Genomic DNA, 71,185 nt, shown 5'->3' with positions numbered 1-71,185 from the left:
GTTGCTCTGCTTTCCTCCTCGTCCGTTCCTTGTTCTACACTACGGCCTTCGTTCGGTCTCTTTCACCCTTCCACCTGTGCTTCGCGCATGCGCTCGGTAAGGCGGGAACGAACGTTTTTCTGGCCCGACCACATGGACGCATATTACCGACGTTCTCGCGCGTCGCCGTAGCTCGGCGCCAGCGCGTGTAAAATATGGACGCACTCCGGGGTACGGCGGAGGCATTGGTGCGCGCCTCTTGTTATATCACTCAGTCACTAACTTTTGCGCCTAAGTCTGTACAAATCAAATATCCGCGCACTGCGCCTGCGCGCAACGCGCGCTGAAACCAGCTCCGCCCGCGCGTACGACTGGACAGCTGGTTGACCGGCATAGTTGGCAGTGGAACGGGGCTCGCTGCGCGTTTTTTTTTTTTTTTTTTTTTCCAAATTGAGAATGGGTTGTCATGTTAAAAAAGATACAGTCCTGGTTTTAACGTTTCTCGTTCGGGTGATATTTAATGGTCAGAAATAGTAAAGACAAGATTCGTTTGGAGCGGGTCCAGTGGCGTTAGTCCGAGGCCGCACGGCGACCGTAGTACCTGTGACGGCCGTTGTCGTGGGGTTGGCGGCGCGTACTTGTACGCACTCGATCTTACCTCGATGAGCGAGTACGTCTTTACTGCGCGCCCATGTAATTGGTTCTTAAAGGAGCCAAGGAGACAAAATGGAAGTTTGGTTCATTCGAAAGATTGACTCATTAGAATAACACTGACAGCAATTTTAACACAAACCCCACTAAAATAACCTCGTTAATTATAGGAAAAAAAGAGAATGTCCGTACGATCCACTAAATCGTTTCCCGCACTAGAACATGACGTATTACGGGTAGTCACTCTGAAGTGTAGCAGCGCAAAAAAAGGACGAGGGACGGAATCGCCCTTTTCCGCGGTTGCACTTCAACATGAATTCCCACCAACTCGGCCAACTATCCATTTGGTTGTTGAGGAATAAAATATGTATGAGGTGAGTATGGTACCGCCTAAAAAAATGCTGTATATATATATATATATATGAGTGAAGAGAAGCCGTAGACTAAAACATGGAGATGCTCATAACGGTGAATAAAAGGGGATTATGGGTGAGACGTAACTTCGCCTGGAGTTTTAGAGCGTGATGCGCTAGCGGGGCTCTCTGTGTACGCATAAGAATCATCAGGACCTCCCTCATGGATTGAAGGATCATCTAGTAAAATATTGGCGCTCCTTCGTCGTAGATACGTTTGCGCCAATAAATACAAACATACTTCTACTATTACTACTACTACTACTACTACTACTGCTACTACTACTACTACTACTACTACTACTACTACTACTACTACTACTACTATTACTATTTTGTTATATAGGCCGAGGCCGGCAAAAGAAAATGCAAGTTATGCAGGGCTTATAAGCTTACGAGCTATTTGCGTTTAAATTTCATACATGTTCTTCTAATAGCAGTAAGAATGGCGAGGTAAACAATGGAAGTTACTAACGCACGCGTAAACATATAAAGCTCCAGTGCGTCCTGGGGGCACTATGCCGGTTATAGCTGCACAGCCGTCTGGCCCGTTGAGCTTACACTGGCCAACTGGCATAAGCGACATTGACTTCTGTGACTGTTTGTCGCGCGTACCCAATGTTTCACGAAACGGTTACTATCAGCCGCAACAAAAATTAGCGAGGCACAAATCTGGTCAAAAACAAAGCGATTGTGAACGGCGGCTCTGAGCGGTATCGTATACCGCCATCTATGAGGACTGACGGTAAACAAGGCGTTTCGCCGTTCGCTACAGCCCTAGTCACCACACTAACGTTTGCCTAAATACCTGCCCTGGATACGTCATCGAAGATGTCACGAAACACGATTCAGCGGCAGCACCAAAATTTTGGCTTAAATTGTTTAATTTCTCAGCGAATAAATCATCATTTGCTCCTGGACAAGCGCTGGAGGCACTATAAAAGACCAAACCCTCCGAATAAAACGAACTTGTATTTCGCATTTATGGTCCCTTTAAGATGAGCGCTCTAAAAGAAGAGGAAGAGGAAGAGTGCCAGCATCACCCTCATCAGAAGAAGAAGAGGAAGACTTCACGCTCGCAAAGCGTGCTCACGTGCAGTTCCCCCGGAGGCTACCGTGACCGTGCCTTAGCCCAGTCCTCTCTCGCTGGGAACGCCTTTTCGGAAGGCATCTCCGAAGAAACCGTTAGGTAAGCCCGGTGAAAGCCTGTCCTTCGTGTGAGCGACGTCCCTGTCGTGGCAGCTCCCATGACCGTCGCAGTTTCATGGCTACCTAACAATTCCAACTACATTTTTCAATGGCAGCGGCTACTCTATCAGTGCCGGCAGATTAATTTTCCCGATATTCTACTGACAGTCGTTGCGCGTTGGCTGCCTTGTCGTCTGTGCCTTCTTTCGACGTTCATTAATGTGAGGTAGGTACGGTTAGGTAACGAAAAAAAAAATGGCTGAACATTACCGTACTGCTTAACGCCAAGTGTGAGCACAGCTCGAGCTGCAGTCTTTTCGGCGACAGCGCATAGCTGCTGTGTCTCAGGAAGGGATGGCGACATCAGCGAACGCATGGCGATGTTCTCTCGTAGCTCGTCGCAGCCGGGCAGCCTGTCTCGCGCCGCATAGGCATACCGCCCACCCCTCGCACTTTCGCCACACTTTCCTCCTGCCCTTTCATCTTCGGTCTCCTCTTCGTTCGCTCGGTTACAACAAGGCCGACGGCTACGCGAAACCACAGGAGCAGGCGTCCAAGTCCTGCGCGCTAAGATATTCTGCCGGCGTCACCAGGATAATAACAATTTCCTTTGTTTACTGGCAGTCTCCATTGACATCCACAGCGGCCATTAGCCGGTGGTGACTGCCGGTAGAATTTTTAAAATGATTTGCCCGGCACCGGCAAAATAAACACCGCCCGTCGTTTTTGCTTGAGCAAGACATAGGCTTCACATTCTGTGATAAAAGATATTATTACTCGCAAGAACGTATATAAGCGGATAGTGCCTGATTCGTAACCCGCCTTGGCTGGAGGAAAATAGGGTGCGGTCTGCAATGCATTTCACTACGGGAGTGTATCTACTAGAAGAGAATTGTGGCGGTACTTAGGGGCGTATACGTATGCGAGGGCAAATTTTTTTTTGTTGGAATCAGGCATACATCTTCTCTGCGTGCTTCGCTGCAAATTATGCCGTAAACCGACAGGAAGTTCGGCATTTAGACTATTTTACATTGCACGGCCCGATGCTACTAATGTTTTGCTGTATACTTTTTCAGTCTCCTTTTGGAGCGCTCGCTTCGTCTCCCCACCATTTCAGATCACTGCCTTTCCTCGAAGCACCCTTAACGCGCTACACATGTAGGCCGAATCACTAGCGCGACACTCCACTATGCGTGAGACCAGATTTCCATTCCCACCAGTGGGTGGCTCTGTTTCTTCGCGGGAAACTTTGTATTCAATAACTTTGTATGGCGGGAAGGAAAAGTCTATTCCCTCCATGGGTTCAACGAACCAAGCGATGGCTGGGCAGACACACAGACGAAATTTTGTGCAGATGTTAATCTAAAAATAAATTGGCTGCTTATCTACTCGCGTCCATGCAAATGTCATCGAAAGACGATAGTACTATGCCGGCCCTGCCACATAGACGGCTCTCTTCTTTTTCTCGTCCACCTCTCACGCTTTTACCCGCCCGTATTGCTAAACACGGTGGAGGTATGTTCAAGTCAATTCAATATTGCCGCGTTCCACTACTCGCGTGCCAACTATTAAAACATTTCGTTGCTATTGGATTTATTCGAATTCCGCTACAAAGTTTAGGCTCGGGCGCGAGTTTTTTGTATATTTGGGTCACAACATCATTTTCAAAGGTTATGTTTTTACTTGATATCGCAAAAATCAAGCAGCCGTGCACAGTAGGGGCGAAGCCCCTTAGGGGCTGGGGCTGTTGGCGTCTCCTGTCGTCGTCGTAATAGTCGTCTCATGTAGTCACGGCACTAAAACACCGGGGAAACTCGTTTACGCCTCGCGCTAGAACGTAACGCGCCCTAAAAAACACCGGGACACTCGTTTACGCCTCGCGCTAGAGAGCTTCGTGCTTCAAAGACAAAAGACTTTTACAGCAAAGCTGTATACCTGTACCCCCCAATGGGTTCATCTCCGCTGGCAAAAACGCCAAGGTGCCAAGAATAATACACTTACACACTGCATGTTTCGCCACTCCCCAGGTTTCACGCTAGTGGAGATGTTTAAATAAAAGAACATTGCAAATACCACTTACGTATTGATGCATAGCCTCAAATAGGCCTAATGTTGTCTTTCTGCTGAACAATGTCGAAAAGTATGAAGTGCGTTTCCAGATTTAGTGGTATGGTAAAGTTTTACCGTATAAACCTCTGGTTTATGTATTCTTCTACCTTTTCGTCCGGTGGTTGATTTCGGGAACAGACAGACAGACAGACAGACAGACAGACAGACAGACAGACAGACAGACAGACAGACAGACAGACAGACAGACAGACAGACAGACAGACAGACGGACAGACAGACAGACGGACAGACGGACAGACGGACAGACGGACAGACTGACAGACTGACAGACAGATAGACGGACGGACAGACGGACGGACAGACGGACATGGATATTGTGAGGCAAATTCAAAAAGAATATAAAATATTAAATGCCTCCGCCTGTGCCACTAGGTATAACAGGCTTAACCAATATTAATATAAAAGAATTGGCCGAGAGGCAAAATATGTTTTTAACCACCGAAGTAGAAATAATTAAAAGGGGAAAAGCTACCAAGCGACCCCACAACAGGAGAGCGGGCCCGGGGAGACTCCCCTGATCTCCCCTGGGAAGGTAGCGGAAAGGGTTGGGATGAAGGAGAAGGGAAGTTGAAGTACAGGAATGGGTTATGGGAGTATGGGTGGGAATGGGGACAGCCAGATTTTAGATCTAATCCTTCGAGGTCTGACTCCTATAAAAGGCCTGATTGCTCAGGATGGGCATCAGACTGCCAATTGGAATTTGGCGGACCCCACAATAGGTTCCGAACTAGCTGAGCTCCGACCAGCGAAGCAGGGAGAACCCTCGCAAGAGTGGCGACACTATCCTCCAGACCCGTTTCGCTACTAAGCCGCTCGACGAGCACCCGCCCGATCCCTCGAGTACTAGAGAAGACGTTCGGCAGACCTCAGGTACTAGTCCTCGCCTGTTCTCAGTTTCGGGAACCGGTAGTCTTGTCCGACAGAATGGTATGAGCAACCTTTTAGACTTTCGATTACTATGTACACCTGGATACTATCTCCAAAGGAAGAGCCTTCGGGATTTAGCGAGGTAACTCAGGTTTTGACGAACGTCTTATGTTTTCTCGGTGTCAGCTGCTACCCACCAGGTAAGAGCACCAGAACCCCGTCAGGGCAGCAGTAATCAGGCATACCTAAGAGGAAAGGAACCGGCGCCATACTTCCAATACTAAGAACGAGAATTTTCTCCAAGGAGCGTACTAATCCCCTCTTTCGTCGGTTCCAGCTAGTGCGCGCCTACTAGACTGTTCGCTACTAAAGGCCAGAGAAATTGGCCACCATAAGCACCTACTGAAGGCCCTGAATCCTGTTGTCCAGGAACCTTCGTGTCGGCAGCGAGCAGTCATGCCCGCGTGGGGTGACTGCGGCGTTCCCATAATATAGGAACTTTTTCACCGCTTTTATGGCATGTTCCCAGAGCCAACCTCTGTAGCCACCCAGGCTGTCCGGGCCTGCCTCCACGTCCAGCATCGGCTCTGGGTCTGGAACTGGCCCATACAGTTCCAGGGAGTCGCTGCCACTCCCTTGGGGTTTTGCATCTCCGGGTGACACCTGGCTCCCGACCAAAGCTAGGCAGCCGAAACCGCCTTTGCCCAGCCAGCTGGCAGGGGGGACCACGAGCAGGTGGCAGTTGGATTTTCCCCCCCGGACAGACAGACAGACAGACAGACAGACAGACAGACAGACAGACAGACAGACAGACAGACAGACAGACAGACAGACAGACAGACAGACAGACAGACAGACAGACAGACAGACGGACGGACAGACCTTATACCGCGCCTCATCTCGCTTTGCGCGCAGCGCTTACAGATCAGCAGGCGGAGGATGGCTGTGTGGGCCCTGAAGAGCTATCCCGTGGGCGCGGGCATGTCGTCGAGCAGCCTGTCCAGCCTGGGCGACTACAAGGAGGTCTGCCTGCCCCCCGAAGACGTGGCGCCCCCACCGGAGCCCAAGCGCAAGATCTCGCTCACCCTGCTGCCCTTCATCACCAAGCCCCTCAGGGAGAGGGACGTGCGCTGCGGGTGGGGCAGCTTCCGGCCCGACTTCCTGCTCAACCTCAGGCACCCCAGGTGCGCATGCGCGTACGCGCCGGCCTCCTCTTGCCTCTCTCTCTGTCTCGGCCAGGAAAAGTGCGTGCGCCCTCTGTGACCCAGACTGCTTTTCCTTAATTCCTCATATAAGCTGCTTTGTCAAAGTACAGTGGCAACTCCTGCAGTATCATGAGACATTCCGAGCCTGCGTGGCGACGAGTAGAAAAGTCCAAGACTTGTTTAGTTGGAATCCGCAAGCTTCTGCGAAGGAAATTTGACATACACCCGCAATACAGCCGCACGCCTGCAAAGGCGTGCTATACAGCTTTCTCGGAAATTTCACAGTTGACCAAAAGTTTGTTTTGGTCCAGGATTTGAACCCAAGACCACCGCCTATCTGGAGCACTCACTCTACCAATTGAGCTAACCGAGAGGCAATGCAGTTTGTAGGGCGAGAGCGAATGGATCAACTCGAAGTTGATCCATTCGAAGTTGATCCAAAAGTTGGACAATAGGCAGTGGTCCTGGGCTGGAATCCTGGATCAGGAGAATTTTTCGTCACCTGCGAAGTTTATGAGAAAAGCTGAGCTGTATAGCCTTCCTTTGTAGCCGCGCGGCTGCATTTCAAGTGGATGTCAAATTTTCCATGGTGATGAGTAGCTATACCGTCGGCCCGATACCATGGAGGGTTGCAACGTATAGGTGAACGCGAACGCAGACCACCCAGTGGTATCTAGAAATAAAACTTAATTGAACTGAACGAAGCCGGGGGATCGTCCTTAAATGTTACGGATATAAGTTATGGACCATTAGCAACGACTGGCTTCGTTGTTTGTTCAACGGACAGCATATAACTGGGTAAGCCACATATTGTTGCCGCAGAAAGGTATCACCGCTCGGTAGTTAAAAAATTCTGGTAAAGTCGTCACAGTTATTCGCACTGTATTGCATTACACCGGAGGGAATGTGGGTTAATTAGTCGTAATTCTTATTCACAAGAAGGGGGATACCAAAGATCTTAAGAACTACAGACTCATTAGCCTACTCTCAGTTGCATACAAGCTGTTTACGAAAGTAATAGCAGCATAAGTGACAGCCTTGGTTCCTAACAACCCAGAGAGCATGCTGGGTTTAGAAAAGAATACTTTACAATGAATCACATCCATGTCGCCAATCAACTAATAGAAAAATCTGCACAGTACACTTCACCCCTTTAAAAGCATTTATAGAGTTTGAAAAAGCGTTTGACTCAGTACACAACACACCAGTGCTAGAAGCATTAAAGGGACACTGAAGTGAATTTGTCAAGCTCCCGTTTTTGCTTGCACTGCGTAGACTGGCTCAAATTAGCACACTTTTCATCGTTTATTCGGTCGACAAATCGGTAATTATTTTACAAAGCGCGAAAGAAGAAAAACTACCATGCGCGGTTTGCTGCGGCCGCACCAACTAAAGCTGTGACGTTAGGAGGAGCGGGCACCGTGATTGGACGATGCCCAAGGTGAGCAACCAAACAAGTTTCGGTTTCGGTTCTGTAAAACACAACCGTTGGCGTTGTTGGATGGGCATTCTCAATAACTCAGTAATCATCGTACCGCGCTTCTGCCATGTTGTCAGCTGTAAAAATGCATAAAGATAAGCCTCCTAGGACGGATTAGAATCGTAGCATTCACTAGCCGAAACCTACGCAGTGCATGAACGCCCTCCGCGTACCCGCAGACGCCCAAATGTCATGCGCTTTTCCCCCATATTTAGAGCTTGCCTCCCTCATGCCTGGGTCGTAAAAAGCGTGTTCGCACCAGGCCATGGGTCTGTTCATTCTGGCCTGTGCCCACTGCCTGCAAGCAGTCGGTGCTTATGGCAACAGCACGCCAACGAGAACTCGCTAGCGCGCCAGTGCCAGCCTGCGCGCGTTTTGTGAACTAGTTCGTGGAGCCACGAACGTTGCGGCCCAAAAAAAGGTGAACTCAATATAGAAAACATCGGCGGAAATTCGAAAAAGTTAACTTACAAAAAAAAAAAAAAAAGCACGTAACCGCGGGGATTCGAACTCGTGACTTGCAAAATACTTGCGGTGGCACACCTTGCAACCCAGACCGCTCGGCCACGGAGCGGGCTCCGCTGGCGCTGGTAATATAGGGTATATATTGTACAACCAGTTTACACTTTTCTTTAGTTTTGGCATTTCAAGCAGCTTAGGTGACTATTTGTTGTATTGCGCTCGCGCAGTAAGCGTCGCCCGAGTTTCCACAATAGCTCACGTCTAGCAATTGCATTTCGTAGACGGAAAAGCGTTCGCAGATGCGTAGTCGTGCTGCTGACCGCTGTGCTTGTTCGCCCAGCGCAAAAAAGTGCTTCCCGCGCCCTAGTTTTACGCTGTACGGTAAAAATATCAGTTGATTTTATTTCCTTAGTACCTATATTGACTTCGCTGACTCTTCTCCCGCCTTCAAGAGGCCTTATATTTTCCTACTGGCATACCAGTCAGCGAAGCGTCGCATGTGCAGCGCTTGTGTGAAGCGACCTTGACTTGGAGCTAGATACAGTGTACAAACTAACCAAGTAAAGAAAGGCAAATTCTACCATTCACAAACGTGTCCTGGCTTCGTTTCAACTGAGCGAACGAATTGCGACGACCCGTCGGCGGCCGGCGGACGAAACGCTGGGCCGACTGACTCTGTCTGAAGGCCGGGGAGCCGTGCAGTCGCGCAGCCAATTGCCAGCTTATCCCCTCCTGACGTCACACGAAAACGCCGCAGAAAATGGGCGAGCGTAAAGAGAGGAGGACAGCATTTTCGAATTAATTTTTCTACTAAATAAAATCGCGTAAACGCGCCCAGGGTGGTCGAAACATGGCCTGGGGACTCCGGACTACAATTTGCGCAAGTAATCCCGCAATGTTTACATATCACTTCAGTGTCCCTTTAACCAGAGAATAGAGGAACTTTACATAAGTCTCCTAGACGACATATATACAAGGGATGTACGGGCAGGACAATCCTTTGCAAGCAAAGCGACAAATTCCCAATCTCAAAGAGCGTACGACACGGAGATGCCATTTCAACAAAACCGTCCACAGCATGTCCGCATGGAGTATCCAGGAAGCTTAACTGGGAAAACGCAGGTTTACGGATAAACGGAGAATACTTGAGTCATTTGAGGTTTGCGGACGACATACTCTTGCTAAGTGAATCTGCAGTACACCTGCACAAAAAAAAATGTTTGCGGAATTACAATTATAAAGCATGGCCGTGGGACTAAAAATAAATGTGAAGAAATCTAAGGTAATGATAAATAAGCACGCCGAAAGTGCCCTCTTCAGCATATGTAATCAAACGCTAGAACAAGTAGAAGAATGTAACAACCTCGGAGAGATTGTCACTGCTGACTCCGACCCCGAAAGAGAAATACGGCGCACAGTTGGTGTCGGGGGGGGTGCACTCGACAGGCACTCCAAAATAACGAAAAGTAAAGTACCTGTATCACTCAATAGAAGAATATACAACGAATGCATCCTGCCGGGGATGACAAACAACTGGAACGCAAACTTAGGTGGGCCCACCGGGCCATGGGACGAATAATGATAGGGGTAACACTTAGAGACAGGAAACGAGCTTCCTAATTAAGGGAACAAACTGGAGTAGATATAGTTCAAATAACGAGAAAGAAATGGACTTGGGCTGGCTATGTAGAAAGGCGAAATGACAACCGCTAGACCACCAGGGTGACAGAGTGGATACCAAGGGATGAATCTAGAAAAAGGGAAGGTCAATAAGAGAAGGTCAAGGAAAGGTTAAAAGGGGAAGGGATGGAGAGACGAAATAAGCAAGTCCGGAGGCAGAGTGGACACGATAAGCGCAGGTCAGGAGCGGTTGGAGGTTAATGGGAGAACCATTCATCCTTTAGTCGCTTTAGTGGACAGAGGTAGGCTGTTGTTGTTGTTGTTGTTGTTATTGATGATGATGATGGTACTGATGATGAATTTTTACGCAATCAAACTCGAGATAGCTTGCCCAAAGAGTTACGCCGTGGCTACCAACTTTGTTAACAGACGTTAACTCATACGAATAAATATTCAAAAACAGGAATTCAAGGGCTCAGGGTTCAAGCACTGCTGAAGGAAGAGAAAATTTACGCTTACGGCTTGACGAAAACTCACCTGCGAGATCTAGAGCTGCTACCAGTTAATAACTGGCTCCGAGAGGGGCTACAGGACGGCCAGGTGTAGGAAAAGGAGGGGGGTGGGGGTGACTGACATACGTTTAGGCAAACCTGACAGTGGCAAGGGAGAAGTGGAGCTGTAACAAGCCTATCCTTGTTTGCAACACGGAGGTGAAAAGAAGCCATATTCGGACTGATGTCCACAGACGACATGGTGCCACTAGAGGGATGGGCCGCCATGAACATTACATGCTTTAAGTTCACAATCAAAAAAAGAAATTGCTTAAGCAGGACAGATATCAATAGCTAAAGAACTTTTCCTGATGCCCCGATAGTTCAATGGGGCAAACTTCTGCCGTACTCGTCGATCATCCTCGTCATCCTTTGCTTCCGCATCCTCTTCCAGGACGGTGCTGGTGGCCCTGTGCTGCATGGTGTTCCTGCAGGGCTTCGTGGCCAACGGGCTGGTGTACATGGTGCTGCCCACGCTGGAGCGGCGCTTCCAGCTCAAGAGCCTCGAGGCCGGAATCATCGTGGCCATGTACCACCTGGCCTCGTGCATCTCGGCGCCCCTGGTCACCCTGGTGGCGGCCAGGCGGAGCAAGCCGCTCTACCTGGCCATGTCGGCCATCGTCATCGGAATCGGCACCATGGTCATCACGCTGCCCCATTTCCTGGCGCCCCCCTATAAGTACGCATCACGTCCTTCTGACACTCTTTTTTTTTTCACCTCATTTGTTAACAGCGGAGCTGTTGGAGGGCGAGTGTTTTCGTAAGTCTGCTGTAGGTCGGGCGTTACTCAGGGGTAGGAGCGGCCTCGCAGAAACGGGTTCCCGGACCCACCGATAGAGGGCGCAGTGGTATCGCAAGTTTGTTATGCAAATACGGATGGTGATATATTGTGTGAAAAAGACTCAGTCGAAGATTTTTGCAATAACGATAAGATGCTAAATGTGGGTGTTTCAGGTGAGATTTCATTGCTGTTATGCTAGCAGTTTATGTTGTGCTCTTATGCTTAACGCTTTCGTACCGCTGCCTAATGTTGAACCCCTATTCTTCGGCCTGGCGTCACCAGATTGAAGCGAAAATGAGGAAACGCGAATAAGGCAAACTCATCTGACTATGCTTACACTGCATAGCGTGTTTTTCGTGTAGCCCTCAAGAAAAGCCAACTCTGTATCTGAAGGGAAAAAAAAATTCTCCTTTTTCCCCTCGCGGGAACCCCTGTGTAGATGCGACGCATACGGGGTTCCGTTGTTGTTTCCGTTAGGTTGATTCTCCCATCGCGTGAAACGTGCCGTGAACCCCATGCCGCGGCTATGACGCAACGTGGCGCGGCTATGACGCAACACAATCCACTTTAATCCAATCCAATCCAAATCCAATCCAATCCAAGCCAAGCTAAGCCAATCCAATGCCCCTCGCGAGAGAGTGTTCGCTATCGGAGAGGAGAGGGGGTGAGCGGCGGAGAGCGCAGCTCGCGCGGCGAGGAGAATGGGGGAGGGGCGGACGACAACGACGCCGACGCTGCATGGACAAGGCGAGTGAATGAGATGCAGTCGCATCTAAAACGTAAAAGCGAATTTATACGACGGCGAACGTGTATGTGGAGAGAAAATTTTACTCCACTAAAAATGTCCCCTCCCCCCCCCCCCCCCCCGGATACAGCGGAAAGGTACAAAGCTTTCTGAGAAACTTCGCAGGGGAAAATCCGTCCTGGTGGAAATGGCGGACATGCGTCATGAATTTATATACCCGTAGAGGCCGTTGTCAGGAAACCCAGTGGCCGCTTAGGGGCTAATACATCACGATAATCGCCAGTTTGATTTCATCCCCCGGAAACAGTTTTTGTCTCGTGGAAGTAAAAGCTAAAAACACCGATGTGTACGAGGTTGCAATCCACGGGTGCGTGGTTCAAATTATTCCGCTGGCCTTCGATGCAGCGCCGCAGAGGCTATGTATTTTCCTGGTACATTGAACTGCCATGTTTTATGCACTCCCCCCGCTCCCCCTCCCGCCAATGAAAGAAAAAAAGTACGAAATACGATGTCTAATCTCACTAAATCAGTATCTGCGTTACCTGGTTTTCGCTCATGTTTGTTGGTGTACGGCTTCAAAGCAGAGTGAAGTTGAATGCATTCCGGGTTTAACCAAACTCCACAGGTTTAGTTTCAATATCTAAGTGATCCAGACATCCGCGAGGAAGTAAGTCCTGATTGCGATGATAAGGTCGGGGCTGAAGGGGAGCGCGGTCCATACGGGTGAGGAGGCAGTGTTATCGCTGAAAGAGGGCTTTGGGGTACCGTCGTCCCCTCCCTCAGGCAGAGCCTGCTGGAGGTGGACCTGTGCCCCTACAAAGTGCGGCACGACTACTCGGACGGCTGCGGCACGGCCACGGGCGACCTGCGCCACTACCGCTTCGTCTTCTGGGCGGGACACCTGATCGTGGGCGCGGGGTCGTCGCCCATGTACACGCTGGCGCTCACCTACCTCGACGAGAACCTGCCCACCACGCTCTCCACAAAGTACATCGGTGAGCTGCACGCTCCATCTGCGGGTGTTAGCGGCGATGTTCGAGGGTTAGGATGTTTTTAAATGCGATGACAGCCTTAGGATACGATTGTGACCTTAATGTATAGTTGCAGGTGTGTTAATCACACGCGGTAGCGGACATCACTCATACGGTAGTCCTATCATGTGCTAACACATCTGGTAATGAGTCATTAGATCGCGTTCAGGCGCGTTAAACCACACAATAAATGAATAGTGTGCGTTCCTAAGCGTAACAGACAAAAGGACACCTTAAAAGCTTCCACGAAAACTCTTGCAATTCTATATAACATTGAGTCGGGTTGTTGAGCGAAAGAAATAAAATGGCAGCAATGTTTTCTTTTTATTTTCTTCCTGCATTCACTAGCCACTTACCAGGCTACGTCCCTCCTCGGAACCGCATCTGGCTTCATACTCTCGGGCTATTTACTCAACATCTACACCGAGCTCACGGTCGACGTGTCCAGGTGTGTGGCTCTTCTCGTGTTCTAGCTAGTAAAGCAAGGCGCGCTAAGCCTGGCTACGGCCATTAAAGAAAAAAACATGCACTCTCCGTCTAACGACGACGATGGTTGAGCGCGAAGCTTTCTCGGTCTGAGCTTTGACTCGCAGGTGGTTTCGAATTTCACTCGTTTTATTGGACTTTGACTCCGTCTCGCATGCAGTTTGTACTTTTCATAGCAGAGGCTATGACTTTGACTCTTGGCCGTTTGATTTCGCACGAAAATGCTTGTTGTTCAACCATCGTCGTCGTTAGGCGGAGAGGTGCAGGATTTTTTTTTCTAATTTCGAAAGTCCATGCACCCCTCTCCAAATCCAAACCGCTTCGACCGTGTCGAAATTGCGCAATTCGATAGACGTCGGCTTCATAAAGCGAGACACCCAGCAAGGTTTTACTTCTTTCGTCCAGCGGTTTCGCCGCGGATGCGCAAATTCACCTTTTCACCTCAGACACGCCCCCTGCGACACACCTCTTGAAGCGCATCGCGTGATTCGCCGGACCCGCTTTTGGCGCTGCGCACAAGGCCCCGTTTTCAGTCGTTCTGCTCAACTGATCAGCTGAGCGGCGCGCGGTCGCCGGCGCTAAGCTGATCTGCAGCCGACCAATTCCACCGCCTCCCACGCATGCGCCGCCGGGTCGTCTCGGGCTACGTGACTCATCTTGCGCCCGCCGAAGAGGAACGCCGCGTCGCCGCGAATGAAAGCGAAGCGGGCCTCCTCGTGCGAGCGTTGCACGGCACCGAACGGCGTTGGGCCATGGTCAGCAACACAGCTACGTCAAAGGTTAACCAAGCGAAACCAAGAATCTAAGCCAAGCTCTTGCTTTGCATGTCCTAGGTTGGCTGAGCGAAGCCGCAGCCAATTTTAACTTGGGCACAGCTTTCACAAGATCGGATTGAAATGCGCGCTGAAATCTGCGGTCGGTGACCATGCCGTGCTCTCGATACCATGAGGCTAGGACAACAAGCTTCCCGCTGAAGTATATTCATGGAAGAACACTTTGCACATGTATAGTAAACAAACTGCGGTAATAATCGGAGCAAAGAACCCATTCGAAAAACCCTAACAGACAAAGCTGCACATCCCGTGCGGCAAAATTAACACCGGCCATTAAATGTTGTTCATGGGCATCCATAAGGAAAAACAAGTGCCGTAAAATTCAGTGTATCTGCAGTCAGTACGAGAGAAAAAGACGCGAAAATTGCCCGAAATTGGCGCAGTAGGATGTGCTGTATTTTTGTTCTTGTTGAGATCTTGTATCCAAGCCTCAAGCGAGGTTTTCTATGTCGCCTTTACAACCCCGCAGGATGGGTCTGACTCCCGAAAGTAATGTGTGGATCGGGGCCTGGTGGCTGGGCTACCTCATTGGCTCGGTCTTCTCCATCATTGTGGCCTTCCCCACCAGCCTGCTGCCCAAGGAACTGCCTTGTGAGCTCGAGCTTCCCAGCCTCTCATTGCGCTATGCCACAGAAGCTTAATATCTCCGCGTTATCACGTATTAACTGATCTCTTTAGCTAAGTTTGGTGAAAGTGTACAAAATATGTTAAAAAGTAACCTACCTCATGAATTAGAGCAGAACGGAACTGTACGCAATAATTTAGCAGATGTTTTGTTTTCTTCAGCTATGTATTTGTAAATTGCTATTTTTGCCGCTACAATATTTACAAAAGTACAATCCGCTCAGTTACCGAACCTGCGTTTCATTTGTTTTGAAACCCAGGTTCGGTAACTGAAAGCTCTCCCCGATATTCAATTTGTCACGCCTATAAGTTATTTTACGGGTGGGAGAAAATATATGAATATGCGGAGGACTGTAAACCATACCTGAAATATTTGCTGAGGGCTGCTAACCAGACCAGAAACAAATTATGTTACCGGTGGTGCATCTTCGTAGGCACTGGTGTTTAACCCAGTTTAAATGTGCTGTGTTCAGCCTGCAGTGCCTGCCGCCTCCCTGCCATGTCGTGATTCACCAGTTATTCTGGACCGTCAAAATACCCCTCTGTATCACAAATGACTTGCGGCACAATAGTATTGCGCTTATTTCGGGAAAATTAAAATGGGGCACAGTTACAGGGTAAGACGACATACTTACAATTTCCCATCTGACTACTCTCATGGTTGATTACTTCTTAATACCTTAATCGACGTTTCAAGCTATAATGTCTAAAAAAAATAAACTAAATGTCTGAAAGTTGTTGTTGTGTGAAATTTGTCCGAGAATAATCGTTGTCTTGGACACCGAAATTTCTTTAGACTAAATTAACTTTTGTCACTGTAATTTAAGCATACATGTTTTGAAGTAGCGGCTCCCGTTTTGATTAGTGCTAGCGTTCCCAATAACTGAATCATTATCCCTCTATAAATGTTGGCCGTGTTCCAATAATTAGATTTTATAAATTCTCATAACCAAAAATTGTACAGCGGCACTCTTCAGCGAATTCCACTCAGTCCTGCTCAATCCGCCGTCAAGAGCGCTGAAATCTGCATAAGAGCCATCCCAGGTGGTGCTAAAGTTTTTGCACGACCTTCCCAACGACAACGGGGCGTAGCTTAGTTGGCTCACAATGGACAGTGCTGAGAACTTAATTGTACTCTTGTGATCTCCTGGTGAGTGTGTTAGCTGAATATGCGACGATAATGGAAAATCAGAGCTTGGGCTGCAGCGTAGAATTCTCAGAACCACGTGAATATAAAAATTTACAAAAAATTAGCAGTGGCTTAGCTCGGCTATGCCAGGATATACGTAGCGTGAGCTAAAGTTCAGCTGGTTATTCTTGGGTTTCCTGGTTGTCTATGATTAGCTGATTATCATGCTTACTGCTGCAAAAACGATTTCCAATCCAATCCAATTCAACCCAGTCGTGGCGGCGGCGGCTGTGCGCCGTGAGACGTCACTGCTCCTCGCGCATGCGCAGCATGGCTCTCCGGGAGCAACGCGAAACTGCTCAACCTCAGTCAGTGTAGCTCACGCTGCAAAAAACATGCCTTGAAGCTTCAAATAAGAATATAAGTGCATATTGACAGTTATGTAAGGTTGATGAATTGAAGTTTATACATTCAGGGTAAAGACTATTCCTTCCACTTTGCGACTCGGAGCTCAAACGCTGCGCAAGAAATGAATTTCGTAAAAGTTCTGCAAAAATAAAAAGTTATAACATTTATTTGTCATCCCCATGAGGCGATTTATGTACACTGCTGGTTGAAGGACTCCTCCTTGCAACTGCCCCTGTCCTGTGCTGTCCGAATTTATTCCTTGTAACAAATTTTCCTGTTTCATCCTTCAATCGAGTAATCGGTATTTTCCCACTCTTAGTTCTGTCTCTCGGTAGCAACTTCGTTACCCTGCTGGTCCACCGGTTTTGAATTCTCCACATAACATGTTTAGCCAAACTCTACTTCTTTCTATTAGAGGTACACTGTTCTGTTCTGCAGGTCAAATGTGGGCCAAGCTGGAGAAGAAATACGAGGCCGTCGCCAACAAAGCCCCGAAGAAGAAGGAACTGTCCAACAAGTTGAAGGACCTACCGGCCAGAATCAATGCCTTACTTCACAACACGACGTACATGTTCCTCTGTATGGCTGCGACAGCAGAAAGTAAGTACCACAGAAAGAGAACGTGAGTTACGGAATTCTAACGGTTGGGCCGACTCAGGCCTGAAGTGCATGCCCCGCCATACCTTTGCATCCCAAGACCTCTAAACGTCCTAGGCTCCTATCAAAAGCAGAGATATGTAACAGGTGAAAAGTGGGAACTGGTGCATTGCCTAAGGCGTTCTTTTTCGAGGCGAGCCTTTTTCTAAGGCGAACATTTTTCGACGAATGTGTCAGCTCGGTCGCAACCGATGCTTCGTTGCAGTTCACACCATGGTGTCATTTACTGTTGCGCAGCTAATTGAGGCGCAACAAGGGGTAATGTCATTTATGGCACAGCGTCACAATCAGTCACGACATCACGCATGTGTTCAAGCATTAGCCTCCTCTCTCATGCAGACTTTTCAAGTAAGTGACTATGAAATGGCTGTGCGCAGGCTTCAATGACCTTCAATGGCCGTGAAGCGGCGGCCTTGCCTTGCGCCCTGTAGCAAAGCCAAGCCTTCACGAAAGGGGGGAACTGGGGGGTCCCATCACACAAGGCAAGTTATGCGTGGTGTGACCACTGCTTGGAGCTTACCGCAGAGTTCTGCTTTCTGCTGGCGACAGCGTAAGCCTTTATGGAACCTACAACAAAAAATGTGTTGAATGAAAGAGGAGGAGGGGGTTGAGGGGGGACGTGTGGGACTTACCACCTAATCGGCGTTGAGGGTTACGCACATGTGGTTTATAGCTTTCTCCGAAATATTGTGCAAGTGGCCGAACGATGGTTTACGTTAAAAGCAAATGAGTAGGTTCAAGGTCACATTTTTTAATCAACGGTTTCATGTTTTGCCCTGGCAGGCAACGCGTTTGCGCGTTTAACGCGCTTTCGTTTGCGGACGTCTACATCTGTCCGAAGTGGTTGATTGATGTTGGCATTGAACGTTGTCCTCGCTTTCAATATTTGCGTCCTCATCCAAATTATTCTACTAATGGGACCAACATGGTCTAACCTGTAGACATCAACGCGCTTGCCCATAACAACCACTCGGAAGCACTCCACATAAGTTGTAACAAGACCCTCCACGCGGCTACCGCCGCTACTTCGACTGCACGTTGAGTCATTCAGCCTTAAAATGCAAGGATAAATGGTTTTCGGTTGAACCTTGCCTGCAGCCATGATAATGACTGGGCTGGCGACCTTCATGACGAAGTTGTTCGAGGCCCAGCTTGGGATGACCTCGCCACACATAGCCCACATACTCGGTAAGTGATGTTTGGGTAACTTACGTTCTGCGCATGGTGAACGGCATGGAACCTAGCGTCGTTATGAGTAAAGTGAGAGCTAAGAGGGTGGTTATGTGTACATTTCGCAAGGCTTTTTTTTTCTGACGCCAAAATTTATATATACATCTTCTATATGAATGTCAAGATTCCAATTTGAATTTTGTGCGCTGGTTTCCCAGTTTCGAAAGGCGAGGTGGGGGAGCGATATTAACAGTTCTGCGGTGTTCTTTAAGCGTCATTAATTGCAACCGTTCAAGTGAGGTTAGCATGGTTTGTATATTTACATCCCTATGCGAGCAGTTAGGCAGCTTTGCGACGACAGGCAAGTCTTTTTGCACGCGATTGACCCGGAGTTGAAATCAAAACTTCCAGAACAGCTCCCTCGTAGCCTAGAAACATTACACCATCGCCTGCGACTGAACTCGGCTTACACCAACAGTTATCTTTTTTCGCCTCGTACTGACGACCAACCCGTACTGCGACAACTGTTCTTCTGTAGAAACCGTTGAACATGCTTTATTAGAATGTGTGGCCTACTTAGCACCAAGATCCCTCTTTTTCAAGATATCGAACGCCTAGAAGAAGGGCCGGTAACTCTGAAGACTAGAAAGTTTTTTTTTCTTTTTGGAGGACATTGGTCCCATTTTAAGATTGTGTTTTCTGGGACAAAACCTGACAAAGGCAGTGCTCCATCTTTTTTTTTGTGCCCACCTCTTTCTAGGGCCTTTTTTCCCTACATCCCGATCCCTAGCAGAGAAGCATGTGTAGGCGAGTGCAAACGCCGGCAGAACTCTCTGCTTTTTCAATAAAGAGCCTTCTCGATGATGATGATGATGATGATGATGATGATGGGGAGGTGCGCTCGCATCGCGCACACACGCAGGCAGCGTGGCCGTGCCCGGCGCGTGCGGCGGCATCCTGCTGGGCGGCTACTGCGTGCACCGGCTGCAGCTGGCCACCGAGGGCATCGTGCGCATGTGCCTGCTCTGCTCAGTGATTCCGTGGCTGAGCTGCTTCGTGCTGCTCTACAGCTGCCCGAGCCCGAGCTTCTTCGGGCTGAACCACACGTCGAGCCGCTTCTCCGTGGCCAACGTGTCCAACCAGTTCGACCAGCCCTGCAACGCGCACTGCGGATGCCCCATCGAGCACTACGACCCCATCTGCGGCAAGGACATGCTCACCTACTACTCGCCCTGCTTCGCCGGCTGCAGGCGGGACTACATCTACGGCAGCTTCAAGGTGCGTACGTGCCCTGTTCAGCTTCTTCGTCCTTGGAGCAGCGGGATGTGTTTAGGCCAACGACATAATGGTGGAGTCGATAGGATAATCTAACTGCGCCTGCGCAGCGCAGTGCAGCACATGCCAAGATGCTACCAATGCTTAAAAAACTGGGGTTGATTCCTCTCATAGGAACAGGTAAACCACGAAAGCGGAATGTGCAGCGAAATCTGCAGCTGAACATGGTTTGCGGGTCTGCGGCTGTCTTGTGGTTGTGCTTGGCGAGCGACGTCCTGCTGGGCGGGTCGCTTCGGCAAAGGTGTACTGGCCTCACTTCCGTGACGGATATGACGTCAGTGAAATCTTGGTGTATCCCGGCATCAGACACTTTCGTGTTAAAATATAAAACCCGAAAACGAACAACCCTAAGTATAGCGTACTCTTTAATACTAAAGGTTCCTTCCCCGCTCGAAGACCCTGTGTGCACGGGTGCACTTTTTTCAGGCCGCTTGCTTCGTTGTACTGGCATCATTTCCGTGATGGATGTGACGTCAGTGAAATCTTGGTGTATCCAGGAATAAAACACTTAGGTGTTAAAATGAAAATGTCTGTAGGGAAGCAAGGTACAATCAAGCTCACTGCTCGCCTTTCCTTCCACTATGTAGCAGCAGCACACCAGGTTTCCAAGTATCTTTGTTTTCATTGCGAGGAGCTTCCGATGTGAGGAATCTTGATGAACCACTCTATCCTGTGAGCATTTCGAGGGACTTCGAGCAACTTAGTCAACTTTCTTGGTTGGCGTTGAGCAGTGGCAGTTCGTAAGTACGTCGTGTTCTGTCTTCGAAAAAGCTGCCACGAGGGCAATTCGATCGCTATATGGAAACTTGCCTGTATCTGGTTGGACTCAGTAAGGCGGAACAATCAAGTAAGGGCAGATACGGGAGACAAACCATCCCTTATACTCGGTTACGACTTAACGACAACGATGATGATGATGATGATGATTGCTATTGGTTTTCCCTTTGAAGCGGGGTTATGACATGTCATCTTACCAAAAAGGACTAATATCACTATGTTTTACACTCTTGGTTTAATACTAGCGCTTCTTAGGGCAGGCACTAAAGCTTATTAGGCCCGAAATACTTCTTGTTTCCCGGTTACAGGTGGTAACTGTCCTAGGCAATATCCCCCTCTCTGTTTTTCGTCCACCAGCATTCTAATCTTCTTTTCGTCCCCTCGACAGCCTTGAAGTTAACTTCCTCTCTGATACCCTTAAATCCTAGGGCTTCTGGAAGCACAATATTCCCTTCATGTAGATTTGGATGGATACCCTCACATCTAACACTATGTGCAGCATAGTTTGTTTCTTTTCCGCAGACCACGCATACCCCATCATTTTGTGAATACTTCCCCACAAAACTCTTAGTTCACAGGCAACCTGCTCTAGCCTCAAAAAGCAAAGCACTGCCCTGGGAATTGTCGTAGAAAACCTTTCTGGGTTTCAATGTCTCAGCCCTGTACATCTCTAACGACGTTTTAGCTTTCATTTTTTCTCTCCATTTATTCGTTTCAATCTGCCTTGCCTCTTTTTTGGTTACTTGGCTGTTTTGGATTCTCCACTGTTCTTTCCGTATTTCATCGTTAGCCTTCTCGTCTTTCTTAACCACTGCGTGTCCACGTTTTTCAGTTATAGGTACCTATAAACCTTAGCTGCCCACCTTCGTTGATCCATTGCCCTCAACCTCATCTCAAAGCATATTTTACTCTGAGCTTCTCTAACTTCAAACGACGCCCAGCCCATACCTCCCTGAACTGCTTCGTTAGTTGTTTTTCCATGCGCGCCTAAGGCCAAACGTCTTACCATTCTCTGGTTTACTTCAAGGCCTGATAGAACGTCTGATTTTAAGCAGAGTACAGCATTCGCAAACGTGAGACCCGGAACCATTACTCCTTTCCACATTCCTCTTACTACTTCATATTTGTTATACCCCCACAGAGCTGTATGCTTCATTATAGCTGCGCTTCGCTTTCCCTTAACCTTAAGTTGCTCCTCGTGAGTTTTTAAGTAGTTATCCCCTTCGTTTATCCACACTCCCAAATATTCATATTCCTTCACTCTAGGCAATTCGCCTTGCTGGATAGACACTACATCAGTGGTAGCGTCATTGAAAACCATTATTTCTGATTTTTCTGCATTGAAATTTAACCCGAGGTCGGTGGCTTCCTGGCAGCTGTAACGATGATGATGATGATAATTCCTATTGGTTTCCCCTTCGAAGCGGGGTGATGACATGTCATCTTACCAAAAAGGACTAATATAACCATGTTTTACACTCTTGGTTTAATACTAGCGCTGCTTATGGCCCGAAATACTTTCTTTTCCCTGTTACAGGTGGTAACTGTCCTAGGCAATATTCCCGTCTCTGCTGTTCGTCCACCAGCATTCTAATCTTCTTTTCGTCCCCTCGACAGCCTTGAAGTTAACTTCCTCTGTGATACCCTTAAATCCTAGGGCTTCTGAAAGCCCAATATTCCCTTCATGTAGATTTGGATGGATACCCTCACATTCTAACACGATGTGCCGCATAGTTTGTTTCTTTTCCGCAGACCACGCATACCCCATCATTTTGTGAATACTTCCCCACAAAACTCTTAGTTCGTAGGCAACCTGCTCTAGCCTCAAAAAGCAAAGCACAAAGCACAGGGGCAACGGAAGTTGCCCCTGTGCCTCATCACTGCAGCCGGATGTTTCTCCGCGCGCCGCAAGTAGTGCCGTATTGGGAATAGTTTTGAACATGGCACGAGCCGTTTCCGTAATTTTGTGTACTTAATATGCTTATAAAGTACTGCAGCGACGGCAAACAAACTACGCGAGGAAAGGAAAACGATATCCCGCATTCGCAGCATTTCCATTCAAAACGCGTGCGCCCGTTGACATCCGCGTCCGTCGCTTAGGCGGAGTGATACCGTACATGAACTATTGCCGTTCTTATCTTGTTCCCGAGTATAGTACATTGTTTTATGGCTTCCTTTTCTCTAGCGTTAATTTTTAACAAATCTGGTTAAAGCAATGTAGCTGTCTGGTGCGAAGAAAACAGAAAACGCAAAAAATAAATATCTTAAATAAAGGGTGGCACAAACGCTGGTTGTCGGCTTCTCGACGTAGATGGCGGTATTTTTAGGGGGGAATAATCGGTGTCGCTTAAAGTAGTTAACAACGTCATCGTAATGAAAATTTGGCCAGTCAAAAAAATTTTCATGCTGACACTACGCTGGCATTGAGAAGTCAGCGTGATTCTATGTAGAGCTTACTGGCAGAAAAAAAAAACACTTCTCAATTGAATCGTATAACCGAAAAAAAATTCTGTATCTGAGTGCTATGTGTTCGACCGTTACTTGTCGGCTTTAGCTTTATTAGCCACTGCAACCGTACGACTCTATTTCTTACACATCAAAATTACTGACTTAGCTTAGTTATACAAGTGAAAGTGTGCACCTTACTCAGGCAAATTCATCGCGAAAATTTAGTGTTCAATACTTCGAATATCAGAAAAGCAAAAAGAACGATTTTTTCTCCTTTTCGCGCGGAAATTCACGCTATGCATTCGCTTTCCTCGCTGCAAACTACATCCAAAAGTGGAAGAGTTTGAGTGGGTAACGGATAAAGCCCGTTGGATAAGCAGACAGACGTTTATTCTCCTTTCGAGTGAAAGGACTGAAAGGTATGCAGAGTGATTTGTCAGGTATGAGGAATGAAGAAGGTGTCTTACTGAGATGTGAGTTATGGGGGTGGGGGAGATGCGGATATAGTATAACGTGATACATTAGCTTCAACGTGGTGACACAAGTCACCATCCCGATATAAAGGGTATATCATTATCAATCAAACAATCAATAAAAAAACGAGAGAGACACTTGGTGAACTGTCATCTGCTCTTCTCCCTTCTCGTACCGGCATTAAATGCCGTACGTCAGAGACATTGTGCGGCAACGCGACTGCACATTAATAAAGTAAATTTACTGTGGGTGAGGGTTAGAAGGGCTTTGCCGTCCGTATCAGCCACTGCTATCTCAATCCCGGCAGTTGTGGCTGTTGTTGAATAGTAGAGCAGTCAATGGTGCCCTCAGTTTTCCCACGATCCTTCAACATCTGCACCACAGCGGGTTGCCTCATAAAGAGCGCCCCACCGATCGAGTTGCTCCCTCACCACTTGGCCCAGGCGGGCCACTCCTGATTCGACCCGCTGTGTGGCAGTAGTCAGGTGATATTACCACTCTGCTCTGGTTATATCAGGTTATATTCTCGTGACGTTACGTTTCCTTTCCCCCGGGCAGGTGTACACGGACTGCCAGTGCATTTCCCACGCGGGCGTCGAGACGATGGTGCTGTGGGGCATTCCGGAGCGCATCCAGGCGGACCGAAAGAAGTGCATCGGCGAGTGCAACGCCCTCTACGCCTACCTGACCGGCATATTCCTCTACATGTTCTTCACCTTCCTGCTCTACACGCCCGGCGTGTCGGCCACCATCCGGTGAGAGAGAGAGCGCTGATGACGATTAGCCAGGGCTTATTCGTTGACTGTACTCCCATTGGAGCTTAAAGAATTAATCTATTTTCCAGAAAAAAAGGAAGCGAGAAATGAAAGTCCACTGTGACAATAACCCGAATTACCCAGTCTCTTAGCAATTCAAGCGACCTGTGGCCGAAAGATAAGCTCGATTATTACCACCAATAATCCTTTTTCGAATAATTAAATTTGTTGCCCTAAACATATAAGTGAAACGGAAAGGGTAAGCCCAATACGCTCAATCTACCTCTTCGAAAGCGGTGACAGTGGAGAAAAAAAGTTGGGTTGTTTACTGTACCTTGCACCGTACACGTAGTTCAGTCAGTAGCAGGAGCCCTGATCTGAAGATATATAAATTCAGCCTCGGAATCCGGCAGCTCAGTGAAGGTGACCTCGCATTGCTGCTGAATCTTCGCTGACTTCACCTCTTCATTCTTTTTTTCTTTCTCTTACAGGTGCGTTGAAGAAAACCTAAAGGCGCTTTCTCTGGGATTTCAATGGATGATGGTAACTTTACTTGGTAAGGCTTGCGCTTTCTCGCATCATTATCAGTTACACTTATATGCCATTGAAAAATGGCACATGAAGCGGTGATACGAAGTCCGGGCTTCTAGCTATACTTCATTGCACACAAAGTACGACTGAGGTCCAAACCTGCGGGGTCGTTTTGGCAGTTTTGTGGAAGGTCAGCAAAGCAAAGTGCACCGGTATTTCGACGCATGCATGGTATATCAGTTATGCATGCAAATGTACATTTAAACTGCCTTTGGTCCTTACGCCGAGCCCTCGATCCATCGCACCTTCTGGGTGGGTAACCCTGTTACGTCGTTGCAGTTGGCATGCACGAAGCATTCTATCGCGGTATTCAGTCTGCTATTATCGAAGAGTTGGCGCAGGAATTCTTTAGAAAGCAAAGCCAAAACTGGGCACGTAATGACCCTGAAAACCAAACGTCCTTCGCTGTTTCAGCGGTTCGTACCCGCGATGTATACCCATAGAACGTGGTACTTTATAGGGACGTGCACCAGGGCTGTATCCTGGGGCCAGGGCCTATCAGAAAACCCAACGATGGACCACGTTGCTTGTACGCTGCAGAGTGCTACTCTGCCATCCGCTATGGATCTAACGAGGGGATACTGGGACACACGGCACAGCGTTTCCGTAACCAGGCTGTTCCTGAGGCAGCGCAGCAGAGCCTCCAAGTAGCTCCTCCACTGGATGATTGCGCTGCTCCTCCGCCCTTTCTCGGGGAACAGTGAAATCACTCTCCACAAGCTTGCAGCTATCAACCGCCTTACCGCCACCATTCCTTTAAAATTTCTACGTAACTCCAGCTTACAACCCTCCGTGCTGAATTCTTTATTCACAAAAATCGCGCCAGTGTTGCATTGCAACCCCCCCCCCCCCCCAAAAAAAAAAAAAAAAAAAAAAAAACACACACACACACACACATCAGACTGAAATGTCACACGTTTTGTAACAAGGTGGTTTTCTAGCCACCCGCTCTGCTCCCGAGTGTGGTCTCGAACTGGCAGCCTATATCCGAGGTCTACCTCAGCTTACGCACCCAGAAAGTGATTCTAACATACCAGGAACTGCATACGGACCTTGCCTCCTGCCCAGCTCTTTTTTCTTCCCCTTATGTCCACCTTCGCACGCTAATAATAAAATTTCGCCCACTTTCACATCCCACGCGTCCATCTAAGACGTTCGCGTGTCACGCAGGCGCCATCCCCGCGGCGACCGTGTTCGGCTTCGTGATCGACAACAGCTGCGTGCTCTGGAACACGGTGTGCGAGAAGCTCGGGGCGTGCGCCGTGCACGACAACGAGGTGATGTCGCGCAACCTCTTTACGGCCGTGGTCATCCTCAAGACCATGTCCATGCTTTTCTTCGTCAACGCGCTCGTCTACCTGCGCTCTTCCTCCGAGTCGGACCGGCCCAGCCGCGAAGGGGCCACGCCCGAGTGCGAGTCCAGCTCCAACAACGCCACTCCGCCCGTGCAGCCGGGCCGCAAGGCGGCCATGCGGTACCGGGCCTCCTCGGTGTCGCTCTACTGACGCTGCCTTCATTCATTCCTGCCGGCTCGTCTGTGCTGGCTAGTACAGGACTGATTAGTTTGTTTATGCGGAAAACGGTTCAATTGATTGTAGATATTACACTCTCGTGTTTTAGGATGACGTCTTTCTTGTTTTCATATTGTCTATATATTTGCTGCGTGTACTTAACGTTTCAACGTTTCGCTTTACTGTGTACGTTTGCTTCTTGTAAATAAGGGCTCCCTCCGCGCTTTTATATTTTTGTAAACCATGCCGTGACGTGCTTCGCTCGACAAGCGTTCGCTTACGCCGCCGGCGCTGCTCTATAATATGAACCACACACAGCGGCACGTGAACAAAGCCTTTCCTTACAAGTCCGTGTGTTGCTGTAAACGCACTTATTTTTGCAGCTCATAATGGTGTTTCTCGCCGCGTTTAAGGCAAGGTACTGCAGAGCAGTGGTGTTGTGAATGGCATTCCATTTGGTGGGCAAGGTTTCGCAAGCGCTTCACGAGGCATCAAGCTACGACGTGTGACTATTGCTCCATTACACTCCAGTCCATTTCATATTGCCCCTCGCGGTGGTGGTACTGCCCAGCTGCATCGTGTAGTCACAATTAGCGTTTAACACAGACTCCCCATTATGCTTGCCGCGTCGATATGATCTTTTTACCCTTCGCCCTTCACTGGCGCATCACAACAGCACAAACAGTTAACGATGTATGCTGGTTCAACCCCCGCTCATTTTATTACGCTTAGTTTCCTTGTGGTACGTGGATAATGCAATATAAGTCATCGGTGCGTGCGGTTGTGTTGTGGTAATAAAATACAGGAAATTTTAACGCGATCTTGACCCTTAGTTTTGAAATTTCCTCGCAATTTCCCATTTCACTCGACTCGCCCTGCAGTGTTTGCGGCTTGGTCCCAACAATATACAAGCTTAGCGTGTTCGGTGTGCCTAAATGGTCGCACCTAACCGTGCATACAAGGCAGAAATTAAGCTCCGAAGGCCCGCCCCACGGTTTTCTGTATTTTAGAGGGCGAGACGGTTCTTTAACGTTTCACCCATATTACGATATCCTTTGCCAGCCCGGAAGTAACGCTACAGCACTGCCGGATCCTGCCACAAAGGTCACTGGCGCAGAAACATGGCAGTAGATGATGGTTGGAACACCATTCGTACGAAGACGCCAAAGACAAGTCGCTATTGCACTCAGGAGAACCGCTTTGAAAAAGCTAACTGCGCGTACAGGCACGCCATACAGTACTGTACAGCACAGGAAAGCCATGGAACGAAGCATAATACAATCCTGACCGAGAAATAAAAGGGGAAATCGTATAACGCGTCGTAAGAGTAGTAGGAAATTGCGAATAACGGAGTGCTCAGCAAATTTGGCGTCCTGAGCAGACAAATTCAAAGGAGGTGAGCGCGTACAACAGGCCCTGCTTCCGGCTTGGCCGTTCAACGAGAGACGTTCTCCAGAAACTCGCCGAACAAAGCTTCCATGGTACATGGTACGATTCGTCTCGTCCTTAGTGGGCAGTGCTTCCCCCGGCTGGTTTGGAACCATAGACCTCTCGACGTCAAGCGAGCACGCCGTTCATTGGCCCATGCAAACGGGACGTTTGCTGTGCGCAGACATACAGGTGGCAGCTGCGCGTCGCCGGGTGTGGACGCCGTGGTACCAGCCAGATACGAATGAAGCAGTAATAGGGAGAAAACAGCACCATCATCATCGTCGTCGTCGTCATCATCATGGCACATCGCTATCCACAATGGATCCGTTTACCTAACCACATAACTGCAAGTACACTGACTGGACGGGTATATCACGTTGAGCCGCATGGTACTGGCATGCGAGAGAGAGAGAGAGAGAGAGAGAGAGAGAGAGAGAGAGAGAGAGAGAGAGAGAGAGAGAGAGATGCTTCCTGGAGAACCACCACCAACCGAAGATCAATATGGAAGGACCTGCTGACAAGTCGAGACACCAACGGTCGTCAGCTTATGCTGGGAATCCGGCCCAGGCAGCAGCGGAAGACAAGCGTTTCATAAAATGAGGAAACAACCCATTTAGGTCTAAGACCAAGCCTAGTTATTGATAAAGTTTGCGCCTCTTCCTCTTAACGTGAAACGGCATTCAATTTCCATAGCTAATCGGACTTACCCGTCATTCCGCCCGGGGCGATCAACTGAGGGTCCTGCTATGCCGCGAGCAACACCACTACACACATGCCCCACACATACAGATGCGAGAAGACAGCCGAACGAGCAGGCGTAGCAGGACGGGTGTGCATGTAAGGAAGACGCGGAGTCTTCATTTTGCGGGCTCGGCACTCTTTGGCTCAACTTCGTAGACGCGTTTGTCGCTCACAGCGCATCTCGCGCTCTCGCGCTAATAACACCGTTGAAGAAACTCGAGATGAATGCATCACAAAACAAGAAAAAAAAAGATAAACAAGAAGGTTCTTCTTCGCTATGTCACGAGCCGCGCCAATCTCAACAAAACAAAACAGAGAAACTTGGTTCGAGAGGCGCCAACACTGACTGCGTTCCGCTGGCTTAAACACCAGTTTTTGGGTTGCGTGTAGGTGCAGAGCTCAAATATATCCCCAGTGCACTTCCTTTTCTTTTCCCTCGAGCGACAAACATCAATAAATTAAAGTTACTATGATCATCATCACCGCACAGAAATGGTCAACGCCGCCTAGTCGCCTGATAAAAAAACACGAGACAGACAATATCTAACGGGGAGTGAGTGAGTGAGTGAGTGAGTGAGTGAGTGAGTGAGTGAGTGAGTGAGTGAGTGAGTGAGTGAGTGAGTGAGTGAGTGAGTGAATGATTGAGCGAGTGAGCGAGTGAGTGAGTGAGTGAGTGAGTGAGTGAGTGAGTGAGTGAGTGAGTGAGTGAGTGAGTGAGTGAGTGAGTGAGTGAGTGAGTGAAAACACTTTATTCGATCATCCGGCAGACGACTATCCTAGCCCCACAGGGGGAGGGTCATAGCGATGCGGCCACACATCATCTCGGCGTGGCGTCCTCTAGTCGGCGAGCAGCCCTCGCTACTCCCGCCTGGCACCTGCGCCTGCCCCTGTGCTGGGGTGGTAGCGAACACCTGGCGCTTTCGCTCGGGCGCTGCTTTTCGAGGGCAGCCGAAATCCACTGGACGGCCCTATTTAACAGTGAATTCTATGCGCCTTATGAGGCAATTCCACATTGGAAGCTTCTTAGCCTTCGTGAGATTTCAAGTGAATGAAACAATGAAGATTTTAAAGCGAAGCTTTAGTGTCCTCACTAATGCCGTTGTACGCCAATACGCCCCGCAGGAAAGCAAACTTTCTCTGACAATGATGATGAGTGGTCGTGGGGGAAGGGCAAAAAAAAAAAAAACACTCCCAGTGGCCGGAATCGAATCTGTGTCCCTCGCGCCGCTCCATTTCGACAACAGCAGGTACCTTTCGTGCCGTACAACCCCAACCCAAACGTTAGGCCTACGGAGTGCACACCTGAGAGTTGCTGTGGGTATTTTAGAAAAGTGGTGCGTATTTCCAGAGTAGCACATACTGCCAGTGTGGCATTGGCCAACAAAAGAATCCATGACGAGAAGAGAGAGAGAGAGAGAGAGAGAGAGAGAGAGAGAGAGAGAGAGAGAGAGAGAGAGAGAGAGAGAGAGAGAGAGAGAGAGAGAGAGAGAGAGAGAGAGAGAGAGAACTCTTTAATGTGGGCTGGAGAGGTCAGCTCTGCTAGCGGCACTGCTTGCTACGCCAGATGGGGATGTTTACAATGCAGTGAAGTGAATGTGAGAGATCGGGAAAGCAGCAATAGAGAGAAAACAAAAGTTAAATAAAAATGGCACGCAATTTAGTGCAAGGAAAAAAACTCGAAATAAAGTTAAGCAAAAGAAAAGAAAAATTGAGCGAATGGAGCCCAGGAAGCGCAGAGCGCCTGACAAGAAAAAGGAGTCAAAGCGTACACAACGACGTAAACGCGTACAGACGTAGCCATGCGCACGATGAAAGAATTACAAAGTTTTTTCTAGTCCTGAATCTCGCAAAAAACGCAGAAGAATTTTTGTTCCTAAATATGAGTCATTGTTGTTGTCCCAGGGTCCAAGAAAGTGACACATCTCAAGGCTTGCTCCGCGTCGAACACGAGACAGGCAGCTCGCCGCTGTAGCGGAAAATCGCGGGCATATACACAACAAGTGCTCGGTAGTCTCGCGCACAGCGCACGTGGGGCACAGTGGTGAATCCTCCCACCCTATTCTGAACTTGAAGCTTCGGGTGTAAGCCACGTTGAGACGCAAACGATGCAGTACACCTTCAGACGCTTTGCTTAGGTCGGGTGGAACACGGAATTTACAGAAAGGGTCAATTCCATGTAGAGGTGGATATCGGCTGCGAGGGTGCTGCCACTTCAACATTTGCTCTCTCCAACCAGTTCGATAGATAAGGGCACAACCATCCTCTCGAGAGAAAGGAAGCTGTGTCGTGTTACGCAGAGAGTGGCCAGCGCTGGCGGCTGCATCAGATATTATATTTCCTTCTATTCCCGAATGACCAGGAAGCCATTGAAGCACGATGTAATGGCCCGCGCGCACTACCGCTGTGTGGATTTCACTGATTTCACACACAAGCTGACTGCAGTGGTTGGACAGCCTTCTTAGAGCTTGCAAAGCACGAGAAAGCTTCCCGTTCGACCATCGTCGTCGTTAGACGGAATGGGGCATGACTTTTCGTTTGTCCTGTTACTCTCGGGTCTCCATTTTCTCTTTTCATTTTGTCTTTATCTTAACTTTACTTTATTCCAGACGGAATTTACATTAGCATTAGGGGGGCCCTGTAGCCAGCTAAAATACTTTTTTTTCTTGCCCTGAAGGGGTAACACAGCCTGGTACTGATGATTGGCCGATCCCCTGAGTGCGGAAGTGGAATTCACAAAGCAGCGTCATAATCATCATCATTGCCATTCGCTTGGGAGGAAAGAAGAAGGAGCGGCCACTGCGCACGCGCCACGTCCTCGCGCATCACATTCCACGAACGCATCGGTCGCAACCGACGTCTCACCACGTCCTCATACCGGCTTCTGCTTACCGGTGAGTAAGCCGCTGTTCGACGTTGCGCTTGCGTTCTTTTCAAGTTGGTAGCTGCCGCGATGACGCGGCGAAACTGCGTTGTAGCTAACACATTACTGTTGTGTCGCGGGCGGCGGCCGACAAGGGCCCGGCGACTGCAGCGGGGTGAGGCGGGACGGGACGTACGCTGGCACACCAGACCGCGGCACGAGCAAGGAGTACGAGACCCGACCCGCTTCAGCCCAAACAACCGACTGAGCCGACAAGCGGCCTTTTATTCACAACGACCCATGACGACACGCGTACACACGTGATTGGTTAACTCCTATCACGTGTGTCGTTCGACAACGACATATTTCACACAATTTACACACAGAGGCACACCTAGTGCACATGTGCTTTGAAGGAGGTCGCCACTGACCTACGCCACAATTACAGCCTTTCCTAGCAGTACCGCAGATATTCGACGCAGTTTAGTGCGCATGTATTACCAGAGTCCGAGCATTGAAGTATTCTGGTATTACTGTGGCCTTTATACGTATTGCGAGCAGCCACAGATAATTATGCCGCGATTACAGCACGCACAAGGGATTAATTTCGACTACCCGGGGGTCTTTAACGTGAGCCGAAATCTCGTACACACGGGCATTTTTGCTTTTAGCCTCCATCAGAAAAGCGGCCGCTGCGGCAGGGAATCAAACCCGCGACCTCGTGCTTAGCAGCGCAAGTGCTGCGTTTGTACTTGAGTGTTATACGTCGGGGTCTATTTCGAAACTTTTCACTCCCACCGGGAAAGGAAAGCATATATGCATGCCAACTCTGCACTTCCGGAAGTTCTTTTATGGGGAAGGAACGCATTTCTTGGAATCCTGGAATATAGTATAATCTGCTGGTTCCCTCATACAAAACCCCTTATTGCTAAACTAGAAAATGTCCAACGGAGGGCCATTCGTTCCATGTGTGATAAGAGAATAGAACTGTCTTACTAATAAGATTGCTGCTAGTTCATCCCTTAATAATTTTGCTTCTAGATTGTCTAACTTCTTGTTAAATAGTCCGTCTTGATATGTGTTCTGTACTCCCTACTGCTCAAACTTTCATCTGTTACTATATGTAATGCATATCCGTTATTAGCCCTTGAATTGCTCCGTGTTGATGTGGGCAGTCTATTTGGCTGATATGGTTGTTTTCACCTTGATATTTGTTGCTGCTTTTGTGAATTGTACAAAAAGAGCACGCTTATTATTCTCATGTATCCCCCAATCCTGCAACAACCTCCAGAGTTGAGGCTAGCAGTATCAACAAAAAATTACTAATAAATAAAAGTTTCAACCCTTCTAGAGGCTAGCAAGCTTCAAGAAACTGTAGATAGAGGACCAGTCTGCATGAGTGGAACCGTGAGGAATCATTTAAAGTCTACGCGGAAATAACAAATAACTAAGGCTTTCGTCGGTCTAGGCAGTGGAATACTGGAAGATTCAATATACCTTGTCGTTGTGAAGCGGCCCATGGGTTTACGCGTTTTCGACCACCCCTCATCTGCGATGAAGCTTACCGCCGACCTTTTCTGATGTGCAGTACACTTCATAGCTTTTGCGACCACAGGAGGGCCACCCCCATGCCAGAAGCAGCAAAGCCGAGCAGCAATGCCAAGGGCGCTGAGGTGGATTCCGAGTACACCGTCTCGTCCTTCGGCCTGTCGGTGCCACAAGTGCTGAAGACCCCGCCGCCGTTGACGCCACCCGAGACCGGCGGCAGCTTGAACCACGACGTCAACTGCGGCCTCCTGGGCTTCTACCCGGCCTTCCTGCAGCGCTACCGCACTCCCCGCTGCTACCTCATCTTCATCTGCATCCTGGGCATGACCCAGGGCTTCGTCGTCAACGGGCTCGTGTCCGTGGTCACTCCCACCATTGAGAAGCGCTTCCAGCTCCTCGGCTTCGACCTCGGGGTAATGGGCGGCCTCAGCGTGGTGTGGCCAATAGGCAATACCTGATTGTCAAAGCTTGCTTAAGAGATGACATTCATCATGGTATTCTCAGAAGATTGAGTTAATAGAGAAAAATTGACCACTGCGACAGTTGGTATGCACTCTGCGTAAACGCATCGTGAACAGGCAAGGGGTGAAGACAAGTTACAAGTGGACAACCGCTTGTCCTGGGGTGGCTCTTCTTACCTGTTCGCGCTGTTATTATGACGAATTATTCAATCCTGTCTTAAAAATGTGAAATTACTGTGAATTTAGGCAGTAACTTGTCATCGATCTTGTCCCTCGCCTTTGAAGGGGCATAATGAACCTGCAACAGAGTTGTCATGTTCGCGGCCGTATTTACTCTGAACAGTGACCGCATATAATCGGTTTCGGTTTCATTTTGGCCTAATTTCGTGCCGCCATTAAAAGGCTTTAGCCGCCGCGTCGCAACAGCGCCATCAACGAGTGCGATAGCATGCGAGAGTGGCAGGGAAACTCTACGCCTGGTACTCACTAGATACGACTTTAACCAAGCCGTCACGATGGTGGTCACGATAACTAAACTAGCTGGTCTTCGCAAGATAGATGGGCCAAATGTTTTGTGTGGACGAGAAGGTAGGCGAGGGTGATAACAGCGCAAGGCCAAGCTTTTTACCCAATAAGAGTGTCGCGCACTCGTAACAATTCAGGACAGAAGCCGCTTCTGTTCACTGTCACTGCGGGGTGCGACGAAGTGTATTGTCTTCATGTGCCTTGATGCCAGCGCCGCCGTACAGGGTGGAGACACCCTTTTAACGGTCCCGTGCCGCCGCTATGGGGTCAAATGCTCAACGCGCTGTTATTTTCGTTTCCCACAAAGCCCAGCAACTCGAAACAGATAACATAATTCAAAATTTGCCAGTAAACTGCCTTGCAGCGATAATTATAGCGTGGTTTTGAAACAATGAGTTGCTGCGGTGGTGAGCGAGTGACCCAAAATGGCGGCGCCACCGTAAACGTGTGTCCACCCTGTACGGCGGACTTGTGGGAATCCAGGTACCCTATCCTGTACGTAGTTGAAAACGCGCTGATGGGAAAGCCTGCATTCGCTCGGTAAACGCGAACTTCGTCAATTTTGAATTTCGCTGCAAGGGATGCTCCAGTGGGAATAGTTTCCGTGCAGAAGTAACCCCTAATTTCGCCGGGGATTCTGTTGAGCGCGGGCTGCTATTCGCCGTCATAAGCTGGGGCCAACGGAACTCGGAACCTAACGAGCGCGATAATGAGATGTTCCTTTCCGCTTTTTTTCGTGGTGATAGAGGCACCCTTCCTGCAGTCCGCTGTCGGTATCAGCGCCATCAGCGGTTAGTTCCCACCTAGTAAAATTATGGGACGATGCATATTCGTTCTATGAGCGCATGCAAGCCTCAATCAGTTCATTTACGTCATTAAGCGGGCTGATGCTCGCTTGTTCTCTTGGACGCGCGCGCATCAGAATCGCCATGAATTTATGCTTAGAAAATTCCCCGCATTTCCCCGAGGGGAAGAATGTGAAAGTGCGAATGCACGAGTTGAATTTGCGCGGTTCGGTAATGTTCGCGAAAGAGAGATCACACACACACACACAACTACAAAGAAAGAAAGATGCATTTATTCACAGACACCTATTTGTGTTGTCGTTGTACTTGATTGCTAGAGCGGATCTCAGCTTTGAAATTTCGTGTCAGTACTCCTTTAAGCGGGTGAATTAGCCCTTCTCACGCCCTATTCCTGGCCAATCCCCCACGTGGGTATGTGCCATGTCAGCGGCCAGGCTGCGCGCGCTCATCTCCACGTGCGCGGACATCGCCGGTGGACGCAGGTTCAGGGTCGCTTAAGAAGTGCATTGCACTTAAAACGTTGTCCAATATGCATGTACGGGTGCGTAACACTCTGTAGGCATCTAATAGTGGTCTAGGCTGCGAGTATATGCGCACATATTTCACGTGGTCGGCACACTTAGTGCATGCACACTAACTCTTTAGGCATCTATTTATTTACTTACTGAAATAATTGAGTTCATAAGTCGTTTAAAAAAATCATGGTCCGATACATGTCTTCGAGTATGTGCTACTCTGTGCGTATGTAACACTGTGCTGGGCTTGGGAGCACGCGCACAAGCTCCAAATAGAACAGATTTCTAATATGATTCAATACCTGCAGCGAGTAACAAAAACAGAAAAAAAAAAACGAATGTCGGTGGACCTAGGCTCCGACTTGCGTAAAAGGTTGAAAGCCCACCGTCGCCCTCAAAATGCAGTGCGTTTTTTTTTCTGCTCAGAAGGTCTAATAATAGCCAAACGTGCAAAAATAAAACAACCATTCAACAGAAAGAACAAAAATACAGTCACGCATGATATCACGACGTGCTGTTCTCAATTGTCGTTATCGGACCGATGAGAAAAGGATTCTCGCATATGGCGGAGATGCGGGGCTCGTCGGTTATTCAAAAGTCGTACTGCAAATTCCTGATGGCCATACAGTTCCTTTCACACTATTTTACAGCATTTTGCTATGTTTTACCAGTTTAGCACACGCAGGCACTGTGGCAGGAACACAAACCAACCGGGTTTTTTTTTTTTTTTTTTCCGTGCGCGCTTATTCAGCATTCTCACTAGTTCTAAAAGCATGACCGCGAGGAAACCCCTGGCTGCCTTCCTTGTGACCGATTCATGCTATTTGTACAGATGGAAAACTTTGTATTAGGCATCGCGAAAAGCATCGTTTCCGCTGTCGCGCCTTCGCAGTTGTGCAGCTCTCCTGCCATGAATTTCCATTTGCGTCCGTAAGAGCGGTGCGGCGTCTTGTAGCACTTTTCCACATGCAGCTCACACAGGTCGCTCGACGCCCCGCGCTTATGGGCCCAGAGGCGACACTTCTCTAGCCAACGCCATTTGTAGTTTAGCATTCTAGCACGCGGCTTTCCTTTGAATGTCTCGAACTGGGCGCGTCCATCCATATTGCAGATGATCCAGAGCATGTTCAACGTTGCCTCGTGCGTCATGGTGACGCCCGTGAGCTACCACGGTGGCGTCGCCCACAAGCCGGTGATCCTGGGCGCCGGCGCGCTCGTTATGTCCCTCGGGTCCATGGTGTTCGCCTCACCGCATTTCCTGGCCCCGCCCTACTTTACCCAGAGCAACTCCTCCAACGACGTCTGTCCGCAGCAGGAGCTTGGAAAGTGCGCGGACGCCGACACGGCAACCAGCGTCCACTCTTTCAAGTACTTCCTCATGGTGCGTTGTATAGCCTGTATTCAATAGCGAGGCACGCATGCAGGCAACCATGTGAGTGCGCCGTCACTGGTTACTTCGGGCTCCGCGGGATGGCGGTACTGGTCCGTGCTAAGCGCATGATGTGGATCGGACATTCCAAGCTCTAGCCCGCCGAATGCAAAGTAATACATCGACTCCAATGTGAGTGCGATTAACAACAACTGTTGACACCACCGTTGAGAATCGGGTTGAAATGGAGGAGACGACGCACGCCGGTGTTATTTTTTTCCTTCAGCGTGCGGCCGCCATGACACAAGCCGCGCCATGTCCGTGGCGCTTCAGCCGTGTCTGTGGCCATTTCAGTGTTGCCAAGCGAAGAAATTTACAGCTAAACTTTTCAATGAATACCACCTATACCGTACAGAATGCACAGCCTATCGCGCACAGAGGTTCCACTCTGCTTTTCCTGCGTGGTCTTAGTTACGTGTACAAGGGAGCGGGCTAATTCGGTGCACTTGCCGAAAAATAAGGCATCGCCGCGTAGTTTGCTTGTAGCCACATCACCAGGACGCCGTGGCAATTGATATTTGCCGTTCATTACAGCGACCTAGCCACTGTAAGCCTCACCATTACTTTACGGAGGGGGGGGGGGGAAACATTCCCGAACAAAACGGGACCGCACCCAGAAATCCCGGTAGGGAAAGGGGACGGCACGAAGCAGCAGCCGAGCAGCGCGGGAAAGGTTCAGAGTGTGGCGTCGGCGCTGCATTCGAGCTACGAGGAGGGCGCGACGGGGCCGCAGCTGAGGAGCGGGAGAGGATGGCGTAATTGTGGCGTCGGCGCTCGATGCTACATTAGAGCCTCGGGGAGGCAGAGAGGGCGTGGCGCAACAGCAGCGAAAACGCAGGGGAGGAGGGAGAGTGTGGAGTCGTACGCGACACAGCCGCTCCCACCTCTAGTCACGTGGACAGCGCCAGTCGGCAAGACGCAGCAGTTTTTAGCACTTCTTTGGACTGCGCGCCGGTGAATCCTGCTTTGTTAAGGGAATGTGTGCGACCCAATAAAACCGAAACGCACATGCGCACGCTGCACAAATACAATAAACTCGTTAATTCGCCTCGGGTAATTCTTTTATTATTCAAAGAGATGGATTTTGGAGACCCTGTCGGTTCGTAAGGCTGTGTATCTGTACTTCAATTAGACTTTCCACCTAATTTCGAGTGGCCACCACCGGCCATCAAGTATATGCGTGTATATTGCCACGAAGACAAGGACGATGCAGTTGTCTTGAATGAGAAACACGTTTATTGGAGCGAACTTGTGCTCCCCTAACAACTCAAAAGAATACAGAGGCGGCGAAGCAGCGGTCAACAAAGTGACTTGCACAGGCGAGTGTCGTCGAATCGAATGCCCCGGCGTCCGCACTGCAGGCTTTTTATCTTTTGGCGCGCGTGGTTCTCGAAACGTCCATTCGCATCGAGAACATAGTAGATCCAAGAAGATTATTCTGGGCTGTTCACGTTAGATCGGAATGCTCTCCCTATCACAACAGATAACACATGCGGCACAGAAAGAAAGAATGGAACACGCGCTTCCCTTGGCGCAGAGATAACACAGACCGGCGCAGCCGGGCGGTAAAAGCAAAACACAAATAAACAAACCCAATGTATGGTTCGCGGCAATATGTTTGCTTGTTAACATAACACACTCTGTGTACTTCAGTGATGCACCTTCTGTACGATTTCGTCGTTCTTCTGTTCCTTCGCAGGTGGGTCATGCGCTGCACGGCGTCGGCTCGTCCCCATTCTTCACACTGGGAGTGGCTTACATGGACGAGAACGTGCCAACCCGGAGCGCCTCCATTTACATGGGTAATCATGTCGCTAATAGGTGCCCGTTGAGGTACCGCGCTTGGGAATAAGACATTGAAGCACGACCAAAGGTGAATCTAAGGGGACACCGAGTGACACCAGACAAAACAGCGCTGTGCCAATTGATGACAGACATTTGGTAACCTTTGCAAACATCGTTGGGTCCCTCTTGGTACCGTGTACGTATATTTGCGCTGAAATAAATAAATAAATAAATAAATAAATAAACAAATAAATAAATAAATAAATAAATAAATAAATAAATAAATAAATAAATAAATAAATAAATAAATAAATAAATAAATAAATAAATAAATAAATAAATAAATCATGTGCTACTGCAGGTATTTTTTATGCCACATCTGTCCTGGGTCCCGCCATGGGCTTTCTCTTAGGTGGATACTTCCTTTCGATGTACACCGACGTGACCGTGGACACCTCGCGGTGAGTGTCTCGAGAAATAAATCCGGAATTTGCTGCTACCGTAGATTTCTAATGAAATCGCGTTGTATTTTGATGAGGGAAGAAACACGTGTATAAGCTGCTTCACTGTAGCCCTATGTACGTAAGTGTGAGTGAAACCAATCGTGTGTTTTAAGTAGCTTTAAGAAATCGCCCTTCGATCAGTTCGATCTCACCTCGCAGTTCTTAAAAAAAAAACAGGAGTTCATAGTTTGCCAACGTCGAAATACGTCATCTAGATGTAAACCCCGCAAAAAATAAAAACAAAGATAACCTGGAAGTTTAAGTAAACAGTTACATGAACAGCTGATTTCAAGAATTTTAAGTGCACCTACATCTGCGTACTTACTTACTTCGAATAGAAAACAGTTATGGATTATCCCGGTGGTTCTTATCAAAGGCTTCTGTTATGCCACATCGAGTTTGTGCCATGCTGATTCTACAAAGCTACCATTTACAGATTCGTACTTTTTTCAGTACGAAGTCACTAATGCTCTATTGGTCTGGTAAACAATGGAGACGAGGAAAAAACGGAGGAAGAGACGCAAGCACGATTCAGGAGTTGTCTGAACCACATGCTATAAGAGCCACGAAAGGCGCGCACTCGTGTTGTGTATCTGCCACGGTTTTTAGGGCGCAGCGCTTTGGCGGCAGTCTCTGGCTGAGCCGCGTTGTTGGCGTAACCGAGTGAATGATGGCAAGACCGACGAGTGAAAGAAAAAAGCGAACGACGGAAGAAAGCAAAGCAGGAGTGTCGCGAAATTGGGAGGGGAGGGCGGTTCGCCGTGGCGGGGCGCGAGCCAGCGTTTTCCGAAAGTTTGCGGGGGGGGGGGGGGGGGGGGGCGCGTTACGATGGTGTGCGTTCCCTGCCTAAGACGCGGGTCGCGGTTTCTTCCTGAGACTCACTTCGCGCCGCCGACGCAGAGGCTCATCATCGCTTCCGTTGAGAGAACCCACGAGTGAGGGCTGCCCCAGCGCACTGCTGCTGCGCCCAAATAACGCATTAGGGAGTATCGTAATCGCCAGCCATTTTTTTTACGCCGAAGTGGTTAATGGATAGAACTGCAGTGTTTTTTGTGTCCGCGAGCAAAAACCAGCTTCTGGCTCATAGCCCCTTATTTAATATACACTTGTGGAGGATTGGGATAGAAATATTTATGCCTCCACGCACCGTGGTAGGAACAAACAGCGTGTACGGGGCGGCTATTATCATTCTGGAAATGCTATAAGACCACGTAAAGTGCGGCTAGCGAGAATAGCGACAAAGGGAACAAAAAATGGAAATGTGATCGACGGTATACTGCGTGAAAAGCGGCCAGAGAATCGAGAACCAGGTGTAACACACTCCGGGGATAGTGTACAGTGACTGCAAGGTTCATGACTGCAAGCCAAACAAGAAGTGAGTGAATCAAGCAACCACTGCAAAGGTCATGTAGAGTTTCGCAAAGCACCTCTCTGGAGTTGTAATATCTATCTCTCCAAACGAGAAAAAAAGGGGTTCATTTAGTTTACGTTGGGAGAGTTTAGACTGCCGTGCTAGGATTTACCTTAACCAAGCAATATACAGAGATCATGTGTAGAGTTTATTTTCCCAAAGTTTTTTTTTTTTTCATTTATTCATACTGCAAACCAAGATGCTGGCCCATGCAGGGAGGGCAGTACAGAGCAAGAATTCAAAGAACGAATGAACAGGATGCTACCTATAACATGTCACAAAAACTTACAAATACTTGACTTAGCACAACCGCGACATAAGAACAACACAATAAATCGCAGTGGGGCAAAACGACTTGCCCCAAAAACACAGCACTAATATAACAAAACAGCAGGTACATTTTCTTATAACGTACAAGTGGTCACAAGCCTAGGTTTAGATTATTCTAATTCATGAGGCAAGTAGTTTTCCAGTTCTTGTAAGACGTTTCTTGATTGTAAAGCCTCAAGGTGGAGGGAATTCCATTCGTTAATGGTACGCACAAAAAAGCTATTCATAATGCCATACAACCCTGAAATTTTTGACCTTCAGCGGTTTAACGCGCCGAGGGTCAACTGGGTTATGATGCGCGCAGTAGTGAAGGGCTCCGGGTTAATTTTGACCACATGGGGATGTTTAACGTGAGCCGGAATATCGACACACGCGCGGTTTCGCTTTTCGCCATGCATCTGAAAAAAAAGGACGCGGGTTCGAACCCGCGTCCCTGGGCTCAGCAGCACAACGCCTTAGCCCCTGAGCCGCCACGGCAGTTTACCCCTTACTCGCGAAATTGTAGTAACACCGACAGTGGGGAAGTCTGTACGGTGTAAACGAAATACTTAATTGTGATGTACACTTCGTATATATCTGAAGGCGCATGCTTCCACGACGTTTGGAGATTTCAGTGTGGGAATTTTTCCGAAACAAACAAATTTGGGTTCGATCAGTTTGTGCTAGAAGTGTTTGGTTTGAAGCGCCACCCAAATCCAAGTCACTGCAACTACTCACCAGCGCCCGTGTATAAATTTACCTTTGACCAGTAATCTGTGCAAGGTTGTAACCTAACCAATCAGTGTATGTCCCAGTATACCCACAAAGCTATCGCCACTACCATTGCCAAATGATGCAAATAACGACGTCTACCCTTGTCCAAACCTGTGCGATGCGCTACAGGTTCGCTGGTAATCCACCTCCACAGTGTGGAATGCCTCTTCATTTTTTTAAAACGCAGTACGCATACGAAACAATCTATTTCTCAAGGCTGGTTTTAAAGACCTTTCATTAACGCAGCCTGTGTGTTCTGAAAAAATTGTACTGACCATTCATTTCTCCGGTCGCTTAGTCGGCGTAGGGGAAATGGAGGTGGAATGTATTAACCGCGGAATTACTGCCGTGTGTTAACGATCTCCGACGAGTTCAGCTGAGGTAGTGTGCCCGGACATTATGCTACTGTGCAATTTACACGCTGGATAGGTCAATATGCTTCTTTGAATGTTGGCTCCGGCCTCTGCAAGGCTAGATACCACAGGACGTCCACATTCCGCAAGCACCACCTTAACATCGCTGGACTCTACCTATAGCTCCATCCTTTCCCACTACACAAACAACAGAAGAAGGTACCCTCCTCCCCACCCATCCCTTCCCCACGCGAAGCCTATGTCTATCGCCGCCTTCAGACAAACTTTCTATAATCACAGGATTCTCTCACACATCTCCCCATCCCTCTTCCCCCATAACTGCCAAGCGTGTGAACTTCCTCTTACCACCTACCACCTAGTCTTCTCCTGCCCTCAGCACCCGAACCCCCTTCACTACCCCACCCTTGAGCAGTGGGAGTCCGCTCTGACCAGCTCGGCCCCAGAGCAGCAACTCGCCCTGGTGAAACGAGCTCTGGAATCGGCTCGGGCTCGCGGCCTCCTGGACATGGGAGGCTGACCACTTCCCCTTCCCTCTCCCCTAAAGCTCAAATAAATGTTTTTACCACCACCACCACCGTGCTCGGGAACAAAAGTGCAAATCATTTAATTCCCCGCTGGCGGGTACACCAGAGGGTATCTTGCGTGCATCACCCCCTTTGACTCTCAACCCTATGTGTTCTAGTATACACTCCCCGGAACCATCACCTTCTTAGGGACTATCCCCTGCCATTGCATGTTCCCTAATGCATCTCCATCACACTACGTAAACCGAGATAAAGTAGAATAAATATCTTCAAACTATAAAGCATGATTTGGTGGCTGGCGATTGCTTTCTGAAAAGAACTCTGTAGATTCGCTGTGACTGCCTGCTTCTCAATGCAAGGTATGCAGAAACCGCGAGCTTTGCGCTATCTCGAATACTTATTTTGTAACGCTTATTGCGTAGGCTGGGCATGACGTCTTCCAGCGCAAACTGGGTTGGTGCCTGGTGGCTCGGCTTCTTCTGTGCGTCCATCGTGGCCTTCGTCAGCGCCTTCCCCGTTGCTGGCTTTCCGCGGGCGTTACCGAGTACGTGGGCACATCCTGAACTCTACTGACAGACTCAACGAAGCATGGGAGGCTTATGGCGATGGTCACTGATTTCGCAAGCCGAATACAGCATGTTCTTTTTTTGCCATGGTCACTATACTTTGCGCACTAAACGGGGTGGTTTGAAAAATGTCCGTAATGCTACGTACTTTTTTTCCGTTCGCATAGGCACACTAGTGCTGGTACGTCTTAGCGAGTTCCATAGAGTTTCTCTAACGGCTACCTTGACGCGCAGAAGGCGGCTACTTGAAAAGTTACCATCTCAGCATGCTCTACACAAAAATAAATTATCGTATGCACAAGTATACAGCGCCCTAATTTTATCATTAGTTCAGAACGTCAAATAGCCCGTCCAGTCTGTACAATCTGTGTTTCAAATGATTTGAGATCTGTGGGATGCAAATTAATGGCAGGCAGGTGGGCAGGCAGCCACGGACAAGAGAGAGAGAGAGAGAGAGAGAGAGAGAGAGAGAGAGAGAGAGAGAGAGAGAGAGAGAGAGAGAGGACAGACAGACAAACAGACAGACAGGCAGACAGACGGACGGACGGACGGACGGGCAGACGGGCGAGCAGACCGACGGGCAGACGGACGGGCGGACGGGCAGACGTACAGACAGAGCGAGCATATTCTTCTTTTATTCCATTAGTCTTTTAGAAGCAACGCATCTCATGCTCGCCCCTCTGTTAGGTTGGCTAGCCACCCTACCTCTGTCCTTCGTGCGTCTGTCCGGCGTTGTCCGCACAGCTGCGCCTCTCCTCTCTCCGATAGCGAACGCTCTCTCCCAAACAGCTGCGGGTTGGCGCAGCGCGCTCACTCCGTTGCTAGGCGCCGGTGGGCGGCGCTGCGCTCGGCGCTGCGCGCGCTGCGCATGTGCAGTACTCTCTCTCTCCGCGCCCTCCTCTCCTTCGGGCGCTGTGAATATAAAGCGGTATGCCGCGCTCCGACGGTCTCAGTCGACGGTCGTCCGCGTTACGCTTGCACTCTCTCGCAGTACTCCCGAGCCCCTAACTGTGCACTTTACGGACCACAAGGCACTCATTCTCGTCTGCAATAAAGACCGTACCTGAGCATACGTGTACTGCATGTGCATTGCATGGTGATAATGGAAAATTACGCCAACCTCCCCTTCTCGTGAGAATCCCTGCTATAAGCGTAATCAATACGCATCACACCAGGGTTCCTGCGAGGGGAGGTGGGCGTAATTTTTGTTAAGAACTTCGCTCACGCGCGTCAGTGCAGTGGTCATTTCTACCGATTCGCACTTCGAAAAATTCGGGTAGTATGCCTCCTGTACTGTTTCTTTGAATCTTATTGCCCATGAAAATTGCTTTAGCAGTTGGAAATGAGTCGTACGTTGACGGTGCGAGGATACTAAAAAGGGAAATAAAAGCAAAAAAATTGCGCTGGGAGTAACACGAAGACGCGAAAGGCGTTACGTACGCGCTGCCATCGCGCAGGTGCGAAGGAAAAAGCCAAGGACTTGGCCGCCTTGGCGAAGAAGAAGTCCGCCGCGCTGGCGAGGAAAAAGTCCGCCACGGTCGCTCCTGGTGCAGTGCCTGAGGAAGCGGAAAAGCGAAGCCTCTGGAACCACGTCAAGAGGCTCTTCACCAACCCCACTTACGTCTTCCTCACGTTTGCTGCATCGGCCGAGAGTGAGTGCGCTCTCATGTCCGGCTGCAGTTAATTGGAAAAATGAACCACCCCCCTCTTCGTATATATCGTTGAGGAGTCAGAGCTTACTTGGCTGCGTTATCACAATATGCGAGGGAAGATTTGACATCCACGTGAATTGCAGCCGTACGACTATACAAGGAAAAGCTATACAGCTTTTTCAGAAACTTCGCAGTTGAAGAAAATTTCGTCGTGGCTCAGGATTCGCACCCGGGACCACCGCCTGTCCACAGCAGTCGCTCTACCAACTGAGCTAACCTATAGTCTAGTCATTTGTAACCCGGGAGCGTATTGATAAAAAACTCGAAGCGACCATAGCCTATGGATAGCCCAGTTAGCAGAGCAACTGCCCTAGATTAGGGGGGTCCCGGGTTCCAATCCTGTTCTTTAACTTGGAAGTTTCTGGAATTCAGGCGGGTGCCAAATTTTCTCTTGCAGAAACTTCAACTGGTCAATTAACGTTATTCAATGTTGGCGCGAACCATGCATTAGGTGTGTTTATTTGTTTTGTTTTTGCCGCCCGGCCGTGCCGGCCTGTGCTATCTAAGCGCGTGTTCCATTATTGTGTATTCCGCACTTGTTATCTCGTTTGAGAGGGAGAATGTTTCGAACTAACGTCACCAGCCTAGAATAATCTTCCTTGATCTGCAGCGTTCTCGATGTAATTCGACGGTTAGAGAAACACCCGCGCCGAATGGTAAATACCCGTAGAGCAGACGCTACGGTATTCTATTCGCCGACACTCGCCTGCTCACGTCACTTTCTTGACTGATGCTTCGCCGCCATTTTTGAGTTGGTAGGGGAGCAGAGTTTCGCTCCAATAAACTTCTTTTTCCTTCAAGCCAACTTCGTCATCTTTGGCTTCGTGACAATATGTTTACCGCCGTAAAAATTCTACCATGTTTTTGTAGGGCAGGGCTTCATACAGTTCAATATTGTTCTAGTAATGTACAGTATTGTGTGACGTCATTTTAAGTGCAGAGCACTTTAGGAGCTCGGCTTGTCATCGTAGCACGACCGCGGTCCCGCTAAATAGCCACCGGAGGAACGCGGCATGACGCACCCAAACAGAGGTTTCAAAAAGATACCCGCTTGTCCCTCGTTTCAGCCTTCTGGAAAGAAGTTAAAAGAATACTTGAGCAAGATGTTTATGTACGCAGAACCGTTTAAAACTCCTGGAACCGCTGACACTTGTCATACATGTCCCCATTATTTAGCGCAAAGAAAGCTGCAGGTATACTTTCGGGGCAAAATAAATGTAATTAACCGGCAGTCCCCGCGTCCATTTAGGAATGCTCATTGGGTTGGTTTTTAGGATAGTAGTGTCGCCGAACAAAAAACGACGTGTTCAAAATGGCGCAGAAAAGGCACGTGCGAGATGAAAGCGAGCACAAAAAGAACAGAACTCCCGCTCATGCTGTTCCGGGAAGAACAAGAAAGAAAAGGTAAATAAAAAGATGCGAGCTAGCTGTCCCAGGAGAAGTCGCGCGAGCACTAAGGCGGCGGGAAAATTGAATTGTATTGAACAATCCATCGTTCAATTCATCAATAGAACAGTTATACGGAGAGTGGAGTAGCGTGAGGGGTGGTAGCAAAGAGCGAGGAATGGCGCCACAGCCGTATGGCGAATCACTTCTCTGCACTTACGACACCTTTCACGTTGAGTGGAGCTGCTTTAATATTTTTCACGATTAGTAGCGAAGTATGTGTGAAATTCAAAAAGTGTCTGCCTACGCGCTAGAAAATAGACGCTGGCGGTACGAAGAGTTATCGGCACTAACAAACTCCTATAATAGCGAATCCTGCTATACCGAAACTTGCTTAGTGGTGTTGGTACGAGGAGTGCATTGACAAGAATCTTCCACAATAAATAGTATTATCCAACCCTGTACCGAGTTGTACCGTGACTCATTTAGTCGGATTTTACGGGGAGCTCCAGGTACGCTCTATGACATCGTCACACACCTCGCGTATGACCGTGGAAGCCACGACAAGGCGCTTGACCGCGATGTGTAAGTAGGGCAGACAATTTATTCATTGCTTTTTTTTTGCAATATAAGTGCGCAGAGAGTAATTACAAGAACCTCCTTTACCTCTGTGAAAGCCAGTAACACCAGCTTTCCGTACCATGCACTACAGGCTATCTTGCGGGCACATTAAAAATAAAGGGTAAACAATGTGCTGGCTGAAGCAGAGAACGGCAATTACAACTTTATTTTGTACTGTGGTTTCTTTTCAGCCCTAATTGCGTCCGGGCTCACCGGCTTTGCGACGAAGATCTTCATTTCGATGTTCGGCATATCTCCCACCAAGGCTTCCGGTATTCTCGGTAGGTGATGCTCCGTGAAGTGACCAAAAATTTCCTTGCGATGGTCCGGGCGGTTTTTTTTTTTTTTTAGCATATTCAGTTTGAACCCACCAGTTTGGTGGGCTGAAGCCTATAATCACCCATAAGGCCCACAACAATATAATAGGGAGCTCAAAACCTATAATGGCCCATATGACCATAATTGTATCGATTACTTATAACCACTATTTTCACGACGCCTTAGCTAACCTTCCCTTGTACAATAAGATGAATTTGTTTGTATGACAAGCTGACTGCTTTATTGTGTTTGTATTGAATACATTGTACCCGCCGCGGTGGCTTAAGAGCTAAGGCATTGCGCTGCTGAGTCGGAGGACACGGGTTCGTTTCTCTACCTCGGCGCCCGCTTTTCTGATGGAGGCGAAAAGCAAACCTGCCTCTGTGTCGAGATTTCGGAGCACGTTAAATATCCCCAGGTGGTCAATATTAATGCGGAGTCGTACACTACGGCGGGTCTCACAGCCTCTGTAGCGTCGGCCCGTTAAACGCCATAATCAATTAACCGTCCTCTGCAATGCCCTCTGGCCCTGAGGATAAATAAAAATAAATAATGGTGAGCTTGAGCTCGTCTCAACCGAGTCGTTGTGTCTACTGCGTTGGGGGCGTAGCCACAAAGAATGCCATTGAAGGGCTACACACTACTTGGTTTACACACTTTGTAAACCCATCATGGTGGCTCAGTGGCTTAGCAGTAGCACTGCTGTGTACGAGGTGCTAAGTTCGATTCCCGGTTACGGTCGCTCATTTTTCTGATGGAGGCAAAAGGCAAAACCGCCTGCAGGCAGAGAAGTGGGTGCATGTTAAAACGGGTAGTAGGCAGCAACAAATCTTTCTGATGGGCAATCCCAGAAATCCGGTTTCCGACGCGGGGCGGCAAAAACATCTAGCTTGTTGGGGCGGCCGATCCGGGAATCTTCCGGCAGCCAAACCGGTTTTCGGAGCGGGAAACACGTGCACAGACGCGTCCTTTTCGGTTCATGCGATTCGCCCTTCTTGCGCAGGCGCCGTGTCCGTTCCGAGCGCGTGCGGCGGCACCATGCTGGGTGGCTGGGTGATCACCAAGCTGAACGTCAAGTCGTCCACCATCGTGCGCTACTGCGGCATCCTGTCCTTCATTCCCTGGTTCACGCTCTTCGTCTTCATGCACTCGTGCGAAAGCAAGCACAGCGCACTCGTCAACGCCACCCACACGGGCGCCGAGTAAGTATCGGAACTAATTCGCCCCTGCGTTTAATGCTGTACACGATACCGAGATTCACACGCAGCCCAGTGGAATTCATGTCTCTCGGGTAAACTCCGTCAGCTTCACAATGAGAGAGAAAGAGAGAATAAATTCCTATTTCTCGAGCAAAGGCTGGCGTATGGGCGTCGCCGTGTGAAAGGCATCAGGGATTCTTTGGTTTCGTCCGCCTGCCCTTGCAACATTCGCGAATAAGAGCGCCTGCAGTGCGGTGAACGTCCCACAAGGATAGGCCTGTGTTCCATATAACGCACGTTCCTGCAAACTACAGTTGAAACTGACCTCCAATTTACAATGCAGCCCATATCACTTTGTTTGCCCTTTTTTTTTTTTTTTTGACGCTGGGCGCTATGTGTTGCGCAGAAAACCCGTCGTCGTCGTCGGCGTTGACTGAGAGAAAAATGTCGCAAAGTCACTTTGTGGCGCCCACTGGAACTACCGGTGTCGTAAGGCGCTGCCCCAAGCAACGGCAGGCGGCGCTAGATGCATTTGCGAAGGCGACGCAGCCTCGTTACGCGGAATCGTAGTTTCTTACAATATACACCAGACGGGTATCTGACGCTAGCGTATATGCGGCTCACATCAAGGCCGTCTGTGTTGTCATGGACCGCCATTACATCATGCGCTCGCCTTAGTTTCATCCTTGGCTTGGATAGAAACGTTTTAGTGGCCGCAAATTCAAACAAAGTGCCACAAAAACGCTTGGAAAAGTGTGCAATTATGTAAGTGGAAAATAAAACAGGCTGTTTTAAAACTAAGGAAAAAGGTAGTAAATCGTATTCTTGCCGGAACGGTTGTGCCTGCTATTCTGCGGCCAAGGTGGTAGTTAAGAACAATGTTAATAATTTTTCTAAGGGGGGGGGGTGCGCTCATTGGAGACTTATTTTGTAGCGTAAGCTACACTGGCCGAGGTTGAGCTGTTTCACGTGGACCCAGAAGGGCCGTGCTGCGCAAGCCCGAGGAGAATTGGATTGGATGGATTTGGATTGGATTTGATTAAATTGAATTGTATTGCAACCCCACCCAATTGGAGTACGGGTGAAAAGAGAATTGGGTCTGCACATTCGCCGGTCTGTGCATTCCAGAGGAGTGCCGTCATAGCCGTGGCAGCCGCACTGGCGCCAGCGCGTACCCAACAGTGCGCCTCCGTACGTTGCACAGTAGCTGCGCCGGAACCGCTTGATAGCCGTTTCGCGTGGCTCCTGGAGAGCCGTGCTGCGCATGCGCGAGGAGCAGTGACTGTACTGGACTGGACTGGACTGGACTGGACTGGACTGGACTGGATTGGATTGGATTGGATTGGATTGGATTGGATTGGATTGGATTGCTGAACCTTAGCTCACGCTACGTATATCCTGGCATAGTCGATCGAGCTAAGCCACTGCTAATTTTTACCACTGTATCAAACAATTTGTTTAAAAAGCTTCAAAAGTTTTTTGAGCGTGCCTATGAAAACGTCGCCATCGTGGTAAACCGGTGCACCGACCGTCAGCTACAGTTTTCTGAGCGAGTTGGTTTATACTTGAAGAAAAAAGAACACGTGGCGTTAAACATGGTTAAACAGTCGTGGACGATGACAAGATAGGAAGGATACAGGCGCCCGTATCTGTCGTATATTGTCTTCGTCGAAGTACGTTTTGTTTCTTTTTTTCGTCAGCTACAAATTTCGCGGCGGCATATTACCCGCTCAGTCATAGGTCCTTGGACTGCGGCATGACCAACGTCAGGTGCGATCACGCACTGCATGTTGTTTCACCAAACACGGCTACCACAGAACAGGGAGGATTTCGGCTTCCTTGTAGCTCGTAGAGGTGTTAATGCATAGTGAAGGAAGCAAATCCCCAAAACCGCTTTAGAATCAAATTGTCATGTCAAGCCCGATGATGATGATGAATGATGATGATTTCTATTGGTTTCCCATTTGTATCGGGGTGATGACATGTCATCTGACCAAAAAGGACTAATATACCTATGTTTTACACTTTTGGTTCAATACTAGCGCTGCTTAGGGCAGGCACAAAAAGGTTATTAGGCACAAAATACTTTTTTTTTTCCTGTTACAGGTGGTAACTGTCCTAGGCAATATTCCCCTCTCTGCTTTTCGTCCACCAGCATTCTAATCTTCTTTTCGTCCCCTCGACAGCCTTGAAGTTAACTTCATCTGTGATACCCTTAAATCCTAGGGCTTCTGAAAGCCCAATATTCCCTTCATGTAGATTTGGATGGATACCCTCACATTCTAACACAATGTGCCGCATAGTTTCTGTTTCTTTTCCGCAGACCACGCATACCCCATCATTTTGTGAATACTTCCCCACAAAACTCTTAGTTCGCAGGCAACCTGCTCTAGCCTCAAAAAGCAAAGCACTGCCCTGGGAATTATCGTAGAAATTTTCCTTTCTGATGTTCAATTTCTCAGCCCTGTACATATCTAACGACGTTTTAGCCTCCATTTTCTCCCTCCATTTATTCGTTTCAATCTGCCTTGCCTCTTTTTTGGTTACCTTGGCTGTTTTGGATTCCCCACTGTTCTTTCCGTATTTCATCGTCAGCCTTCTAGTCTTTCTTAACCACTGCGTTTCCACGCTTTTCAAGTATAGGTACCTGAAAACTTTAGCTGCCCACCTTCGTTGATCCATTGCCCTCAACCTCATCTCAAATCATATTTTACTCTGAGCTTCTCTAACTTCAAACGACGCCCAGCCCACATCTCTCTGAACTGCTTCGTTAGTTGTTTTTCCATGCGCGCCTAAGGCCAAACGTCCTACCGTTCTCTGGTTTACTTCAAGGCCTGATAGAACGTCTGATTTTAAGCAGAGTACAGCATTCGCAAACGTGAGACCCGGAACCATTACTCCTTTCCACATTCCTCTTACTACTTCATATTTGTTATACTCCCACAGAGCTCTATGCTTCATTACAGCTGCGTTTCGCTTTCCCTTAACCTTAAGTTGCTCCTCGTGAGTGCTTAAGTAGTTATCCCCTTCGTTTATCCACACTCCCAAATATTTATATTCCTTCACTCTAGGTAATTCGCCTTGCTGGATAGACACTACGTCGGTGGTAGCGTCATTGAAAACCATTATTCCTGATTTTTCTGCACTGAAATTTAATCCGAGGTCAGTGGCTTCCTGGCCGCAAATATTTATTAGCCGCTGCATATCGGTTTGGTTATCAGTTAAAAGAACAATGTCGTCTGCGTATAACATTCCCGGAATATGCTGTTGTACCACTTCGCCTTGCAGCATATGGGTTAGGCTAAACCCTACTTGACTTTCTTCCAGTTTCTTTTCTAACCCTGCCATGTAAAGCATGAACAGTATTGGGCTCAAAGGGCATCCCTGTTTCAGTCCCCGATGGATGTTGACCTGCTGGGCGCATTTCTGTCCTTCCCAAGTAAGGTGCACTCTATTGTCTTTATAGATTGCTATAAGGAACTGTACTAACTCGTCATCTAATCCCTGGAGTTCAGCATTCTCCACAGCCGTTCTCTGTTTACGTTGTCATATGCCCATTTAATGTCCAAGAACGTAATCCATAGTGGTCTCTTCTGTGCTTTCGCAATTTCAATGCATTGCGTTATCACGAACAGATTGTCATCCAGTCGCCTGTCTTGTCTAAATCCACTCTGCAGTTCCCCAAGTATTTCATTTTCTTCCATCCATGCTTGAATTTCTGATTTTATCGCCTGCATTACGAATCTATACACCACTGACGTTACTGTGAGTGGTCTGTATGAATCAATACTGGCTTTGTCTCCTCTGCCTTTATATATTAAATCCATCCTACTTTCTAACCAGTCCTCTGGTATTTCTTTGGTTTCTATCACCTTATCTATTGCCCTCATAAACGATTCCTTACTTTTAGGTCCAAGTAGGTTTATCAGTTGCATTGGTATTCCGTCCGGGCCCACTGCTGTCTGGGGGGAAACCTTTTGCTCTGCTTTTTTCCAATCAAGGTTGCTCAAACTTATTTCTCTTTCCGCAATCTTTCGTGGCGCTGATGTTGAGGGGAAGACCCCTCAAGCCAAAAGAGGGGGGTCTTCCCATAAACCACCACGACGACATGGATTACCGGGCGCAGTTTCCTCTCTAGTATACTTACTAGAAACTCTATGCCCGGAATGCACTGTGTCCGTGCATTCCGATGGTGACTGCTTCATTGTTTTATGTCTGTGACTGCTTCATTGTTTTATCTCGTTGTTTTATGTCATCCAGGAAACCGCAACTTGGTATAATTGGAGCGTGCGCCAAGGAAGTGCGGTATGGAGCGCTACGTCGAACGCGTTGACGTATAAAAAATTGGCGTAGCTTGCACTAGCGGCCCAAGGCTGGAGAAAATTCAGCAAAGCTGGCTCCCCTCTTCTTTCGTCGGAGATCCGGATGTTGCACCTCAAGTGTATTTTCGAACTTGCCGCTGAACGTTCTCCATGGCTGACAGGGCCGAATCGTTTTGTCCGCAGGCTTTACATCTCTCCCAAGATGAACCGCGTTAGCACGCGCTAGAACTATCGGCAACCGGCTTCGCGAACTCGGCGTCTGTGCTCCCCTCTTGAAGCGCGAACGCACGTGAATTGGCGAGAACAGCAGCACGCTAGAGATCACGCCACGAACGCTGGGCAGTGTGTTCTCGAAGGTGGAGCCGGACGACGCCGGGTGCTCTTTACGAGGCGCATGCTCACGTGCACTCGGTTTTTTTAAATGCAGAGCATTTCAGTAACTCACGATGTCACCCGCGTTGACGTCCGTAGTCGTCCGTAGTCGTAGTCCGCACCCCTCCCCCTACACTATATAAAAAAAAAATACTATCCGGCGCCTGGTTTCGATCCCTCGACCCTGCGGGCGGAACGCAATGTACATGGTGCTCCACCCACTGCGCCACAAAGCCGACACAGAATGGGAGGCTACGAACACGTCTTATATCATCCTTGACTCATTCAAATTACTGCTGACGAGCGCTCTCTCGTCAGCAGTTGCCACAAGTGCAACAACATTAACGTAACGCAAACTACTTAACGTCGTGCGCCCCCGGAAATGCTCTGCATTTGATCGTGCCGCTCGCGAGGGGGATGTTTCACTGCGTCGCCATGCGAACAGTTTGCCATGCTTTAGTTTTTCTTGGTATTTTTTACGAGCTCCTCGCGTGTCGCAAGCCTACGCGTAAAACTCGACGACGCCAGGCGCTCCTTACGAAGCAAAGGCTCACGTGCGCTCGGCTGATCTGATTTTTCTGGTAACGCTCGACCGCGGAACTAAAAGCTTAAGCAGCTCTGCTGTTAAAAGGGTTGGTGTACGTGACGTGACGTGACTAATCTATCGTCGCCATCTTTACATATGGGCTCCAGTGAGGAAAGAACCACTCCTCTGGTCCCCCTCGCCCGTCTAGAATGCTCCATAAAAGCATTTCCTCCTCAGGCGTCGCTTCCCGGCGGCGTTAGCGTTGCGCCGTGTTAGAAGATAGCGCGCACTCGTTCCTGATGCGCCAGATAGATGGCGCTGCCGAATATCTCTGCCTAATTCCCTTAAAATTACTATCTGCCGACCTATGCATTACAGTCTTCCTCACCGCCCAGTACAATAACGCTGCCGAGTTCCACGCTGAAGGCGAAGGTTATTACCGTCCTCCGGTTTTCTTTTTCACCGTTATTACTTTAAATACCTAGAAAATAGTAGTTTCAGTTAAACCTCTATGTAACGAACTTCTATGTAACTAATTCATTGATTTAACGACGTTTTCCGATTCCCTACAAATATGCAGTTATTTAGCGAATTTCACTCGCATCGCAAACTACTGTGTGTTTCCACGAGTGAAAGCGGTGTCGGCAAGGGGCTAGGCTTGCCTGTCGGCGTGTTGTCGCGCGTCGCCGCTGCTACCTGTATAGTGTCGGTTCTGCTGACAGAAAACGAAAGTTGCTGCCTTGTTAAGACAAACTCGAAATTTTAAAGGCCGTCTCCGCCAGCGATAAAGAAGAACGTCGCCGCCCGGTAACGTATCCCAGCTAGCAACCTCTCAACATTGTTGAGTACGTAAAACAGCTTCAATTTCGCAAAAAAAAAAGGCGCCTTTTCAGCTCACGTTTGGTCCTTAAAACGTGTTCACGCGTCGAAAAGTGTCGAAAGGCAAAAAGTATACTTCAGTTACGTTTGCGCATACGGCGGTAAGTGGCCTTGTTCCTTTGGATGCCGTGTAGTAAATAAGCTCGTGGGAAAGCAACAGGCGCAAATGATCACGCAGTTTTTCACTATGAAATAAATTCTTGAATGGTGATTTCACCGTCATTGATGTCTAGCAGCCTGGTTTCGTTTTAGCTTCATTCACGCAAGCCTTAACTTGAAACCTGCATGTGACGAAAACCTGGATGCAACGAAAAATTGCGAATTTTTGTCAACTTCGCTAAATTCAGGTTTAACTGTATTATAAACTCTCCTCAAATCTCCTAATAATTTCGTTCTGATAAAACTGACGGGAACGATGGCGCGCAATGACATATTACTGCGCATTCACGAAATCAACAGCGCAGCGACCGCTGTGATTATTGTCTGCTTGGAGCGTATACGCAACGAAGAAAGGGATTGCCGGCCGCTATACGTTCAGTCCGGAAATTTACACTTGGCTTCAAAAGTTCCCTTTCCTCGGCAAACACTGCAGCGGCTTCTTAACTTGAGAGCAAGTCCTTTGGGCCAATCGTTACGTCTTCCCGCTGCGTGTTGTTTTGCCAGAGCTGCAGGGGTGGGTTTTTCGCTTCTTGGGTGCCGTGCACGCAGCCTGCAGATCAAGTTCGAGCGCCTGACCCGCGGCTGCAACTCTCACTGCAACTGCACCGGCGTCATGTACGACCCCGTGTGCGGAACGGACAACCTCACCTACTACTCGCCCTGCGTGGCGGGCTGTGCCAGCGCCAGGCCCTTCGAGAAAACCAAGGTGAAGGGGGAGGAGAAGACATCCTGAGCGCCTCCCTTGCAATTCCGCTGAGCTTTCAAACGGTTGAACTATTGTATACTGGTTTAATTGACGGGGGAATAGCGGGCGATGCTTACTCGCTTACTGATTTAACAAAACTTGTTGATGGGCTAGTTGATACATACTTAAAGAAAAAAGAACGTGGTGCAAACTAGACGTGGATGAAAGAGAGAAAATAAGATATACTCGCTTACAGAGCCGCGTTTTTGCATGCTAGTAAAAGCGAAGCAGCCAAAAAATGCGATGCTCTTACTCCTTTTTTTTTTTTTGTAGAGCTAAGCGCGAATATGTACTGTTATTATTCGCCGAAACCGGCCAACCAGTGCAAAAGGGAGGCCACTCGGAAAAGCAATACCGGTCTTCGCACTATTGCTTCGTGCCGAAATTGAGTGTCGGAAATACAAATATATGGTGAATAGTGCCGCTTATTTGGGAAGTAAGCAAAGATTAAGTTGGCCGGAAATAGTATGAGTTGGAATGCGACATTGTCGTGACAACAGGCAGGCCGGTCTCGCAAAGGTCGAGCGTTGCAACTATTTGGCGCAGGTGTAACACACTGCCTCTAGTCCTTTCCGATAAAACCACCCCCGCAAGGCTCTTCATACAGGTTCCGTATTTTACGCGAACCACGGAGAAGCACAGTTTGATGCAGCTTAGGTCATTATATTGAATATGACAAGGATGCATATCATCACATAATTTGTCATGTTATTTTTACACTCTTATCAGACGAACAAAACGACGGGCGTCCTTTCCCGCACATACCATGAAAAGTTGATCTCCTGGCTGTAAATTGACAGGTACTCTGATATCAACCATCGATAAGTTTGCCGCGGTAACACTGTTGACAGGTTGTGCCGTTCGGAAAACGTATCCCGCATACCTCAGTACGTAGTATATTCGTAAACGTAGCCCGCATACCTCAATAGTTGGCATATTGGTAACGCATCTTTACCCGATGTATTTGCGGCGATGGTGTTACGCTGCTGAGCACCGGGCTGCCGCATCGACTCCTGCTCGCATGATCTGTAACTCTAATGTAGGCAAAAAAAAAAAAAATCTGCATTTGTCCTACATTTGTCTCCAAGCCTCTACAGCGGCGCCCATTACCCATGTAGCCTCGGCGAACAAACCACCAGCATTTTAATCAATCGTTCGGTGATACGCATTTCTCTGGGCTAGGCGGTTATTCATTATTAAAAGTGAGAAAATCGAAAGAACAGTGTTGAGTAAGCGCAATGCAGTGTTTTTTGTCTGCATACACAACACACCTATGACACATAAAGGACAAAAAAAGTTGACCCTGCGACCCTTCCGGTAAACGCTTTCACTCTTTCAGTTGCGTCTGGAAGCACTGCGAAAGCAAGGAGCGGCACTGAGTTATTTGCTCGTCGCAACAGATACGCCTTTTGTATCTGCTTTGCACTTGTGGCTTTCTTTTTAAAGTGGCTATCGAATGCGTTCATTTCTTAAACCGAAGGAAAGCCGGCCAATAGCATTCATGCCGCTGTAATGACGTAATTCGAGCGCTAGAAAAATGCCAAGACCGGGAAAGAGAGAAAAATCTTTTTCAGCAAGTTTCTAAGTTATCTGATTGGCATACAGCAGTAATTTTAGGCTGAGGTAATCTCCCTAACCTAAGTACTGGTAGTGTTTGTTGACTACGTTCTGCAAAAATTTAGGATTTCGAAGAACGTTGACATAGGTGTTACCCTTTAAACTATCATGATTTCAATCAGCGTCCATGTTCAGCGGGAACGTGCTGCGGCAGTGCATGTGGGTTAGAGCAGTAAAATTGGTACGTAAGCCCTCGCTATACCGAAGTCCTCGGACCGTGAGCTGTTTTCGTTATAACCGGTACTCTATTAAAAGCGGGGATGGCGTGCTTTCCACGCACTGCTGCGTAGACCGTGAAGAACTTCATTTAAAGCAGGAGTTCAGATAAAGTGATTTCGTCATAGCGAGGGTTTGCTGTATATACGAGGAAGCTCACATAATAGCGTCACACATTGAGAGTGATCCCGGACGAAAACTTCGCTGTGGTGCGGAAATGTTCATAAGCCCAACTTTCTTATTGAGCGCATACGCTTTTGGGTGATTGACCAAGCAGCGAATTGTAAGCCGGAAAGCACATACATAAAAGCGTTCTAGCACAAACACGTTCCGCAAAATCACCGATCTCATAGAGCCCACTAAGTGTACCTAGTAAAACACTCATCTCACAAAGTACATCCCGCAGGACTTCTTTTACTAAAGCAAGTCCTCTATTGCAACTCTTCCAACGCCCGGACACTAAAGGCTATTCTCATAAAGTGAACGTTTGATCAAAGACCCATCTGCCTCTCAAAACCGTCCAACACATTGAGCAAGCAACCCATAGAATGTATCAGCTCCTGGCTCTGATATTTCTGCTTCACAAATGCGCCAGCCTAAGCCACATTTTCTTGCCCTCTATTTTACATGTACGCCTATCCCTCTCCCTTTCAGCCCTGCATAAGGTGCGCATCTAGTTATCACACTCACTCGCCGTGCAGTCTTGCCGAAGTCATTCAAATAACCCTGCCCGTGGCGCTCTCTGCCTCCTGCAGCTGTTCACGGAGTGCTCGTGCGTGGACGCGCCCACCATGTACATGCCGTCGAAGACCGGCACCGGCTTCTACTACATGGCCAAGCGCGACCTCTGCGCCGCGGACTGCGGCCTGGTCGCGGTCTACGCGGCGGCCATGTTCGTGGCGCTCTTCTTCACCTTCCTCCTCATCGTGCCCGCCCTGACGGCCCTGCTGCGCTCGCTCGACGAAGACATCAAGTCCACCGGCATCGGCCTCAACTACGTCGCCATCCGGATCTTCGGTATGCGCATGCGGTGCGTTTATGTTGCTGCTAATCTCCCCCTTCTAAGCCCCGTATACTTGTCAACAGCACTGCCATGTCTGCGTGCTAATGAAAACACTGGTTTAACGAAAACTGTTTGTTGATTGATATTTTACTTTATTTACGCTCTGGGCCTGCGTTGGATGTTCCCCCCAAGAAAAAAGAGTATTAGGGGATTCTAAGAAGCCAGTCTGGCGTGACGAGCCCTGGTCTATAATTAACCGCCCGCTTGGCATCCATCCCTAAACTGCATGAGAACGTGCAGACGGCCACGTCGTCGTCGGTGTTCCTTTGGCGCAACCGTCTAGAGTAAAAAACTGCCATAGTCTTCAGAATGCAGTTAAATGCATTTCTTCCGTATCACCATCACCCGCCTGTTGATGTTCATTGCAGACTCCCATCAGCTTCCCTGCTGAACTGTCGAAGTCTTCGATCTTTGCAGCCGAATTTCCTTATCTTATCCGTCCACCAATTTATCCGTGCGATGTTACTTATGGTCCCGTTCCTCAGTGCCCATTTTTTTAGTCGGGACGTCCACCTGTTTGGGCGCTTCGCATCACATCCCTGAAGGAGTGAAGCGTCTGTCTTGTTAAATTCAGAAAACCTTCTTGCTCGTTGTAATGCGTACTGCCTTTCGGCTCGGTCCGCATGTGCTGGAGTTTGTCATCGTTGTGCTGCACTGAACCAAACTTGTTCCACCTAAATTAGTTTAGGTGATAAACACAGCAAGATGTGGGACATTGTACTCAGCGCATGTATGTCAAGCAATTAGTTTTTTTCCCGCCGCGCTCCTGGGTAGCGTATAGACCTCCTCCGTGACTGATAACTCTTAACGCTCGACAGAAACATCTCCGGATTATGCCAAGTTGCAAGGGTTGTTGTTTTTAAAGCGAAGCTTTCTACGTCTCACTGATGGCATATGTCGCGTCAAAAACGCACTGACAACTTTCTCTGACGATGATGATGACCGCGGGCAAAGTGAAAGAAAAAACGCTTGCCGTGGTAGAAATTGAACCTAAGTCCCTCGCGATATGAAGCCGACGTCAATCCGATTGCTGCGCCATTCCGACATCGTCGAAGCAGTTTGGATTTGGAGAGGGGTGCACGGACGTGCAATATTAGACAGAAAAGTCATGCACCCCATCCGTCTAACGACGGCGATGGTTGAACGCGAAGCTTTCCTCGTGCGAAATCAAATGGCTCAGAGTCAGCCAAAGCCAAAGCCGCTGTGATAAAAAGTCCAAACTGCGTGCGAGTCAGTCAAAGCTAAACAAAAAAGTCCAAACCGTCTGCGAGTCGAAGTCCACGCTCGGACGATAACCAAGGAATTTTTCACGAGAATTTTTCAACCATTGTCGTCGCTAGAGGGAAGGGTGCATGATTATTTTTTTTGTACCGTAATCTACACGTTTAAAAAGCCTCACTCCTCTTCTAGAAAGACTGGGTCTGTGCGGAGGAAAATGTACTGAGCGTTACAATCACGCCGAAATTGAAATGGATCAAGCTTTGTAACTGTTATGATTGGGAAGCAAATGAAATAAACTGAACTTAATCCCCCATGTACGTTTTGAACTGGAATAGCGCATCTACTCCGAACGATGAATTTGACTTGAAGTGACCACATGTGTAGAAGTGCGTCAGTGTATGACAAAAATGTAACGTTGCCTGGGTGCGCTTCGCAGGCACCATCCCGGGCCCCATGATGTTCGGGCACCTGATCGACCGCAGCTGCATTCTATGGCAGACATCGTGCAGCGGCGAGGACGGGTCGTGCGCCATTTACGACAACTCCGTGATGGGCATGAACCTCTTCCGGCTCGTGATCTCCGTCAAGTCGGCCTCCATATTCTTCTTCTTCTGCGCCTCACTCACCAGCCGAACACAGGCGAGCACGGGGGCCGGCCATTTAATTCCTGGGATGAAATGAGGGCCTTTTTCGGCCGCCATTGCGCGCATTACAGGCGCGGTCAAAAGGAAACGAAGCTCGAGTTCGCGATATTCAAGAAGTAGGACAACACACCCAGCGTGTGTGTTGTCCTGCTCTCTCCGCGTGTGCGCATCTTCAAGGCTGGGTTCCACCGTTCTTCGAAGTGAAATTCAAATTGGAACAATTTCCTCCCGATGCGGCTGTCAGCAAAAAAAAAAAAAAAAATTAAAGCCGTTCCACTCAATGTGAAAGCAGTAGGAAGTGCAGAGCAGTGATTCGCCATAATGGGCTCTACCGCCTTTATCCGCTTACTGCTACCACCCCATGCAATTCAAATTTCCCTACTTCGCAGTGCTCGCGCGCCCCCTGCCTGAAACTGCGCCAACGGGAGTTCTGAGTTGGATTGGATTGGATTTGGGTTGAATTTGGATTGGATTGGATTGGATTTGGATTGGATTGGATTTGGATTAGATTATAAGCAGCAGTAAGCATGATAATCAGCTAATCCTAAACAACCAGGGAAGCTAAGAATAACCAGCTGAACCCTATAGCTCACGCTACGTATATCCTGGCATAGCCGCTTGACTTTCGAAGCCTCTGGGTTATGCCGCGGCGAAGGGACCGTGACAGGCGTGACAGTAGATGCGCTATTCCAGTTCCAAACGTACATGGGGGATTAAGTTCAGTTTATTTCCTTTGCTTTCCAATCATAACAGTTACAAAGCTTGATCCGTTTCAATTTCGGCGTGGTTGTAACGCTCAGTACATTTTCCTCCGCACAGACCCAGTCTTTCTAGAAGCGGAGTGACGCTTTATAAACCTGTAGATTACGGTACAAAAAAAAAATCATTCACCCTTCCCTCTAGCGACGACGATGGCTGAAAAATTCTCGTGAAAAATTTCTTGGTTATCGCCTGAGCGTGGACTTCGACTCGCAGATGCTTTGACGCAGCTTGGACTTTTTATCGCAGCAGCTTTCACTGACTCGCACGCAGTTTGGACACCGTAACGCCGTGGCGATATGCTTGGTTCCAGCGAGCGAGCTAGGACGACAAGGCGAGCGCCTAAAGTGCTCTGCACTTAATACTGAATGTGAATTGGCAAGTTTTAGTTCAGAAGTACTTTCCGAAGGAGTCGCTTAAAGCCTGCTAGCTAAGGACGTGGAGGTGCAACTATCTTAATTCTCCAGCCCATGCTGTGTTTACCTTTGGCTGCACTTGTACGTCCCTTAAAACGATTACAACACGGTTCGGTGGCGGTTACCGGAGAAGGGCTCTATCATGAAACGAATAAACGGTTTGCCCTACGAGGCCTCTCCCCCTCAGTCCCCCCACCCCCTGCTCCCGAAAAAAAGGTAGGTTCATAGGCTGCCATATATAGAGACATACAGAAGCCATACGCACGATGGTCACTTAAGTTTGAATTTTGTAGTTTTACTGTCACGTTAATACAGTATTTGTTACCAGTGCAGGCGGGATTATATTCTCGTCAATTAATACGAATTCGAAACCTACATTCATTCCCATTTCAGAGAGGCAGCAACACTCCCTATTTGTTCCTGCTTTCCTCTCTACTCTCTAAATGTTCACAGTGTTCTCAAAGTATGGCTGCTGCGCCAGTCACATGCCCCGAAAAGGTTATACACAGACAGTGTGTTCAGACTGAATACGTATATCCCAACAGACAAAGGTTCCATGATTTCGAAACCGTCCTTTGTCGCAGCCGGTCCTCCGCATCCTCTCCCAGTAAGAAAATGTGGTGGCTCGTCCTTCCTCAGACGCGCGCGAAAAGTGACCATAGCTGTAGTAATCGTCGTCGCCGTTAATACGACTGGTACCAAAATGACCGCCGCTGTAAACAGAAAATAAGTTGGGTTAGTGTGGGATTTGCACCTCGGTCGCCAGAGCAGCAGCCAAGTGCTGTGACCGAAAAAAAAAAAAAAAAAACGCGGGCCATCTCCACTAACGTGAAACCTTGGGATGGGTGAAGCATGCAGTGTATAAGCGTATTCAGAGATCTCTCTCTTGCCACGCGGCGCGCGCTGTTTGGGCGCCGGAGAAGGCGGCCATGTCTATCGCGCTCGGCTAGTGTCGCTAGACCCTGCCGGCCTTCACAGATAATCTGCAAACATAATCTATACCAGGAGCAGAAAGTAAGGGGGTCCCATTGTTCGCAGGCGCCTTATCATCCATAGTGCGGTTTTGATGATGAGCGCTCGGCGTCTTAGGACTTGGCGCCTTGGTGTTTTTGCCCACGGATATGAAACAATTCTGTGGTAGAGCCATACAGCTCTGCTGTACAGGTCTCGTGTCTTTGAAGCACGAAGTGTTCTAGCGCGAGGCGTTGGACAGCGACTGTCCCGGTGTGTTCTTTAAGTACGCTTATTTGCCCACGGAAATGCGTTCTAGCGCGAGGCGTTGGAAAACGAGTGTCCCGGTGTGTTCTTTTGGTGCGTATTTTTGCGCATGGAGATGAAACGCTCTAGCGCGAGGCATTGGAAAAGAAGTGTCCCGGTGTGCTCTTTTAGTACGCGTTACGTTCTAGCGCGAGGCATTGGAAAACGAGTGTCCCGGTGTTCCTTCAATACGCGGTTTTTCCCACGGAAGTGAAACGTTCTAGCGCGAGGCATTGGAAAAAGAGTTTCCCGGCGGGCTCTTTTAGTGCGCGTTTTACGCATGAAGATGAAGCGTTCTCGCGCGAGGCGTTAGAAAACGAGTGTCCCGGTGTGTTCTTTTATTAGTACGCGTTATGGTCCAGCACGAGGCATTGGAAAACAAGTGTCCCGGTGTGTTCTTTTAATACGCGTTTTTGCCCATGGAGATGAAACATTCTAGCGCGAGGCGTTGGATTCTTACGAGTTACGTTCTAGCGCGAGGCATTGGAAAACGAGTGCCCCCGTTTGTTCTTTTAGTACGCGTTTATTGCCCATGGAGGTGAAGCGTTCTGGCGGGAGGTGTTGGAAAACAGGTGCCCCTGTGTGTTCTTTTTAGTACGTGTTACGTTCCAGCGCGAGGCATCGGCAAACCAGTGTGCCGGTGTGTTCTTTTATTTTTCCCACGGAGATGAGACGTTCCAGCGCGAGGCATCGGCAAACCAGTGTGCCGGTGTGTTCTTTTATTTTTCCCACGGAGATGAGACGTTCTAGCGCGAGGCATTGGAAAACGAGTGCCCCCGTTTGTTCTTTTAGTACGCGTTTATTGCCCATGGAGGTGAAGCGTTCTGGCGGGAGGTGTTGGAAAACAGGTGCCCCTGTGTGTTCTTTTTAGTACGTGTTACGTTCCAGCGCGAGGCATTGGCAAACCAGTGTGCCGGTGTGTTCTTTTATTTTTCCCACGGAGATGAGACGTTCTAGCACGAGGCGTTGGAGCACGAGTGTCCCGGTGTGATCTTGTAGTATGCATTTTTGCCCATGGAGATGAAACATTCTAGCGCGAGGCGTTGGATTCTTACGAGTTACGTTCTAGCGCGAGGCATTGGAAAACGAGTGCCCCCGTTTGTTCTTTTAGTACGCGTTTATTGCCCATGGAGGTGAAGCGTTCTGGCGGGAGGTGTTGGAAAACAGGTGCCCCTGTGTGTTCTTTTTAGTACGTGTTACGTTCCAGCGCGAGGCATCGGCAAACCAGTGTGCCGGTGTGTTCTTTTATTTTTCCCACGGAGATGAGACGTTCCAGCGCGAGGCATCGGCAAACCAGTGTGCCGGTGTGTTCTTTTATTTTTCCCACGGAGATGAGACGTTCTAGCGCGAGGCATTGGAAAACGAGTGCCCCCGTTTGTTCTTTTAGTACGCGTTTATTGCCCATGGAGGTGAAGCGTTCTGGCGGGAGGTGTTGGAAAACAGGTGCCCCTGTGTGTTCTTTTTAGTACGTGTTACGTTCCAGCGCGAGGCATTGGCAAACCAGTGTGCCGGTGTGTTCTTTTATTTTTCCCACGGAGATGAGACGTTCTAGCACGAGGCGTTGGAGCACGAGTGTCCCGGTGTGATCTTGTAGTATGCATTTTTGCCCATGGAGATGAAACATTCTAGCGCGAGGCGTTGGATTCTTACGAGTTACGTTCTAGCGCGAGGCATTGGAAAACGAGTGCCCCCGTTTGTTCTTTTAGTACGCGTTTATTGCCCATGGAGGTGAAGCGTTCTGGCGGGAGGTGTTGGAAAACAGGTGCCCCTGTGTGTTCTTTTTAGTACGTGTTACGTTCCAGCGCGAGGCATCGGCAAACCAGTGTGCCGGTGTGTTCTTTTATTTTTCCCACGGAGATGAGACGTTCCAGCGCGAGGCATCGGCAAACCAGTGTGCCGGTGTGTTCTTTTATTTTTCCCACGGAGATGAGACGTTCTAGCGCGAGGCATTGGAAAACGAGTGCCCCCGTTTGTTCTTTTAGTACGCGTTTATTGCCCATGGAGGTGAAGCGTTCTGGCGGGAGGTGTTGGAAAACAGGTGCCCCTGTGTGTTCTTTTTAGTACGTGTTACGTTCCAGCGCGAGGCATTGGCAAACCAGTGTGCCGGTGTGTTCTTTTATTTTTCCCACGGAGATGAGACGTTCTAGCACGAGGCGTTGGAGCACGAGTGTCCCGGTGTGATCTTGTAGTATGCATTTTTGCCCATGGAGATGAAAAATTCTAGCCACAGGGGTTGGGAAAACGAGTGTCCCGGTGTTTTAGTACCGTGACTGTCACATGAGACGACAGGAGACGCCGACAGCCCGAGCCCCTAAGGTGCCTCGCTTCTAAAAGCGCAAACACGGCACCCTGCCAGAATGGAACAAGAGTTGACCAGATGAGTGCGTCTAGACCTGTTCCGAACGGGTGCACGCGAAGAACTCGGACTGGGGGGAAGCAGCAGCGAAAATGGCCGCCAGACTGGCTGTCGGGGTTATTCGCGTCAAAAGGCACAGAAACGAAAGCGAAGAAAGAGACACAAACGTGGTGTAGCAGTCAAGAAGACTTTGATAGTTGCTAGGCTTTCGCCTTCGAATGCGTATACCATCCGAGTCCCCCTTAACCAGGACCGTGTAACTGTGCATTTCCAAAAAAATGCATATTTCGCGAAAGTCCCACCTGTAATCGTTATAATAGCGTAAATGAAGATAACTGAACACAAAAAATTTAAAAAACGAAAAATACAAAAAAAATACTGAAAATGGCGAACAGTGTAACCCCTTCATTTCCACAATAATGCAGATTTCGCTGAAGTGCCACTTGTAATCGTTATAATAGCGTAAATGGAGATAATTTGTCGGGCAGAATTTTATAAAAACCAAAATATCTGGCTGTAAAGGACTCACACTCCAGACAAGCGACATACGAATGCTACGCACTAGTTAATTGCTGCACATTTTTAGCGTCGTGCAATTATTTTCTTCAGTACATTTAAATGTGTCGCCTTCCTGTACTGTACAGGACACATCTCCCGCTTTGCCTATTAACCATCAATGTAACCTTTTGCTTATAACGTGTTTTAATCGCCACAAACTCACCTTCCCTATTGGTGTTTCGAGCGTGCGCTTTAAAATGTGCGTACCAATACACGTTTTTGTAATGCGAATTTTACAGCGAAGCTGTTAGCCTCTAGCTGGTCTCAAAATTTCGTGTCGTAAAAAAAACTAGGACCCAGCATTTCTCGCCTGAGACGCCGAGCGCATGCGTCAAGTACAGCATGGTGCTCAGTATTCGTTTAAAAAAAACGCAAAATAAGCATCGGAACTGCATGATGATAAATCACCTGTGAACAATGGGAACCCCTCCCCACATGTGTTCCTGGTAAAGATTATGTTTGAGGGCCAGGCATGCGTAGCGCCACTAAATAGAGCAGTTATTGCCCAAGACGCCAAGCGCATTCATCAGGCTAGGCAGGACCCAGTTCTTGCCGCCAGAGAAGCCGAGCGCAAGTGACAAAGCTGCCGAGAGGGCGATGAACATTTGATAACCTCCTCCATCACCATTTGTAGGGGTCTACCACAGCTTCGCTCGACTCGGTTCCGCGCCACATGAAACAAAACTTCTCGCCTACAAAACCTTCGTCAGACCCGTCTTAGAATATGCAAACGTCGCGTGGTTTCCCTTTGCAAACTCATAAATGCCCTAGAACGAATACAACGAAAAGCGATAACATTTGTCTATAACAAGTACAGAATAACAGACTCAACCACAGAACTTAAAAAACCGCGCTTAACTAGCACGTCAGAAGCTCCTGTATCAATTAGTTCACGAACAGCTGAGCATATACAGTTCAAAGTACATGTCATGCACAGAAACATGGCCAACGTGCACGACAAAAGCATTCACAGACACTGAATGAATATCACTGCCGAACTGACTGTCTGAAATATTCTTTTTTCCCACTAGCAATTAGAGAGTGGAATAATTTGCCAATCAGTATAACAGTCAGTCAGTCATTGGAAACTTTCTCATCCCTGCTCGAACGTTATTTGTCTTTGCAATGACGAACTGAGTTCTTTGTCCACTGTTTGAAGTGCTCACTATTCTTTTTTCAGTACTAGTTGGTATTGATGTCCTATGGTATTGATGTACAGTAGAATCTCGATAAACGGAAATCGCTTAAACGGAATTGCCGCTTAAACGGAACAGTTGCCTGGAATTTAGTTGGTTTTGTATTCAGTTAGCGTAAAAAAACTATCGGTAATCGGAACTAAAATTTCCGCATCCCCGTGTAAACGGAACCAGAAATGGAACTTCTTGTGAAATCCACTGGCATGAGAATCAGCTTTTTACGGTTCCGGCTGTTTCTTTGTTTTTTTTTTTTTTCTTCCTCCATGCTTTTTTAGCCTTGTTGGCCTCGTAAGCCTCGTCTCGTAAGTGGTTAGCCATGTTAGCGCAACGAATGCAACATCGCAGTTCTTGTTCCAGTCGTTCGGTCTCGATTCTAGACGCCGAGGCTACAGGGCTCACCTCCTGTCGCCTCGTTCGTGCCATCGTTGTTCTATTCTTCCTTCATTACCACGGTGCCGTCTTCTAAATTTGCTGGCTCGTAAGCACTCGCGAAGTTGAGGCCTCTAGCCTCCGTGAAGATGCAGTTGCAAGGACTCAAGCAAAAATAACTGACGCATTTTGTAGTGCACAGCGACTCATTGTTGCCAAATCAACTTTGTGAGGGCTGTGCCTACGCTTCTTGTAGTTTTCTTGCTTTCTGAAAACTATCAGCTACAGTTACTTTATAGTGGTTAGAGTTCCATGAAATGCCCTTAGAAGTGTGTACGCACATAAATTTGCACCTTAGAACATCTCTCTCAAAACGGAACTCCTGTTAAACGGAACTAATTTTTCCGGTCCCTTGAAGTTCCGTTTATCGAGAGTCTAGTGTAGTTATAATTGGTATGGTACTGATATAGCCATAAAGTGTATTGCTGTAGGTTTTGTCTCACTCGTTAATGTAATATTTCATTTGTGAGGTGAGTACCCTTTGTATAAATCGTGTCAATTCACAATGTATGTGCCAAATAAATAAATAAATAAATAAATAAATAAATAAATAAATAAATAAATAAATAAATAAATAAATAAATAAATAAATAAATAAATAAATAAATAAATAAATAAATAAATAAATAATTTCTTTCCTTTTTTTTTTTGAGCGCTGTCGTTCAGGAACGTTTAATCGCTAAGTTATGATAGTTTTTTTTATCACTGAGCCGACGTTTCTTAGTCTCTGTCTGCGGCATCTCGCAGGCGGCCCCGGAGGAGCCGGCGACGGTCGTGGAAGTCGATGCTGCACGTGCGGCAGAAGGTGGGGCCGCCGCTGCGGAGCACCATGGACCTGCTGGTTCCCGCGAACTCCAAATCGAAAATGAAGGCGGGAGCAAGAGGACACCGAGTAGTGGAGGGAGCGCCAAGGAAGACACTCGTGCGAGTACCAAGTCGTCCACGAGGAGCGCCGCTCCGTAGCGTGCTAACCCGGCATGCCGGCGTAGACATCGAAATGCGAAAAAGAAGGGGAACCACTCTATAGCGGAGCACAATGCGCTCATCAAACGACACACAACGCACGGTTGTTATCTGTCCTGGATACTTTCCCATAATTCTGCTACGTTCGATCAGAACAGATATGTTTGTGTATAAGGTTGTACGTATTCGATGAAGTGTTTTATATGACTGCTGCGCGTTTTATTGCACTTTACATAATTTGTACCTCTCTGCTGTGTTAAGGGTTTTATTGATTGCTGCTATTTTTATTTCTACCGTTTCCTGCATTTATTGTTTTGCACTGTTCAAACAATCACTGTTTTGTGCTGTTCTTTACGCTCTTTGTACGGGAGGTTCCAGGGCAGTCACAGACTATGGGACCTCCTCCTGTATGATCCACTACTGTAAAAAGAGGCTTTGACGCAATAAAACTGATTCCGATTCTGCAAGGTAGGAGCTTTGATGCGCTTTAGAACTCAAGCTCTGGTGTACTGTATTTATTTTTTGCGGGTCGGTTAGAAAGACAAGTTGCGGGAGGCGAAAAGCGGCGGGTTAGCCGAGTACAGTCAAATGCGGATATAACGAATCACGCGGGACCGTCCAAAATCGTTATTTTGAAATATCATTGTAATGAAAAACTTGCGCTTATAGGTCAGTGCTCATACCAAGGAGTGAACTTGACGTACCTTGCTTGCTTGGCGTGTGCAGACAAGCAAACTCTCAAATAAAAACGTTGCACTCACTTCAAAGCAGCTTTATTTGAAGAAATCAGTTATTTTCTTCTGGCTAGGGCAGCACGCAGGAGGGATTTCACTCTACGCAATACCTCATCGGGTATCGCAACGAGCGATGAAAGTGTATCCTTTCTTCATGTGCAGTGAAACATCAATTTTTGACACTATCTCATCTCTATTCTGTGACCTACAGACATCTTCGTTCGCGTCGGGACGATGACTGCTGTCTCTTCTTCTTGGCTGTGTCGCTAGCTGCATTCATTGTTGGATCTCGCACAAACTTTGCAGCAAGATCACTCAACGAAGAAATACCTGCCCGCACACATTAATAGCGTGAAAAACAACCCAACCACCGACCGGCCACCGACTGACACACAAAGCAACGAGAGAGAAAAAAATTTCCCGCATTTCCCCGAGGGGAAGAATGTGAAAGTGCGAATGCACGAGTTGAATTTGCGCGGTTCGGTAATGTTCGCGAAAGAGAGATCACACACACACACACAACTACAAAGAAAGAAAGATGCATTTATTCACAGACACCTATTTGTGTTGTCGTTGTACTTGATGGCTAGAGCGGATCTCAGCTTTGAAATTTCGTGTCAGTACTCCTTTAAGCGGGTGCATTAGCCCTTCTCACGCCCGATTCTTGGCCAATCCCCCACGTGGGTATGTGCCATGTCAGCGGCCAGGCAGCGCGCGCCCATCTCCCCCCGTTGCCAAGGAAGACGAGGAGATTCCTGACCAATCCCCCACGTGGGTATGTGATATGTCAGCGGCCAGGCAGCGCGCGCCCATCTCCCCCCGTTGCCAAGGAACACGAGGAGCGCACGCACCCGCAGCTGTTGCTATGCGGACGGCGGCGGACGCTTCAGGCTCGCTTAAGTGCATTAGGGCGAAGGCGGCTAGGCTGGCTAGGCCACTGCACATTAAACTACAGCTTTCTGCTGCGCTAGCAATTGGCACTAAACATGGTGATGATGATAGCTTGGGGGAACACACACGGAAACGGCGGTTTCGGTTTCACGAGAGTTGCGGCGCTGTTACTTTACCCGAATTCATAATACTGATGTTCCTCGACGTTAAAAAAATAACGTCCGTTATTCTGAAATAAGCGCATACTGAAATTCGTAGTTTGCCTAGGAAATGTGCCAGGGATTTTGAAAATGTTCGTAACCGCGAGAAATTTGTTAATGTGGGGTTTGTAGTAACGAGATTTGACTATCAGGAGGATCGATTGATTGTATGGTTTAACGCGCCGACGCAACGCAGGCGATGAGGCGCGCCGTAGTGGAGGACTCCGGATTAATTTCGACCACCTGGGGATCTTTAACGTGCGCCGAAATCTCGAACACACGGGCGTTTTTGCTTTTCGCCTCCATCAGAAAAGCGGCCGCCAAGGCCTGGAATCGAACCCGCGACCTCGTGCTCAACGTATCGGGAGGACTGGTAAGCACAATGGGCTGAAATGGGGAGTAAAATTGGCCGCGTCTCTGCTTGCATCGCTGCTATATCGTCGGTGTACGGTAGTCTGCTGCCGCCCTGCAACGTAACTTTTCTCTCTCTCTCTCCCGCCCACCCTTCTTTCCACCTCATCTTCCTCCTCCCATGCTGAATGCAGTGGAGGCATGCGCAATTTTCCCGCGTTTGTACGGCGCGCACGCCATCTGTTGGGACCTTTGTTGGAGAGCCCAGCCCGAGGTTGGCTTGCGGCTCCATATGGAATTGGAACAGCAAAAATATGTGAAGCACGCGAGCACACAAACGTCGAACAAAAAAGCATATGAAACGCGCTCATACCGTAAACGACGCAGAAAATTTGGTGACGGACGGACAGACAGACGAAGACTAAGTTGCCCAAACCATAGGCCCAAACAAGGTTGTCTTTGAAGATGTTGGGCGCACTGTCACTGAGCGACTGTGTAGGATGCGTGAAACGTATTGTTGCGTGGTGGGAGAATAGATGAGGCGAGCCGTGATTAGATATGATGAACGACTTATTTATATTAAGTATTCTCTTATCACGGCAATTATCACGGCCAGCAACCACAATAACGCTCCCTTAAACACGGAAGCCATCTCTCGGTCACATTCTGGGAAAATGAACATCCCCGGAAGCGATTTTTTAAACCTACAGTTCGTCTGCCAATTTTACTTGGACATGCACATATTTTATTTTGATAGTTGGTGCACTAAACAGACTGACGGACTTTGGAGTTGCGCATGAAGCGCTTTAACAAACCCGTCAATATTCTGCCAGTTTTCCATTTGTGGCCACCTCCGTTACTAAACCCTTCCCTTACGAAGCAAGCCATCTTGAACGCCAGCCAACCTGTCATTTCTAACGACAAAAAAAAAAAAAAACTCCATTCCTCTTGCGTTTTCTCATATTTGTATATTCAAGTCAAATCTCGTTTTAGTTGTCGTTGGCCACGCGTCTCCATCTTGGTGCGGCATCGCGTGGTCAACCCTTTTCCACCGCGGGCTCCTTGGCAGCATGGCCATCCGGTACGTCTTCGTCCCTCTTGGCAACGCCTGTAGCTTTAGCCTTGCCCGTGGCTTCAGCCTTGCCGGTTTCGGCAATGTCCGGTTCCGCCACCTCGGCCCCTCCGGCGTTGCCAGATCCGACGGGCCCCGGT

General features: G+C 48.5%; 3 protein-coding genes across 3 annotated transcripts in view; 2 read left to right on the top strand and 1 right to left on the bottom strand.

Annotated features, from left to right (window-relative positions):
- Positions 1–10,953: 10,953 nt before the first annotated feature.
- On the top strand, positions 10,954–26,574 carry LOC144173334 (solute carrier organic anion transporter family member 4A1-like). The gene is made up of 10 exons (XM_077701815.1): positions 10,954–11,225; positions 12,856–13,067; positions 13,452–13,551; positions 14,892–15,013; positions 17,022–17,183; positions 18,339–18,428; positions 19,333–19,688; positions 24,003–24,199; positions 24,691–24,755; positions 25,961–26,574. The coding sequence occupies exons 1-10, from the start codon at positions 10,966–10,968 to the stop codon at positions 26,293–26,295; spliced, it is 1,899 nt and encodes a 632-aa protein (XP_077557941.1). The 5' UTR covers positions 10,954–10,965; the 3' UTR covers positions 26,296–26,574.
- Positions 26,575–32,961: 6,387 nt separating this feature from the next.
- LOC144175337 (solute carrier organic anion transporter family member 4A1-like) lies at positions 32,962–59,900 on the top strand. The gene is made up of 11 exons (XM_077704417.1): positions 32,962–33,294; positions 36,300–36,569; positions 38,317–38,419; positions 38,815–38,863; positions 42,720–42,841; positions 44,321–44,515; positions 46,774–46,863; positions 47,904–48,102; positions 54,907–55,063; positions 57,691–57,952; positions 59,656–59,900. The coding sequence occupies exons 1-11, from the start codon at positions 32,962–32,964 to the stop codon at positions 59,898–59,900; spliced, it is 2,025 nt and encodes a 674-aa protein (XP_077560543.1).
- Positions 59,901–71,010: 11,110 nt separating this feature from the next.
- Positions 71,011–71,185, bottom strand: part of LOC144175336 (solute carrier organic anion transporter family member 4C1-like) — a 16,738-nt gene continuing 16,563 nt past the window's right edge. The window contains exon 6 of the mRNA XM_077704416.1: positions 71,011–71,185. This exon is cut by the window's right edge and continues 101 nt beyond it. Within this exon, the coding sequence (XP_077560542.1) occupies positions 71,011–71,185 (175 nt within the window).

Source organism: Haemaphysalis longicornis, unplaced genomic scaffold, assembly GCF_048455015.1.
Source record: "Haemaphysalis longicornis isolate Haplotype H1 unplaced genomic scaffold, Haemaphysalis longicornis Haplotype H1 scaffold_3, whole genome shotgun sequence".
In the NCBI taxonomy this organism is placed as follows: domain Eukaryota; kingdom Metazoa; phylum Arthropoda; class Arachnida; order Ixodida; family Ixodidae; genus Haemaphysalis; species Haemaphysalis longicornis.
This window is presented reverse-complemented; position numbering and strand designations above follow the sequence as displayed.

What these genes read in the sequence shown, in the direction of transcription:
- LOC144173334 (XM_077701815.1), top strand. Translation starts at nt 10,966, where the DNA reads ATGGTGTTCCTGCAGGGCTTCGTGGCCAACGGGCTGGTGTACATGGTG. An exon ending in CTCACGGTCGACGTGTCCAG is followed by an intron (nt 13,552 to 14,891) that starts GTGTGTGGCTCT and finishes ACAACCCCGCAG; the next exon opens with GATGGGTCTGACTCCCGAAA. An exon ending in GATGATGGTAACTTTACTTG is followed by an intron (nt 24,756 to 25,960) that starts GTAAGGCTTGCG and finishes CGTGTCACGCAG; the next exon opens with GCGCCATCCCCGCGGCGACC.
- LOC144175337 (XM_077704417.1), top strand. Translation starts at nt 32,962, where the DNA reads ATGCCAGAAGCAGCAAAGCCGAGCAGCAATGCCAAGGGCGCTGAGGTG. An exon ending in CTTTCCGCGGGCGTTACCGA is followed by an intron (nt 42,842 to 44,320) that starts GTACGTGGGCAC and finishes GCCATCGCGCAG; the next exon opens with GTGCGAAGGAAAAAGCCAAG. An exon ending in CAAGGCTTCCGGTATTCTCG is followed by an intron (nt 46,864 to 47,903) that starts GTAGGTGATGCT and finishes CTTCTTGCGCAG; the next exon opens with GCGCCGTGTCCGTTCCGAGC.